The sequence below is a fragment of the Ixodes scapularis genome, unplaced genomic scaffold (genome assembly GCF_016920785.2).
Source record: "Ixodes scapularis isolate PalLabHiFi unplaced genomic scaffold, ASM1692078v2 PGA_scaffold9__187_contigs__length_104089568, whole genome shotgun sequence".
Classification (NCBI taxonomy): domain Eukaryota; kingdom Metazoa; phylum Arthropoda; class Arachnida; order Ixodida; family Ixodidae; genus Ixodes; species Ixodes scapularis.
In genome coordinates this window covers 23,716,318-23,788,406 of record NW_024609884.1, presented here as the reverse complement: position 1 = coordinate 23,788,406, position 72,089 = coordinate 23,716,318, and the positions used below count along the sequence as shown (strand labels likewise).

Sequence of the window (72,089 nt, the reverse complement as noted above, 5' to 3'; positions counted from 1 at the left end):
CACGCACACCTACAGGCAATGCCTCCACGCACAACCATCCATCCGCTCTACACTTTCCAAGCTCCCTCCCGGGCTTCGGCCCACGACATGGAAAGAGTGGCTCTCTCCCACAAATCATCGAAACGTGCCCGCCATCTTCGACGCCCTTCTTCACCACATCACAACCATCGAAGAGAAGCTGAGGGCATCGAAAGACGCCACCAATCCCCCATGATCCACCTATCCTCACCCTTCTGAATGGCGTCCTCCTGGACACCACTTTGACACCCTGAACTGAGGGTCAATAAAGATGTTTTCTCTCTCTCTCTCTCCTTGGAGAAGCGCAGACTCTTTGCGTATGCACGCTATTTGCGAGAAATAGCGCACGCTAAAATTGCACACGCAAAGCGCAAAACCTGGTTTGCGTTCGGAGCACGCCCAGTGGCGACGACGATATTCTTTGCGTACGCTAAGCTTTAGCGTGCGCTATTCTAAAACTCCCTAATAATAGCGTCGTCGCCACAGCTCATGCGCCGAACGCTAAACTGCACGTTTTGCGCTTTGCGTGCGCTATTTTAGCGTACGAAATTTTTCAGAAATTGTGTGCGTACGCAGAATCTTTGCGCTCCTCCAAAGTGGATTCGTAATGAGAAGTTGGCTAAACCCAAGACGAGCAGAGTTCAAAAAATGGCAGCCCCCAGAACCATGGCCGCGGCCGTTGTGGCGGCGTCGTGGGCGCAACGTCGGCGGCATCCACGCGACTGCGATTTCCAATACGGGACGACATTGTACTCGGTTCGGAAAACCCAGTAAGGCTGGGCAACGATCAGCGGCAACTGGATGCTTGCGACGTGCGAACATTTCTCTGCGAAGTTCAGTAGATGAGACCTCTCTTACAGAGGCGACGCAGGCGGACACGACCCGTCAGCTGCTCGCGTCGCATTCTAATAAGTTACTGAGAAAAGAAAGAAAAAAAAAAAAAGCCGTGTTTTTTTAAGTTACAGCATTTTGTGTGTGACATAAAAATTGTGACAGTTACTTGGTGACGTTTGCAAGCGCGAGGTGCTTGGGCTTTTGCGTCGCGGCGGAGAAACGCTATTCTAAAACTCTCTTGCGTAGCGTGCACTAACGCAAGTGCTAAATTTAGCACTAGCGTGCGCTAAAATTGCGTACGTTATTCTAAAACTCCTTTTTTTATTAGTGGTGAGTGGGAAGAGAGGAGTCCCGGTACATGTTGGCCACCCCTTCTGTGGGGGGCAAGTCAGTTCCGGGGTAGGAAAGGGTTAGGGAGGACGATTAATGACCCGCCTTGTATACTGCACGCTCTCTCAGGAAAAATACAAAGAAATAGCCGATAACAAGATGCCGTCGCAGCACTGACAATGCCAAGAACTCGTGCCGGAAAGCGCGCGTTCATGCGCTCAAAAAAAAAAAAAAAATATAGCTTTTTTATTTTGGTGAAGAAGGAAGAGCAGCGTAGCTGGCACTATATGCGGTCATCTATGGACGACGGCGGCAAACAGACAACAGGCAAGCCGGTTGTCTGGTTGCCGCCGTCGTTCATAGATGGCGGTAGCTGTCCAAAGGGTTGTGTCGAGACCTATTTGTCCACGGACACGAAACTGGGGAAACTAGCCCTTAACAAGCTCCGCTGTAAAATGGTCAGATGTGCAATTTGTTGGGAATGCTTTTATTCACGCACCCCCCGGTGCGTGAACGCGACGCAAATGTCAAAAATACTTCGCCGTGACGTGTCGCAGCTGTCGCTGTGATATCAACCCGACTCATTTCTATTTTTGCTCGTGCAGAGTTATACGAAAACCTTTTATACGCCGGTGCGTAATACGCATTGGTATTTACGGTAGTTACCTCTCCGTGCACATCATACATGTATGTTAAAACAAATATCGTCCAAGTTCTAATTGAACTTTCCCATCGCGTGAAAACGTATTCAGACATTGAGGAGAAAAACAAGAAGGAAAGGTACCGTGAGGAACTTCCAGGAAGAAACTTTGGGGCCGGGGCGGCAGGGAAAAAGTGAAATAATTCTATGGAGAATTGCTAGGCAATTGCGCAGCACAGGTGTGACGTTCTTGCATCACACCCATGTTGAGCGATACTCTGAGTTTCCAGAAGCCAGACGCTCACGTCCGCGGTGCTTTTCATCAGATACTTCAACGCGTGGCATGTCTACACTTGATATTGCTCCTAGAATGAAGCGATACTACCGCTAATCGGGCTGATAAACCTGGCGATCATCCAGAACCTTCCATACTCGCGAGCCCCTCTACCTCTACCCCTTCGTCGAGCAGCTCACTTCTCTCGCACCCCATAACGATGATTATAAGCACTAATTTCACAATGATGATAAAAGCCTGGCCTCGCGGCCACGCTTTTATCCAGGCTTCACCTTTCTCTGGGCTTCACGAAATGCCGAACACTTAGCCAAAGAACGTTTCACGTTAAGACGTGTGGCCGGGTGCCAACTTCCTATCTGCCGGAAGCGGTGTGTATGCAGGGCTTTCCCGCCAAATGGCATTTCAACTCACGATGATGTGTCATGACATGCCCAGTAAGGAAAAAAAATGTGTCAAGACACGGTCCACTTTTGGCTGCCGAGCAAAGCGGACGTGCGATGGATTGCTCGTCAGGAGCGGCGATAAAAACCGGCCTTGGCCGGGGTGATTCGGATAAGGGCAATTCCGCCCGGGATGACTCTGTTGTTTTGACGACGCTGCCAGCAGGAGAAATAATGAAGAAGAACGTAGTGCTGCATTGGTGATACCGGTGCACGGCCTTAAAGGGCAGATTTTGTCCCCCCTTAAAGGTGCCCCGCAAGGACTTTTTTACTGGTTTTTAATTTGCACCAAACCTGAGCGCGCTGAACTTAGTAACTTAATGAAACTTTTCTTTTCTCGAATTTCGCTGTATTTTAAAAGTTATAGGCAAATTAAAATTACAAAAACAAGCAAAAAATAACATGCTTCATGACGTTTTTGGTTGCTTGAGTGGCCGTGAACTAGAGGAGGGGTAGTGAGCTCAGCGAGCGGTCACGGCTGCCGCACTCCGTGTCGACGGCTCGAGAAGGCGCCACTAAAGCATGTTCTGGCTAGGGCAGCCGGGCGGCCAGGGCGGCTCGTATTGCATTTGCTGCACGATTAAACACTAATTCGGCTTGACACTTCATTGGCCACAAACGACAGCAACCACGGGGTAAAGATCAGTTCAGAACGGGAGCCACTTCGCGCTGCCATACCGCCAAAAGGCCAAACCGCAAGCCAAAGCTGCTCGCCGAAGGCCTTGGGAACGCTCGAAACCGGTCGGATCCTCCAGTCCGTACGACCATATCGCCGCCGCGTACATCCGGGACCTTTCTACGCTCTGCGCTCCTTGGTGCCTGATCCCACTACACCTTTCTAGTATGCGCCGCCTTTTCCACCGCTCGCGGTGGCGGGTATGTCGACGGATCATTTCTTGTTTCCGTACTTTCTAAACTGCATTTGTTTCTTTTTTGATCCACAATAGTGAACAAAAACTACTTTTATAAATAATTGAAACGGTTCGTGCCACTTATATTTTGTATTTCGACAAAAAAGAAGCTTTTAGCGGCTCTGACCAGTAGTAAGCCCAGGACCTAAGACGTCACATATCGCGCGCTTTCGGCACCGCGGTTCGCCCCCGTAGGTGGAGGAGGTTTCCGCGTCATTCGGTTAAAATATGACGCACTGATATTTAGTTACCCTCTCCGTGCCCGCTGGCTTGCCCGAACCCCGAGGAACGTGGAAACCGCAAAAAAGGTAGACACTTAAATATGAATGCAGGGCCCCTTCAAACCAAACCCCGGGGGGGGGGGGGGGGGGGGGGGAGGGGGGGGGGGGAAGGGGGGTTTAAAGCCCCTTTATATGGAAAAGTATCGACATCCTTTGAAAAATGCCGCCTGCTATCTTTGGTCAAACCAGGCGGCGCTACCCTCGACGCGTGGGTTAAAAAAAAAAAAAAAAAAAAAACAACAACATAAAAAGCTGTACGCGCAAGAGGAGGAGGGAGAAGGAATGCCCAATCTGTCAGAGTGCAGTGCATGCTATAAGCTGAAGTCGCCAATCAAATAACGCCGACTGTGCAACGTCACGGGTTTCACTGTCTTTCTTTGAGCACATCCTTCGAGCATGGTAGACCATGAGAGTGCACTTTTTGCCTGTGTGTATGTATTTGCGTGTTCATGTCATCAAGCCAGAACTTGGTGCATGGGAAACCTCATATAATAAAAATCGTTTCCACGAAGTCCTCCTGTGCCGGTTGAGAATCGGCCACTCGTTCCTAACCCATCAATACCTGGCACAGTGGAGAAGCTTTATTTGTTCTGCATGTTCTCTTTCTTTGCCATGGCCTTTTACAACAATACAAGAGCTATTTCTCTGAGTTTTTCAAAGTACAACCATCCCATTTCACCCTGTCTTAATTCTAGGGGAACAGCCTCTCATATCATTTGAACTTCTTTTAGCTTTTCTCGAAACTTCAGGTATCTTACATAAACTATAGCCAAGTTCTAAGTCAGTGTACTTTTACCAATGTTTTTTTAGCTTACCTAGTTTGGCGCAGTATGGCCGTCGGAGGTTTTACGCAATAAAACCCGCAAACAACAATGTATTTGCGTGTCTTTCAGGTTGTGACTGCGCTCTGACTCAAGTATAGGAAGGCCGTCTGCTATCTTGGGCCAAACCAGGCGGCGCTACAGTCGACGCGTGAGTGTAAAAAAGGAAAACATAAAGTTAAAAGGTGTGCGCGTCAAAGGAAGAGGAAGAAGATGTCGCTACCTTTTTATTCAGGGGCATTCAGGGTCTGGGGGCGTACCAGATGAGTCATAGCTGGGACTGGGCATTTGGTCATTTAACCTGCCGATTAACCCTTTAATCGCGATAAATTTTTCAACCGGTTAATCGGTCAAATTCTGAGGAACAAAAAGAAAGTACAGCGAAACCCGTTTAGAACGAACCGACGTACAGCGAAATATTGTCGATATCGAACTCAAAAAAAAATTTAGATGTAAATGCATGTTAAGAGTACTTTTAATAACGAACAACACATTGGCTATATCGAACTTTTATTCTCAGGAAGGCTTCCAAAAACGCTCAAACAATCGTCATCTAGCCTGTGCCTTTCCTCCAAAAAAAAGTAAGAAAGAAACAAAAATTTCAAAAGCTCAAGCCGCGAACGAAATTGAGCGATAAAAGCGCTTTAGAAAAAAAAAAAAAAAAAAAGAAAAAAAACATTTTTGTATGCACGCACAGAAAAAAAAAAAAAAAATCATCCCAAAGCGGCTGTTTACGAAGAGATGCGATTCGGAAGGGGAGATAAGCTAAAAAAAAATCTGCACGCATGCAAAAAAAAAAAAAAAAAAGAAAAAAGATTTTGGCGCGTTGTTATAAGGCTTAAGCGAAGCAATGAGAAAGAAAGAGAAGCTCTCGGCCTCACAACGAACGCATCGTGGAAGTTCGTTGTAAATGGTTTTTGCTATATCGAACTACTTGCTATATCGAACTGATCGTAGCGCTTGACTGAAATGATCGACGATTTCACCACGCAGATGTGAACGGGTGCACCTGTATGAAGGCAAACTTCATTTGAAATTTTGACATAAAGTAAACTGTAGGGGCGAGGTTTCTAACTCTAAACCAGGTTTTACGTGTCCCGGCCGCTTCAACGCCGTGCAAGTGTCCGTTTAGCGAAGCAGAGACTATTGCTATAAACAAAGAAAAAACAAACAAACAGACAACAACTTTGCTATTGCAGGGAAATATTAACGAATCTCCTTGCCTCTGCGGCTGAAGTAATAATTTGTAAGTGTGGGTGTCTTTTGACTGTTCTCTACTACACATCAAGGTTGATTTAAAATACGAAATTGTACGTTGCGCCAATAATCACATATTCAGCAGAGGCAACATTTCAGTTTTGACATTTTTGAATTATTATTCATAAAAATGAACGAAACCGATGAAGCGATTAATTAATCGAGTAGAGGGTGTCGGTTAATCGGGTAGAATTTTTTAATCGACGCCCAGCCCTATCATGTCTGGCTCGACAAGACGAAGACCTCGGAGGCGAAGAGCAAGCTGCTTCACGCCGGGGAACTTCAGGTAAAAGGTCGTCGCTGCCTAGTGATCGACTCATACCGGCGAGAAATCAAGGTGAAACTTCACTGGGTGACCTTCGACGTGTCCGTCGACACTGTCCGTCGACACTGTCCGTCGTGCCTGCCCGTCGTCCGGGGGGTTTGGAAGCCGTACGGCGAGGTGATGGACGTCGTCCGGGGGGTTTGGAAGCTGGACGGGCTTGTCGGCGTTGAATCCACGACGCTGACTGTCGCCTTGACCCTCCGCCAAGATGTATCGCTGGAAAAGTTGCCTCACCAGCTTCGTTTCTTTGGCGGCTCGGTACTGGTAATGGTGCCGAGCGCTCGCCCATCTGCCTCCGTTGCCGGAGCACGGGTCACATTCGGCGCGACTGTAGGATGCTCTGAGTGCCGAGGTTTCGGGCATTGAAAAAAACGAGACCGAGCGGGCCGAAGCACCATTGATACCGCCGGCGCAGCTAGAGCCCAGCCAGGTAGCTATCGACAGCGGAATTTTAAGCAGGGAGCGACCGGAAACGCCTCCTGCACAACCGTCCCCGAAGACTAGTCCCGAGCGGATCCAGGAATGGATCAAAAGTCGAATTTGGGGGTTTTACGTGCCAAACCAACGGTGGGCATCTGGCACGCCCTAGAGGAGGACTGAGGATTAATTTCGACCACCTGGGGATCTTTTGACGTGCAACCGAAAGCTCGGTTACACGGCGTCTTATGAGTCTCGAAAGGTCCTTGTGTGTGGGCACTCTAAAAGTACGAGGTTCAAACGTAAGTCACAAGCAATGTCAGCTGAACCGCATTTTTATTGAAAAAGATCTCGATATTGTCGTGGTGCAATAGTCAAAAATTGAGAGCGAGGCCCAGACGGAGAGCATGGCCCGCCTATTCGAGTCGAGGTACAACGTGTGTGTCAGTCACGCTGTTGGAACTTCGTGGGTCTGGCTGCCTGTTGTTTCTCTGAAAATCTATCGGAACTGTGGAACAAGTAATTAGCTGCGAGGCCGGACGATTGATAGTGTGTGATTTCTTGTTTTCAAGTTACAATTTTCGCGTACTGTGCATTTATGCTCCGAATAAGGTAGACGATAGATTAGCATTTTTCTAAAAACATTAACAATTAAGTATGTTACGACTGACCGCCTTGTCATTTTTCTGGGCGATTTCAATTACATTTGTGCTCCAGGCGACCGATCAAACAGCGCAAGGTATACAGGGGTGCTAGGGCGATCTTTTTGAGCGACTTGGTCCAGCTAGGTGAATTAGAAGACGGCTCGGTACTGGTGGTGGTGCCCGTGCTTGTGCTTCAAGTGCGAGCTGCTAGCAGTTCACGCACTTCCAAGGAGCGAGTCACTCGCGCTTGGACAGAGAGTACATCTCTGGAAATCATCGGCGCCTGTAGGTTTTATTCTGTAGATCATGTTCCCTTCAGTGACCACTGCCTTGTTTTTTTTTATGCTCTGTTCACCTAGAGAGTCTGCTAAAAAGTTTGGTTGGGAATTTTTGGAAATTTAACACAAAGCTTCAAGAAGATTATCTTTTTCTAAATGGGGCTCGGCAAAGTCTCGACGATTTCGGTCGGAGAAAAGTGGAAGGCTTCGGAGAAAAATGGGAATTATTTAAACAAGACTTAAAAATGAAAGCACTTGAACGGTCCAGTATATTGAAACAAAAAAGAAGAAAAGAGAAACGAGACAGTTAAGCCAACTGCTACAAAGGTTGCTACAAGTAGAATGTCGTACGCCCGGCATTTTCGCTGATGACATACAGTAGTCCGTTTGAGAAAGAAACTGGGGCTTTCGATACTGAACGGTACAAAGGGACCTTGGTGCCAGCGCGATTAAAACGGTTATCACTTGGCGAGATTCCAACAAAACGAGCCCTCTGAATAGAAAAGACGTACGCCAGTAAGAATTAGATCAGCGAAATGTTATACCAAGAAAATGTAATCAACGATGAAGAAATAATTGAATGCGCGTTCGTTCGCGTTCATAGACTATATAAGAGCTTATTAGTTTTCGTGCCCCCAAATAAACACGGGTTCCAGATGCAATTTTCGCCGTTAATGCCAAAACTAGAGCACGTAGAAAATATAAAAATCGAAAAATCGCCTGGTCCGGATTGTTTAAGAGGAGAATTCTATAAGGCTTTCAAAGACAAAATTGCAGGTTTTTTGCATGGAGTGTTTATACTATATTAATTTAGTTTATATTCAGGGAGGCGCACGATTTCAATGCTTTGCCTTTATATTTTTTGTATATGCACAAGAGTTTTATTCCGAAAAGTGATGATCGCGAAAGACTCCGTCTTATTGGGCCTTATCGTCCAATAACTTTGACGAACGTTGATTAGAAGATTTTGATGAAAATTCTTGCTGACAGGTTACAAAGTGCATTAGAAATTATTATCTGCGCACACCAGACGTGTGGTATCAAGGGAAGAAGTATTGTTACGAACATTCATGTTGCACGTAGTATTTTAGAATGCTGTGATAGTTTCGACCGTAAGGTGGCACTGTTGCAGGTCGATCTAGAGAAAGCTTTTGACCGCGTATCTCACGAAATTCTTTTTTTTTTTCTATCTTAAATCATGGGAATCTGGGTTCCGTTTCATGTGATCGTGTGCGGATGGCGTACCAAAACTGTGCCACCAGCTAGTTGTCAAAAAGCGTGTCAGTGAGCGTATATTAGGCTTTTTTCGTCTGTGCGACAGGGTTGTCCACTTTCGCCGTTCCTTTTTTTTTGTATTTTTCTTGAACCTTTTTGCTTAAGCATTTTTAACAACAATCATTTACGTGGGTTCAAGCTACAAGCTACCGAAGTTATTATTGTTTCTTATGCAGATGACGTATCTATTTTTTGTGTTGACGAAGGAAGTGTTCGAAGAGCGGTTGACGTAACCAAAAGTTTTGTGAGCACACGTGTAGTGCAGTGAACTAGTACAAGTACCGGTTTTTGGCACGGTAATTAATTCCCCATGCCGACTGTGTTTGAAGTCATTGAATAGCCAGCCGGCAACAAACAGGCGGCACCGCCAGAGTGAGAGTCCACGGTTATACCCTGTCTCGTTGTAACTTGGAAAAGGGTGAACGATAAGCCCTACATTGCGTGCCGACGGCTTCGATACGCGCTACCTATACGGGCGCAATGCACAGATATTAGAACATGACGGAGCGAAAAGCCTGACACTTCTCAGTGAAAGCGCACTCCGGTGATATGTAATCACGTTCCGATTGGCCTGCCAGGACCGTAGTTTCCGCCGTACTGGCATGTCATGCGATCACGGCTTCCTGGTCTACCCAGTATTTTTTTGCTTCAGACAGTATGCTAAGCGGCGCCATCGGAGTAATAGCTCGCGTTTGAACAATGCAGTCGCCACTCCCAGGCATACCCAATGTTTCTTGCTTCAGTCGCCAGGTAGCGCCAAACCAAACAGCATTGTAGGTTGCCTATGGTCCTACACGCTGCATTGGTGCGTTATCTCGGGATGCCTTTGGAGCATTATCGCGCCAGCGGCCAGGGGCCCTCTGGACACTTGGCGAGAAAGACGGCGAGGAATCTGACGGCTATGATTGGCCGGCCCCAAGGTCAAGTGCGGCGTCGGCCAATCACAGCCGCCAGATTTCTCGCCGACGTTTTCGCCAAGTATCCAGATTAGGGCCCCAGTACTGGCACGATGAAACAGAATCTCTCAGTGCAAAGACTTTGAAATGGGGAGGGAAGTGCTTGTCCATTTTTTTGGCGTGCAACTCCGTGCAACAATGTTTTCGCTTTGTGCAAGAATGTTTTCGCTGAAAACCTGTGGTATCTCTTGCAAGTTTTGCATTGTTCACGAGCCAATATTCAATGCATGCATCGGGCATTTGCTGTTTTTATGTGGTGTTCGGCGTGGGAGAGATCAAGGCGATCAAATCTCTTTCGTCGGGACAAGTCTGACGGTCTCGGTCTTTCGCATTTGTTCATCAGACAGCTGGTCAACAGGTTTCTTCTTCTTCGAAACCAGGCAGACCCTTTTTTACGAACTGTAATTCAGGTAAGGCTGCGCAATCTGTTGCCCGAGTTTATAGCGGCGATAAGCGATGAACTCAGCTTTGATGTCCAGGATTATTTGAAGGAAGTTATCGGAGCCTATCGGTTTTTGGCAACACGTTAAAAAAAAAAAAAGATGGGCTATGTGTATGTTATACAGCCTAGAAATTGGTCTGCCTCAACGGGCGACGAGTCTACCAGCTGTAGATGAGCAATTTATCCAGCGCTGTACAACTGCTAGCCGGGGGTCTTTAACGTACATCACGCAGTAGTGATACACGACCGCACGCCGGTACGATGCCCATCCAGATCGAAAAACACGTTTTTCATTAGAGTATTTGTCTGGCGTTTCAAGCAAACGTCTGTCGAAAGACCTGATCGAGTTGCTTTTTCCTACACCTTTGTGTCGATCGCTGTACAGCGCAGGCACTGGGCAGGATGTTCTCAAACGAGTCAAGAAAATGGTAGTTCCCGCGTGTACTAAATCATTTTTATTCAAGTTACATAGCGGATCGCTTCCTGTAAAAGCTTGGTTAGTTGAAACGAGCATACCAGTAGCATGGTCAGAAAACTGGTTATTGTGCAAATAGCCAGAAACCATTTAACATGTATTCCGGAATAGCGGGGCACAGCGTTTTTTTTGGACGCCCTTCAAAGGACTGTAATAAAAGATCTCCCTTTAACGTCCCACGGCATTCGGTTCTTGTATGCAGAAAAAGGTAATGTACCCTATGATATGTTCATGCTCGTGGGACCGCACAGTATATGCTGATGCCGTAAGGCGGTACGTCATGCTGATGTCGATGTGCGGCCGCGTCTACTTGAGTGGCCGCCACTTCTGGAGGTCTTGACCTCCATCAAAGACTTTTAGCTCTGACCATCAGCCTGAAAGGCTGATTGTTTTACCTTTTTAGTCTATCTTGATAACTATGTGCGCCACCAGTGACAAATAGGCAATAAAGAAAATAAAAAAAAAGATCGTGAGACGCTGAAACGACACTCTCTTAATGATCTGTATGGTCTGGGTTAGACTTCCGCCTGGTGCAAACGCTCTTTTACTGCAAAGATTCAACACCAACTTGCCCAACAGTCAGCATTGATAAAAACGAATGCATTTTAAGCATTTTGAGCTTACCTTAGTAGTATAAAGCCTTTCGAATAAAGAAAAGGTAAACGGTATACGTTTGTCACTAAAAGATTAGTGAAACTCGTGATTTTTTTGGAAAACGCAAGTAAAGGCCCGTTCACACAGTTGCGACCTCTTAGAACCTGGTGCCTTGGAACCTCTTAATATCTCTTACAACGAGAGGACACACTGGCGCCATCTATTGGGTAGCAGTGTAAACTTGGCGGTCCGGCATATTTTCTATTTCTCTCGCGCAATATCCTTTCTTTTTTGGCTCGAAAAACTTGTCAACGTTATAAATGAGCCTTTCTTATAGGTATTACGCACATTTGACATCGGAAATCCCGCAAAACCTTCGCTCTTGTGAAATGCCGTTCCAGGGTCACCGCATCGATGGCGCCAGAGTGCCAATGTGTTCTCTCGTCCTAAGAAATTTTAAGAGGTTTCAACAGGTCTCGTTTCTCTCGGTCGTGCTCGGTTGCAAGAGTGTGAACGGGCCTTAAAGCTCTTCACTGCAGCTGAAACGTGTTCGCCCAGAAAACAAATCTTTTAGTGGGAATAACGTAAAGAATTATATCACGCTTACCATTTTGTTTGTAGCATAGTAAAGAAGAATTGACCACAAAAACGTTCCATATATATTTTATTAACCGTACTCTCTCCTCAAAGCATGTTCGTTACTGTCTTACTTTCGAGTGAAGCTGGGATATACTCACACATTTTTAATCGTTCATACGTGAGGAAACATCAATATTCTGTTCGCTTAGAGGCCTGTAAAACCTCTCTGTTTGGTTTGACTTCGAAAAAAAAAAAAAAACAACAACAACAAGAAATGACGGCGAGCCGAGTAGGAGAATGTAATTTGTGTTAGACTTAGGAGCATGAGCTTAAGAGTTGAGACTTATGAGAACAAGCTCAGACGTCAGAGCACGATATAAAATTTATAATCGCCGAATTCAGAAACCTCACTCAAACTACACTCAAACTGAAGGGCCCCTCCACTTTCTCGAGGAAGGCGCGAGGGCCGGCGCTGTCCAATCGCGACGGCGGATCCGTCCTCGGGATTGGCCAGCGCCGGCTCTCGCGCCTTCCTCGAGGAAGCGGAGGGGACCTTCAGTTCGAGTGTAGTTTGAGTGAGGTTTCTGGAATTCGGCGGTAAATCATTTGACTTTAATCTTTAAATATAAAACATTGTACGAGTACAAGCATAGCAAACTAGGGGCATGTTTTGAGCAATGATAATGATTGATAGCTGCGGCAATTCATCTATCTCACATTGATGAAGGCTAAGCTAAGTTGACCACAAATAGCTCCCCTAGCTCCTCTGACTTAAAAAAAAAGACTCATTATAAGTCTCGTTAGCTTACTCTGCGATGCTTATCAGTGTTATCACACAGAAAACGCAAGAAGCATATTTGTTTACAATGTCAAGGGATTGCCATTAGTAATAGGAAAGCTTTCTATTTTCCTGCTGCAACGAGGCGCTTCATGTAGGAGTCCCTCAAGGCCCTCCGCAGATTCTTTCCAGTGTCCGACTTGGGAATGTTGGACACAAATTCGATCCCTCCGTGAAGCTGCTTATGTGGAGCTGACTGGTCTGCAAAATACAAAACAAAAGCAAACCGAACAAAATGTTTATTTAAGCGGGGTAGGTCAACCTGTTTGTGGGTTTTTAATCTAACGACGTTGCGTCGTTAATATATTTGGAGTCATTTTTGGCGTTAGTCTCGTGAAGTCGGTGTTCTTTTTGTAATTTCTTAAAAAAAAAAATTTTTTTTCGTCAGTAAAGTCTGGTTCAGACACTTGCGACCGACTCCGACGCAACCTGTTTTTAAGCCCTTTGGGACTGCTTACGAGAGGCAGCGCAACAGCAGCGATGTTGGTCGTAAGCGGTTTAAAAGCCGGTTGCGTCAGAGTCGGTGCTAGTCGGTCGCAAGTGTGTGGGTGCTAGTCGGTCGCAAGTGTATGAATCAGCCTTATGAACCCTCTTAGTCGGTCTGGTGCCAGTTAATTGAACCAAAAGTGAAAGGGGAGCCGCGACATGACGCGATCTTTCCTACGTGGGGCCGTGTGCCTTGCTTCAGTGCTTGAAGTTGAAGCGGGAGTGGGAGATCAAAAGCAGGCAAGCACATACCTGAGATCAGTTTCTTCAATTGGCCTTCCAGCGCCTTGCTTTCAAGGAAACCTTGAAAGAGGACGACGTACGCTCGTGCGGCTTCGCCGAAGTCTGAGTGAGGCACGCCGATGACGACGACTTCTTTTACGGCCTCGTGCTTTAGTAAGAGGTCCTCAAGCTCCGCAGGCGAGACCTGCTGATCCATACACTTGATGAGCTCCTTGATGCGGTCCACGATGTAGAAGTATCCGTCTTTAGTGTAGTACCCAATGTCCCCTACGAAGCACCAGAAGTTCTTTAGAATAGTTGGACATCTCAGTCACCGCTGTGGGAATCTGATATTTTTCATTCAACTGCAAACTACCTGAACTCAACTGAACTACAAACTACCTCAATTTAACTTAACTCAACTACAAACTGCCTCAACAAAACTCAACTACAAACTACCTCAACTCAACTCAATTTAAAGCTACCTCAACTCAACTCATTTAAACTACAAACTACCTCAACGCAACCACAAACTACATAAACTCAATTCAGCTCACATAAAAACTACCTCAACTCAACTAAAACTACCTCAACTCGACTTAGCTCGACTCATACTTACTCAACCCGAACTCAACTCAACTCAACTGAGCTCAACTCAACACAACACAGCAAAGCATCCCATTCAGAATTATCAACGGCTTCGCTATGGGCTCTTTCTTTACACGAGACAAACAAAAAAGGGGCCGAATTGTAAACAATGGAAAACTTCTACATTAAGCTGAAAAAAAAACACACACACAAAAAAAAGAAAAAGAACAAACGAGCAAGCACACATATACCGTTTCCAGTAAGACGGTGTGTGTGCTCGTTCATTTTTTTTAAAATTTTTTTCCAGACTCGGGTTGATACAGGGATACAATTCAGAACGCTTCTTTATGACCTCGTATTTTTAACCCTTAGAAAGAAATTATATTCCTGTTCCTTGGGGTATTGAAAATGTATCCAGATCAAAAAGGTAATTAAAATAACTTTGGAGTTTAGGGATCGCTCTTGTGCGGTGCACCAATTCTCTTCTTCTATTTGTTAAATCACGTTTTGCGATGTTGCTAACGAGCAAACGACATTTAAGTTAATACAGATACCACACACCGGCAGTGGTCAACGTCTCGATAATACGCTAGATAATGTGCACGTTTTTATTTTATCATAATCTCCATAATTATGCGCTACGTACTCCTGTAACTAAGAAAGGCGAATTGTTCTTCACTTATTTTAAAAGACAGTGTGATAAACGGCGAAAAATAAATCGTGTCAAACTAAAAATTAAGGTTATTATCAAACGTATACTTCTCTTCAGAAGAGGCACCCCTAAAATAGCGGAAGTGATGCAGGCAAGTGTTACTTGGTGAAGATGAGTCGAAAAGGAATAATGTAACAAAAGACGAGTTAAATATCTCTAAGGAGTACTGTAACCAGTTAAAATTTAAGCTAAGAACAATAAATACAGTCTGCAGAGAGAAGAACCCGCACCAGTTTTAAGAAAGCCTTCGTCGTCGTAAAGCTTGGCAGTAGCTTCAGGCTTGTTGAAGTAGCCGCGAACACAGTAAATCGATTTTACACAAACTTCTCCCAGCTGATGAGGTCCAAGCTTCTTTCCTGTGCCGACGTCCACAACCTGATATACGGGAACACGACATTTTAAGGTTACGCTTCAAACATTGTGGGCTAAATTCCGAAATGAGCACGTACCTTCATTTGCGTCAAGGGGTTGGGCATTCCGACGCTCTCATAGTGTTCTAAGCTGGCAGGAGTGACTGAGATTGCCCCACAAGTTTCGCTCAGACCATACACTGATAAAGAAAATAAATATACGGCTTATGAGACAAAAATTACAGGAGAACAAAAACACCATGCACTTTCCCATTTGTCCTGATTATCAATGTTTTAAAGCCAAACCTACATGGCGAGCAAGTGTTCCAAAATGCGTCCTTGGCGCATTCGAACGCAAGTAGGGGCTCCGGACACGCGAAGACCAACTCACGGAGTGGCGCAGCCCCCCTTCTGCATGCATTCGTGGGTTCATAGTCAATCTTTCTAATTTCTTATTCAACCTTTTGCATTTCTAAGTGCAAGGGAACAAACCGTGTATAGAAATTACTTTTCATCAAAAACGAACCACTGGGTGTTGATAGCCAATATAAAGCAAAACAATAGGAACAAATGGTGTAAATAGTTCTAAAGTTGATTAAATACGGTTAGATAATGCGTAAGGCATATCTGAAATATACAACAAAACATCATCTAGCCGGTTGAAATGTTTTTTTTTTTTTTTAATAACGCCTCATCGTGAAAAAAAAAAAAAGTGATTGGGCTAGCCTCAGGCTCGTCACATTGGTAGGCGAACAAGCCACACGATAAATTCATCAATTTTAAGACTAATAGTGTCGGGATATGCTTGCTTTGAAAGGTTCATTCATGGTTTCCAAGCTACAAAGAAAATACAAATCAATGGTGCGAACTTCCTTCTTCGGCAAGCAAGTAGATACCAGGCTCCGAACACACCAGCACTGAGGGGATAGCTCTGAATTGTGAATATCTTGGTGTTCAAGGCCTCGCACAAGTGGCCGAAATGTAGGCACTGTGCCTACTCAGTAGCGTCGCCGCTGTGGACACCAGTTACCGTGTCTGAAACTCTTGAGCTTCAGTTTGTCGATGATTCCCCGAGCGACCACAGTTGGCGTCGTGCTTCCCCCGATGATGAGCTTTTTCATGGTGCTCAGATCGTGCTTGTTTACCAAGGGACACTGCAACAACTTTTGGGCGGACGTTGGGAACTGGATCATCTGCGTAACCTGCAAAGGGCAGTGTGGGCTATTAATTGTCAACCAATGATCCACAAAAAAATTCCGACGACAACAACGAATATTGACGCTGCGTGCTTATCAAGTGTACCCTTATTTTTAGAGCCCTGCACGGATGACAGTTTGGTCATCTGCATCCGATCCGCATCCGCAGACTTTGTATCTGCATCCGAACCGCATCCGCAAAATTCGGGACCGCATCCGACCCTCAGTCTGCGCACTCATTTTACATCACAAAATCAGGCATGAATAAAAAACAAGTACTTGGATGGTATTCTATAAGCCGTCTGCTTACTCTTCGTGTCAGAATACGCTGAAATATATTTTATCGTATTCTGTTTTATCGTATTTATATGCCTTTTTCGCTTAGTTTCGTCCCCAGCCACCTGGAAGGCATATCCCGTATGGGCGACGAAAAAATAATAAAACATTTCAACCTGCAAATAGTAAGAAAAAATTGAGGGGAGACAAAACGAGAATGGGTGACGGTTACGCTCATACCCGAAATGTATTTTATTGGCGTGGCGACGGCAAAACAATGTTTTCGCCAATACTGGAAGTGACGATATTATAAGACGGCGGCGCCCTCGTGAAAAAGGTCTAAATAATCATAGCGATCATTCTTTCAGAGACACTCCGCATCGCTGGAAAACTGATCGCAGTTATGAGATTGTGTTGGGAGTCCGCGACACGGACACTCTGTCCAGATTATGCACTCAAAAGGAAGACAATTTCGGTATTTATTTTCCCCTTTGCTTTGTAAAACCCACTTCAAGCAGACGCATATTTTATAAACATGGAAATGAACAAATGACGGACTAATAACAATATGTCATTTTATTTTGGTCAAACAATAAAAAAGTGGGAAAGGAAAGGCGCTCACTCACCGCAGCAAAATACTCGTGTAATGCGGTAACGTGTATATGCGGTATATGCGGTACACCACTGGGAAAACATCACAATATCCAATAATAGAAACACCTCCTATCGGTTTCAGTTTTAAACACGAACCCTCAACTGCATGATCGGAACCATATACTTTAAAACAACTCAGTGCAAAGTGTCGAGAAAAAGAAAACGCGCAGACACGCAACGTTTCACTCGTCGAGGTTGCCGTTAGAAGAAACAGGATATCATCAACATGGTCGGATTCAGACTGGCTCGGCTCTCTTAAATAATACCCGCTAATGAGAAGTCTCTCTCGGTTGGTGCACGTTCTAAAACAATCTTTGGCGAGAATCAGATCTTTCTTGACGTAGAGCATTTTTTCTCCCCTATTGGCACCTTTTATCTAAGAGAGTGATTTGTTGCCGCAAAACATTCGATGATGCACTTCCCAGTATCACTCACTGCGTAGTCGCACACGTTTATAGATCGCCTAAAAAAAAAAAAGTAGATTCGGTCTTGCGGATATACGCCTCCAATGATCCAATTCGCATCCGCAGACCCTGCCATCCGAAGGCCCTGCCATCCGCAGGCCCTGCCATCCGCAGGCCCTTGCCATCCGCAGGCCCTTGCCATCCGCGTCCAATCCGCAACAAGCCAAATCAGATTAATTTTTATCCGCATCTGCCAGTTTACTGTGGATCTCCGCGGATGATCCACGGGGAATCCGCGGGTATGCAGGGTTCTACTTATTTTGGCAAGTGCCAAGTGGGTGCTTGATCTTAACAAGCTCGCGTGCAGTGTCACTTTCGTAACTCAACTAGGATACTCTAGTGACTCAATGCAGTTTGTAAATTATGATACTGAGAGTTTAATGTAGGCAACCAACGAGATTGGGGTATTAGTCGATGAGAACGGCAGGAGAACAAATCACAAATGGTTAAGTCAGTAAGCCACGCATCGCGTTTTCCAAGTTGTCAGTGTCTTTAATACTAATTAACGTTCAGTGATTCAGAATGTGCTGCTACCACCACCCGTGCAGTAACTGGGCGAGTATGAGCCCAATAAATTAAAGTACATCCATAATTTAATGAACGCCTGGGCGCTAATTTTTTTTGCAGAGCAATCGGGCGGACAATTAAGGAGTGAAGGATCTACAGGGAATGACGAAGCTCAAAATACGATCAGACCTGTAGGTGCGCAGACAACGAGCAGGTCAAATGTGTATCACTCTAACCCAGCACTTCGAGCCTCATTAATTTCAGAACCATCATACATATCGCCGCGCACCGATCATCCACTAAAAGTAGGAATCCCCTACTGCATCACTTCCACCTTTTATGCCTCCTTCCTACCTCTGACCTCCGTCGACTGGAACCGCCTTCCCGCATCCGTAGTCTCACTTACTGACGCTGCTGATTTTAAAACCGCCATAACTGATGTTCTTAACAATGTTCCATAGCGATTCTGTACCTTGTGTTTGTTTGTTTTTTGCGTTTTGTTATTATTGTTCACCTTATATTGATGTATATATTTCCACTCCTCTCTGTAATGCCTTCGGGCCCTGAGAGTATAATAAATGAAATGAAATGAAATGTCGTGCCCGTCATCCATGTGAACATTCAGATCGAACCGTTTTTTCTAAGCCTCGTCGTTCGCTTAAATCATTCCGTTTCTTCGCTGTGATTGGCTGCGTGCGTGTTTGCCGGCAGTTACAGGTGATGCTTTTATAGTGCATAGCAATAAAAATTGGCTTCGAGTGATGAGTAAAACCTTGACAGAAAAAGCGACTGGAAATGAGTCGACCGCAAGGGGTGGTCAACTCTATATACTCACAAATAGACTGTTCTCAAAGGGGAAGAGAGAGAAGTGAGCAAACTTTAATGCACGTTTAAGAGGTTATGCCATCAGTTCACAAGAAACAGACACTTGAGTAACCCTGAAGTTCGTTTTACACCGTAACAAAAAAAAAAAAAAAAAAAGAAAAAGAAAAAAAAAAAGAAAAAACACTGACACATTGAAAAGGTCCAGTACGTGTTGCTTGACTTGAAAACTACTACACCTGTCGGAACTTGGTCTTAAATATTCGACCATGTGTGACTGTTTAAAACGTGTCCTTTTAATTTATTAAAATCAAAGTATTGGAAACGCGCCATTCTAGTTCAACTTTTTGAAGGTATGCGCCATGACCCGGAGATACTGATGAACATCCGGGAGAGCTAGTTCTCGAGTCAAGGCAGGTTCTTAGAAAATGACGGCGAACCATTTGAGAGCCGAGGTCAGTCAGGGGGGAGCCAGCATTCATTAGAAGAAGAGCACAAACGAAATCACGCTTCAATTATAGGTCACCGAGAGGTCAACTACTGGTCGACTAGAGGAGATCACGCATAACCAGTTGCCACCCGGAAGAGAAAACTGAGGTCAGTTGGGGGTGAAGTAGAAGAAATGAAGGCAAATCTAAATGGCATGTAAGACGGCGGGTCAACCGGGTAGGTCAGGCGGGGGATCACCTTATATTTTTCGATGGCCGGGATAACGTCTTCGGGCTCATTCTTGCTGGGCATGACGACTGTGGCGCCGACCGAGAGGGCGGTGCTGTACAGCCACAGACCAGACACGTGCGTGAATGGTGCTGTCCCAAGCATGATGTCGTTCTTCTCCATGAGCCTCGAGCCGCCGTCGCTAGAAATGGCATGAGAGGAGAAGGCTAATTGAAGCTCAGCAACAGTGAAAACAGTTTACATAACCTAAACACCCGCACCCTTCTAAAGACAATTTCCTAACATCTGCAAACACTAAAAACATTAACCCCCCCGTAAAAAAAAACAAAAACAAAAAAAAAAAACAAGCATATTTGTCATAATTTTTGCCCTATTACTGAGAGATGGTTCTGGTAAACGTTGCATTTACCCGTAATTCAGATTTTCGCACCAAAAAAAGAAAAATAAATAGCATTTTACGTTTTAAGATATAGATAGTTCCACGTGCCTTTGCACTCCCTCGTATCAGACTAACTTTCGCTCACAGTAAAAGAAAAAGTATATATATCTATAAACTTTTTTTTTTTTCTTTTTTACTGCGAGCGAAAGTCAGTTTTATGCGAAGGAATGCAAAGAAATGTAAACCTAAGCTTGACTTCTATAGTCGGTGACAGGTTAAGATTTCAGGGGAAGCGCCTCCCACCCTTCTCCACTTTAGCAGAGCGAACGCTATAGAGAGGAGGTCGCCTCCTCTCCAGAGTTCGCTCTGCTAAACTGGAAAGAGGTGGGAGGAGCTTCCCCTGATTTCAACCTGTCACTGGCTATAAAATATTTACATGTGAAATCACTTTCTTCCCCCCCCCCCCCAAAAATCGCATCGTTTTGTAAAATTCCCTGTAATTGAAAAAAAAAAAGAAGGTTATTTGGAGTTTTGCAATGGTCTATTTTTCAGGTATACCTGAATGTTTCTGGATTATTGTGTGGTGAATTGATTTCCAGCGTCGAAATGAAAGAGCCCATAAAATGACTTTCGGGCTTTCGCTGCATTGCCTAAATTTATTTCCAGAATTTCAAATAGAAAATGCGCGTCTGCTGCTCTCTTCACGCACTGTGTGCCACAAAGGAAAAAGGTGGGGGGGGGGGGGGGGGGTGCAGTTCTAAACTGCTTAACTGATGTCCCAGAACAAGCAGCGCCATGTTCTGTCACCAACCGGAACGCGCAATGCTCAGAGCGCCGTCTGTGCTACGTACATTGCTTAGGTTCGGTGATTTCTGTCACCACACTTGGCTAAGATAGTGAACCTGGATCATCCACCGGCACATTGAGTGCATCACAGCGCAAGTCGAGGGATGAGGCAATGCTCGTGTCCGATTCATGAGCCTAATAGACCGATCTCACCAGCCAGTTTGACTACGCCACCGCTGCCGCAATGCATCGAGGGAACTTGTGTCTTTTTGCGCGTGCGACAACCTCGCTGGAGCTCTGCGCGTGCAGGGCACGAACAGTCTCGTGCACTGCCGAATGCCTCCTGTGAACTAAAGTTATGGCTGCCTCGCGCAAGCGCCAAACGCTTGGTGCGATCGGTCTATTGGGCTGTCCTGTTTTGTGATCGTCAAATGTCAGTGTCTAGAGACACATTACGATAAAAGGGAGTTCTAGCAGATCGTCTTTGTCTACCGATAACGACACCCCATACCCCGCCGGAGCCTTTGTCCGTGCATTTTATCGTTATAAAGTGTGAAATATGCTTATTGATGCGATACAAAAAGGCACATCATGATAAAAAGGAGCTTTAGCAGATCGTTTTTGTGTACCGATAACGACGCCCCATACCCCGCCGGAGCCTTTGTGCGTGCATTTTATGTGTCAAATATGTTTATAAAGTGTCAAATATGTTTATTGATGCGAAGAAAAAAGACGATATATTTAGAAAGCTAACTAAAACTCAGCAAGCTCACCGAAGAAGGAGACGAGGTGAAAGAAGAAGAAGGAGTGAAAGAAGTAGAAGAAGAAGGAGTGAAAGAAGAACAAGAAGAAGAAAAAGAGACAGAAAGTAATTTCTTTTATTAATTTTACAGCGGAGATCTTGCTTGTGGCTCATCTTTATGATATAGCGTACTTCTGCCCAACTGCGCAACATGGGCGTCATAAAACTCACAGCTACCTTTAAGAATAAAACAATACGTAGTGCCCCTGAATATATCACGGATGGTAGCCTTATTCTTGTCTTCCGCAGAAATTCCGTGCTCCCAAAACTACCATTCCGCAAGGTGACAGAAAAAAGTAATGCCCTCGATGAAGTCCTCTAAGATAAGATCTCTCGCGCATGGTCGTGCTTGCGTCTGCGGTGTCCAGGTGCAGGGACCACACCCGCCAGAGAAGTTCAACGGGTGGCGGTCCAGCGGGATGTTTGCGCAACTCGGGCATACTTCGGAGCCTTACAGCGAACACGCCCATTTGTCATGACGTAAGGACTCGGGCGTGGTCCTTCCTTGTAAAAGAAGCCGCGCGGGAAAAGGGCACGCTCCCACACGGAGAATGAGCACCAATGAGCGCGAACAATCAATAAAGGTAAAAAAAAAGAGTGAATAAAGGCGCGAACAACACGCGCACAATGCTGTGTCTTTCAGCAACCTGCTTTTGCCTTTGTGCGGCCTAATTGCAACGCTGCGGTCTGCGTGGAACCGCGTTTTTGTTTTATGAAGTTGGACATTCAAGCTGCCTGATTTAAGCAATAAGTTCTTAAGTCCCATCATAAATCCCTAATGCAATCGTTTTTTTTTTGGTTTGTTTTGTTTTATAATGACCGAAAATGATGAATGTACTTTCCAGTAATAACTTTCGAACCGAAATATTTGTCCATTTATCTTCTTCAGCAATTTCGTTTTTGGTGTTATGGTGTCAATATGCATGCTGGCGGATTTACTGTTTGCATACGGTGTTGGCGCTGAGAAATGTTTGGATGACTTGGGAGTACTTCATGAAACCTCAAAGTAAGCCTATCTCACAGTCTTCTACCGATGCAAGGAAGTTTACATACAAGCGACGTCTAAGGCCAACGTTCTATGACCCGCGGAAATGAAAACATGAGCACTATCTGCAGTTAAAAAGGTGTAACAGTGCTGCTAAGCTGATCCCATTGCGTCCAAGACTAAAAACCCAGAAAGCTTTTTGTCTTCGGTATTCCTTGTACAAATCAGTCCTCCATACAACAATTTTCTACTCCAGTTTTTGTTAATGTCTTTGCACTAATCTAAGCCTTGTTACTGGCATAACGTGTTATGGACGTTACAGACGGGGATTCGCCCCCAATTCGGAGCGCGAACTTCGCGTGTGCTCCTACTCCCGGTTCAAAATTGTTTCTTGCCTATTTATGCAGCACGCAGTGGCCAACAGGTGCGCCAAAATGAGACACATGCCAAAAACAAAAAAAATTAAAAGAAGGAGAAGAAAGGAAAAGTAAAGAAAATTGGCTTTGCGTACCCTGAAACCAGCACCTGGGCGAGGAAGTTTTTGTGGGACATCATTACTCCCTTGGGAAGTCCCGTTGTACCACTGGAGTAGAGTATAGCCATGATATCCTGAGGATCGATGGACTCTGGCGGGTGGAATTCGCTGAGAGGAGACTGCTTCAACGTCGAGAAGGAAATCATGTCCGGTCGCTGGCCGATGACAACCAGCGTCTGCGAAAGCGCGGAGACATGAAGTTGGCCGAAAACGGCACCCCATTCGGCGGGAGTCTATAGCACGAGAGTGCCGCAGTATTTCGTGCCCCAATAGACTTCCGGTAGTTTATTTGTTCGTTCTTTCGAGACGGTCGGCCATCGAAAAGCGATTTAAAGTGCGAGGTTTGCAGTACAAAGGGCGAGGAGGAGCCGAAAACGTCGATCGTCTGCAAGCGTCTTCCAGCGTCTCCAATAGACCCCTTTTCGAAAGAATGCTCTCTGTTGGCAGATGTGGAATCCTTGTACAATGGCGGACTAAAACAGAAACGTCGCTGCACACTTTATGCGTTGGGTCGGATTAGAAGGCAAAAACACGCCCACAGAAAAATTTGATGAGCGCAGTGAGGTTGCACTTTCGACGCTGTTGATTGGCTCGTCGTCACATAGTGTTAGCCTCGCTCCGACGTTCGCTTTCTCACAGAATAACACAGAATATGAGGAAGGGACGAGGGACGGACAACCACGACAAACGACAACTTCCATGGAAGTTGTCGTTTGTCGTTGTTGCCTGTCCCTTGTCCCTTCCTCCTATACTGCACTTTTAACAACACCCTTGTCATTTACTTATAGAACTAATTGCACGTTCCACGATGTCAGTTGTTCCGCCATTGTGCAGTGGTTCTCATCTTCTATTAATCGGCACGTGACTTTCGAAAGTCACGTGTCGATTATTAAAAGGTCAGAACCAATGTACAATGGCGCAACAACCAACATCGGGAAACGTGCAAGTCATTCCATAAAATAGCGAACGTCGGATCGCGGTGCAGCGCTAGGAGCCGACGAGCCAATGAAACAGCGTTGAAAGTGCAACGTCACTGAGCTCATCACCTTTCTTTGTAGATGTGTTTTTGCCTTCTAATCCAACCCAACACATAAACTGTTCCGTGACGTTGCGGTTTCAGCCTGCCATTGTACGGGTATTCCACAGCTGCCAACAGAGGGCAGTCTTTCGAAAGGGGTCGATTGCTTGGCTCAGTCACTCCGCTCGTCATCCTCCTCGCCACCGGCCAACTTACGCATGCTCATGAGCAACCAGTTTGTGCGGGAGGTGTCCGCCATTAAAATGCACACGCTCTTCGTGGTTTGAGTTGCTTCCTCCCTTAAATCTAGGCTGTCTATCTAGATCAATGGCTAGACATTGTACGTCTGAAAAGAGAGACCAGTGACTAGCGACTGTGCCTGATAGTGGTTCCATAAGAGTGCCTATGATATCGAACATCGGATGAAATGAGAAAAAAAAACATAATAAACAACATGGATGGAACATGAAACAACCGTGCCGTTAGAAAACCGGTCCCATTGTGGGAGGGCGGTTTTTAATTTCTTTAGTATAAACATGAAAACGAAAAAAACGTTTTCGGCCGGTTCTGGCACGGCAGTAAAGTAAACGGTATTTTGGTAACGCTATGCTGAAACTTCCTAATGAAATTGAGCGCCAGACAGCTGCACGATGAAAAGTCCATCGAGTGATATGATGACCCGTCAGAAAGGTGGCCGAATCCAAAACAAATCAGCGTGGTTCGATTTGGTCATGACTTTTAAGGTTGCTGGTGCTCACGAAAGGAAGGATTGCACAAATGGTATGCGCATCGGAAATCTTGGAGGTCATTATCCTTGGTGGTTTGTGCGTGGAGAAATTCTCGCAAATCGTACACCCAATTCACACGGCAGCGTAAAGTTACCTTTAACTTAGGTCCCCTGAAGGTACCTGTAGTAAACGGCGTTCTTGATCACTCGATAAATAAACGGAGCACTTTAATTTGATGTCGATTGCGTTCCTGCTAAACCGCGCGAGGAGCGCGTGTTAAACAATCATTCCTCGAAATCGGTTTGAAGCGCAGTTTTTGATTATTGTGTGTGAAATATTACATTTAAAACCTAAATAACATTTGTATAGGCTTTTGCGGCACTTTATTTTTTTTTTCTCTAAGGGCGCACCTAAATGACTTTTGCTTTAAAATGTCTGGCCCCTCTGGCCACACTGGTCCTAAATCATCTGCGTTTGGGAGTATCCATTGCGAGGTGGGCGCCATTTTTATGTTTAGCAGCGCCATTTTTTGCAAAGTTTTCACTAAGGTAGCTAAATAGTGCCCGGCAGAAACGGAGCCTCACGATTACGCCAGTCAGGCCATCAAAAGGGATGGACGACGACAAGGATAAAAGGTCCTGGGCGGGAGAGTCGGGCGACTCGTCTGCAACCTCGAAAAAGAACTCGCAGTGGTCTACCGCGTTCGGGTTCGTAGCATACATTGTTTTCCCCTTGCCGCCGCTGCTACCTGCTAGCTGGAGCATGCGATCCTGGTTAATGTATTATTCCATCACATTTGTGCTCACAATCATTTCATAATTTGATACTTATATATATTCAATTTGTTATAATCCATTAAACAAGATATATTTATATATCTGTGATCTTTGTTTTGAGTTCGTGGGTCCGAGGCTACTCCCTGTAGCTCTAAAGGGAGCTTGGCGAGCTCCGTTTAACACAGGACTTCCCTTAGCGAAAGGGACCTTTATGCGCCGTGTGATTACGATCTCCAGCTCCCTTTAATACAGGTACCTGTGCCAAAGGTACCACCTTTACGCTGCCATGTGAATTGGGTATTATTCGACTTCCCGATTTGCCGTACGACACGTATGACGTTTTGCTGTACATGTGTATAATGCTTTAGCCCCACTATACTCTTTCATCACAACCGGTACGCTACAAAAATACTTTTATAGAAGCATTAACTAGTTCACGACAGCTACACTGTTCTGCAAATGCGCACAGGGCTCTTTACACAAAAATGTGTGACAGGTCCTCTACTCGTGCACGTGTTTTTGCTTTTGTTTTTTTGTTTTGGCGGTGAGATACGATGTTATCCGGTCGCCCTCAGTCGTTTCCAAGCGCCATTTAGCATTCGAAAACTCGGGAAAATGTGTGCTTGTTTCTGGAAACATCTTGTAACTATACGATATGATCCATCGGACTTTAGGCGCACGACTATCTCTTTATATAACCATTCAAAGCGAAAGAGTGCGGCTAAGAAAAAAAAATAACACAAGTTTCCGTCTACCGAAACAGTCGTGCACATGAGCGGATCCGTCATGAGTGTTGGTGTCCACAGCTCCTACCTCGGCATGGGCATTTAAGTTAAGGTCATCATTCTTCACTCAACACATGAAAAGCTATGCAGCGAAGGGAACATCCTTTTCTATTACTAATTTAAGGTTTAATGTCTACCCCCGTTAAATTAAACATCAAACTAAACAATTCGCGTGTTAAGAGACTTACCAAATACCATTTTGGACTTACCTTCACTGATGGAAGTGTTTTGCAGGCTTTCAAGGTCTTATCCGCATTTTGTTCATCGCAGAAAACTATGCTTGGGCCCGAATCACCAAACTGATATGCCACTTCTCCTGTAAATAAAATAAAATAAAATAAAACAAAATAAAACCGAAAAGACGGGGATACAAATAAATAAAACATCGGAATCACAAAATTTTCCTGAAGGCCACGTCGAGGCCCGGAAGGGAATAAAACTGAGAGATATAATCCTCGATGTGCTCCCACCTCGAAATACGGAAATTTATATTTAGTTCCAAGACCGAAAGGTGAACTGAAAAATTCGTGGAAGTTAGTTTTAAATTCAAAATTCACGACCTGGATTACTTCTTAACCTTCGTGCAACCCCCTGCAGCGTTACGTGTTGGAAAGGGACCTGTAGGCTACAGAACCAACATATTAAGCCAACCAGGAGCGTGGCTCATTGCTCGTATACGTTCACGCACTTGCTTCGCGATTTGTTCTTCGGCGTGTTTATCAGCTAATACCATAATCTCGCTGGCGGCAGAGCGACACATATGGTACTCAAGACTCGCCACACCCGGCTTAAGCTGGCGGCGAATATATACAAACTGTTCTGTTCTAGTTGGTCCATAACTAAAAAAAAAAAAAATTATTAGGCGGGGATAAATAAAAATTTCGCCGCGAAGACAACGCTGTAAAACGGCATTAGCCCGACTGCGTTGCTTAATCTATATCATACCCTTTTACTGTTTGCAAACATGGTCAGCCTCTTGCGTCCCAAGCGACTTCCGGTTTTTGCAAGCCTGTCGAGCTTGCTTACGTCATCGGTGCTAGAAAGCATAAATGCTACACGGACAACAAAGTTGAAGATTTGGCGAGGGCCTTCGGCTGTACAATTTAACGACTTGGAGGAGATAAGTTGATTTACAAGAATATTTGAAAAATTTGAACATATCTCGCACTCCTTCGTTCTTTTAGTGTTCACCTGGAGAATTGGTGGTTAAACGTTCCATCGACATTTTAAGCAGCGGTGTTAATTGGTGGGCTTTGTTCACAACTTTTATGAACAGGAAGCTCTCTGGGACTTCAAAGACTGGTGGCGTTTGCCATAAAAAGGTTCTATACTCAATTCAGTGTTGGACAAAATACTTGATAAAAATATTTAAGTTATGCTACTAAATACCCGCTTCATAAAGTATTTAAATTGCTACTCAAGTTACCTTCACTGTAAATTATCTTGAGTAGAGTACAAATAATTAAACATGTAATTCAATTACTTTTAAAGATGCTTCCGCATTGCGTAATTTGTATCGACGTCAGTGACAAAAAACACAATTATATAGTTGTGCAAATCTGGTTCACCGGGATGGTGTATTAGCACGCCACAAAACAATACGAAAAAGACAAAACAGAAACACACGCGAAAAACACCGTTGGGCTCTTTTATGCAGTCCGACTATAATGAGCAGGATATCACTGATACATGTTAGAAAACATTTTTGAAACCCCCTCCCCCCCCCCCCCCCCCCCCAAAAAAAAAAGAAAAAAAAAGAGCGGTCACTTTAGTTGTAGTGACATCGCTGAATATCACGTCATGTGGCGCACCTTAGACGCATCGTTTACCTACTAGCCATATTCCCTATATGGGGAGTTCACTCTAAATGAACTTGGGACACGGATATGAGTGAATGGATAACAAAGAGAACCCACATAATAGCCACGGCAGTGGTCGCACATTCTTCAAGTAGGGTAAGTTTAGAAAGGCACTCAACGTCGGGGGACGCTTTGTTGGGATTTTGAGAGGTCATCCAGCCTTTAGCTTGTTGCCTGTCCTATTCTCTGCTTATCAATGTTCCCTTACAGACAGTTCGCGAGAACAATAAATGCCAACTTGAGAAAAAAAAAAAAAAAAACGCCTTGAAGTTTTGTCGTAGCGCGGTCAAATATAGAACAAGCAAAAAAAAAGTGTCTTAATTTTGTGTCCACTGCTGATTTTATTCTATTTTCTTGACACTGAAGTCTGCGTTGCTGTCGTGGGTTGTTTCCCGTTCTGCGTTGCGTCCAGGGGCGGATGCAGGAATTTCTAGAAGGGGGGGGGGGTCAGATGTTGGTCAGCGTACCATATGTTTAGGCTGTATACTTTCCGGTTTTAACCGAAAAACACCGACAAACATCCGCCGGTGTCGAAAATACAAAATCAGTTATAACCGATATACACCGTTTTTTTTTCATATCTTTGAAAAAGCGCTGGTTACTTTCACCGAAAATTCCTGCATATTTTCCAGTTTAAACCGAAAAACATCAATAAACATCCGCCGGTGACGGAAATTAAAATTGTTCAAAACAAAAAAACACCGGTTTCTAAATATATTTTTCCCAGCAACGTTGTGTAGTTTCTTTTCTTTTTTTTTTACCGAAAAAGTTCTACGCAAACTTCCGTCAAACACATTATCTTATTTGGAATCATGCACTTTGCCTGACTTTCTTTTGTGACCTATGTGGTCTTAAACTCTTGGAGGACAGTAGCTTGGTTCTACTGTTCTCCAAGGTCAGCAGTCCTCCTGTGCCGTTAAGCTTGAATATCACTATCAGTGGCCCGAGAGGCCAGTCTCAGCTGGCCAGCACTGTCCCAAACCACGTTGGGAGTTTTGTGGCTTCCCGTGTCCAGCGCAAATGTAGAGCGGGAATTCTCGAAATTGCGCGTCGTTAACAGGAAGAACCGAACGTCAGTGACAAACACGAGCCTAGGAATTTATGCATGCATATACTACAATAATGAAGTGTGAAAGAAGTTCTGTAAAAGATGTAGATAAAATTTACGCTGGTTTTCGTCTTGAAAGGTTGTTTACATTCGCTATTTTTCCCCTGATAATCACCGTTTTTAGCATCCGGACGAGAAAATTGACCGAAAAGCGCCGGTATTGGTGAACTAAATAAACACCGAAAAACATCCGCCGATATTTGTCATAAATCAACACCGGAAAGTATACACCCTACATATGTTTAGGACCCCCCCCCTCCCCCGTTTGTACGCTATCAATTTTTACACATGCAGAAATCAAGAAGGGGGCCAGGACATCCGGACCCCCCCCCCCCCCCCCCCCCCCTCTAAATCCGCCCCTGGTTGCGCCTCAGTGTGGCAATCTTTACTTCCGTAATGGGAGAAACTCCGGGAAACAAAAGGCGCCTCTGGGAAGGCGAGGAGAATACCTTCACTGTACGAACTTTGGGGTGAAATATGAGTGGCACAAAAGCGATCTTTCCACGAACTCAATCTAAGTCACCGTAGCTTATTGGTAGGGCTCCGTGTTTTCGGATAAATCCGAAAAACTCCGAAAAACACCCGCCAGTAAAAATTTTGGTCAATTCGGATTTATCCGATAAACTCCGAATATTTATGTGTCAATGCCACTCCCCCCCCCCCTCCCTCCCCCCCCCCCCCCCCCCCCCCCGGCAAAAGAAAAAATAAGACTTTTTTTTCACAGTTTGATCAGCACAGAGCCAATGGTCCCGGGAAAATTCCACCATAATTATCTTTCAATTCTCGGACCGTTGTCAAAAGGGGTCCTGCCGCTTGTCTCTTCAAGGTTGAATCAGGCTAACAGGTCGTTCGTTGTGCATTCGGGTCACGGCAAAAGTCACTCTTTTGGTTTCCAGTTTGGGCCATGCGATTTGTGATTTAGAGAAAGGAAAGGGTATGTCTTAGTAACAGTGAAAGCTACGGACCATAGGGATTGTATAAAAATTGGTTAGAGGGGCAGCTCAAACTCTCTATTACCTCCTTAACCACTCCACCTCGCGCGGCCGCGGGCTAGATTGATGGAAGAGGGTGGGATGACTACGAGCTTCCTAGCGACTACCTCCGGGAGTTTATTGATTTTAAGGTATCGGCGTTTATCGAAGCGCCACTCGTGTGTGACTTTTGTCGTGGATAAATTAGTATTGCCAGTGGCAATGGCACCAATGCCAAATTCAACTGAAGATATTTTAATTGATACAAGCGTGTTTTATTTTTTATCTGGCATACATTTACATTTGGTTATTTATTTAATTATTTTTATAGGAAACACAGCGAAATTAAACTCCGAATTTCAGAGAATTGAGAATCAAGAAAATATAAACTCCGATAAACTCCGAATCTTCGGCAAAAAATAAACTCCGAAAAACACCCTCCGAACGACACTCTAGCCAACCTAATGCTTAAAATCATGGTGGCAAGTTATCTGAAGCTTTATCTGAAATCGTAAGAGCGCTTTTCCGTCCTCCAGACATGTTCAAACACTTCGCGACAAAGCAAAACTATAACACGTGAGCTTCCTAACACCGCATCTTAAGCTGAGGAAGGCACATTTTTTAATTGTCACGATCGACAGTTCCGTCTGCTCTGCACTAAGCGCCAAGATGGCAGCGCCCACTAGCAGATCTGGGAACGGAGTGCCGATACTCTAAGCGCGGTATATTTAACGGCTATTGTGCTATTGTGCTCATGCACTAGCGACGGCAATGCTCAACCTCAGATAAGAAGTTTCCTCAGTTCGTTTCGAGCAATCCGGCACGGATTTCCCTTCCTTATAGCAGACCCTTTCCGAAATTCAGTCTGGCCACTTTGATGACTATCATCATCTAAGTGTGTATAATCTGTACTTGATAATGCCGGCTTTTTGGTGGATACCGAAGAAAGAAGTTAAAGACAAGCACCTACGCGGGGCTTAAACATTCCAGACGTTAGTTCGTTGTTACCGTGACGAGACTTGTAAGCTTCTGTGCGCTATGCATTTGAGGGTGTCATGTAAATCTCTTGAACGCCCGGCTTCGGCACGCCCCTGACAAGTTCATTACAAAAAGATGTGCTAAATGTCATGAAGCGTTTTACTACACCTCGTTTCAGCTTAGACGCAGCCAATGCTACAAGCGCAAGCTCCGGCCGCACGCACAAGTAAAAACAACAACAACAACAACAACAAAAACCCTGCTAAGCACGCGCGTTTGTGCAGTGCGAGCACTGTTCAGGGCCACATGCTCGCGCCTGTAGCATCGGCTGCGTCTGGACTTAAGCTCAAACGAAGTATAAACTAAGCGCCTCGTACATAGTGATTGTTTCTTGACATTATCCAAAATTAAAACAAAGAAAAAAACCTGTACAGCGAAGAACATTGTAACTTTCGTACGTCTGGCATTATAGAAGAGCTACTAAATTTTAGCCACCATTAGCATACAAAAATGTTGACTGATATTTGAGCCACTAATGACACTGAATTTGTGAAATGGTCTATAATCGACACTATATAACGTTGATTATGATTACATCATCCCCACTGATAATTTAGAGGGACCACTGACGTTGCGTGAGGTTGGATTTGGCGAAGACGACGCTGCCCCCGGCGAAGAGCGCCCCGTAAAAGGCAAAGACCAGGTCCAGGTTGACCGTGCTATGAATGCCCGCCATGTCTCCGGGACGGAAGCCCAGCTTCTTGAGACCGACGGCCACTCTGGAGCACAGTTCTTCCAGCCTCTGGAAGCTGCATCGTTCGCCCGTCTCATCTTCAATCTGAAAAGAAAAAGATGGAAGGCTCGTCAGACTTCTCTAAAGTCGGTGACAGGTTGATGCAGTAGAGGCTTCGTTGTCTTCCTCTGGGCCTTAGCTGCGCGTGCGCCGAAGTGTTATCAAAGACGGAAAGCTCTCGCTGGAGGCGGACCATCTATACTCGATTCCAAACCTGCCAACGAGTGATCTAGTGAGCTTGTACGAATCGCGAGATTCATTACACTGTGTGGAGAGATTATCATTATTGTATCGCTTTGGTATTTCTCTAATAATATCAAATGAAGACCAGCAGTTCAGTCACCCCTCCCTCCTTTGTGATTCCCCCCAAAAAAGTTGCACCAGACTGTGAAATAGTGACGCATCAACAAACTTTGACTGATAAGGCTCTATTTATTTATGTGAAGTAGAAGAAAACTATTTCAGTCAATCTTGATTTCAATAATAAAAAAAAAAGTTACTAGATTCTGCATCTGAAACATTTCCTACCGTTTGGAAGCGCTCTGTTGTTGTTCCAATACATAAATCGGGTGATCGAGCCATGGTTAACAACTATAGGCCAGTCTCCCTCCTTTGTAGTTTGTCTAAAGTTTATGAAATTGTTTTGCACACCCGCCTTTATGCATATTTTTGTCGGAAGATTATTCCTGAGCAGCATGGTTCCATGAAAGGCCGCTCCTAAGAAACAAACCTGTGTTCCTTCCTACATCAGATTGTACGATCTGTCCATAGCGGAGGACAAGCGGATGTAGTTTACTTTGATATGAGCAAAGCTTTTGACAAATTTAATCACCGACTACTGTTGAGTAAACTCTGTAGTTACGGTCTGTCCCTTAAGTACTGTCGTCTCCTCGATAGTTACGTATCTCATCGGCTGAACTTTGTGCGAGTATCCGACCGATTATCTTCCTCTTTTTAATCTATTTCTGGGGTTCCTCAAGGCAGTAACCTCGGTCCTTTGCTGTTTTTAGTTTTTCTAAATGATCTAGCTTCCTGTGTTAAACACACGCGGTTTTTGTTATTTGCTGATGGCATAAGTTGTTTACAGCGGTTAAAACGGTTGACGATTGTGAATGTCTTCAGCGCGATATAGATTCTATTTCGTCGTGGTGTTTTTCAAATTACCTACTCTTAAATGAGTCAAAGACGAAAGTTATGTCCTTTACTAGGAAGCGTGAAATTCTGAGTTTTCCTTAAGTATTAGATTCCACCAATATTACTCGCGTTGAGGTCATCTGTGATCTAGGCGTTTTTATAAATCCTGCAATTAATTTCAATCGTCACGTGACTACAATTACGAATGCTTCCTTTCGAGTGCTGGGAGCCATTACACGAGTGACACGCGATTTTTCTAAACCACTTTGTATTTTACGTTTGTTTCCTTCACTGGTGCGTAGTCGTGTTGAATATGCCTCAGTTGTCTGGAACTGTATTGGAGTGACATATTCAGGTGTAATTGAGAGTGTTCAACGTAGGTTCGTTCGTGTTTTGTTTGATCGTTATTTTCAACCGAATTATTTCTATAGTTTTGAGAGGATTTGTGAACTCGTGAAGTTAGACTCATTGCACAACAGGAAAACAATTTGTGAACTGACATATTTGTATAAGATTGTAAATGGTATAATTGATACCCAAGAGCTACTTAGTCACATCTACTTGCAGGTTCCTCGTCAGTCTTGTAGCCTTTATACTTTGTTTTACCCTACCGACTTTTACCATGCTACACCCATGAGAGGCCTGCAACTGACTGATAACCATTTAGAACAAGTTTGTGCGAATGTTAGCCGTGATATTTTTGATGAAAAGCGTAAATTTCGAAAGTGTGTTGAGGCTATTGTTTTCTTCCTAACGTTTCGCTTTTATCCTGTTTAGCCTTTTTGTACTCATTGACTCATTGATAAGTACACCACTAAGGAGGCGTTAAGCTGTTGGTGGGTCACTGAAGCTATAAATAAATAAATAAATAAATAAATACTTGTGTTTCTTAATTTCTTTTACGGCATAGCTCTAAACAAACAAAGGGACCGGTAGTCGAATGTGTTAGCGCACAGCAGTTTGTAGCACGTGGACGTCTGACTAGAAATGACAATTGTCTATATTTATTTATTTATTTATTCATACTGCTCGCCTTTTTCAAGGCTTTGGCAGGAGTGGTACAACATAAAGTCAAATATACAATGCTCTGTTACATAATATCAACAGCGTTGGCAGTGCCCCACAGCACTGCAGCACTAAATACAAGCATCAATTCACACCAAAAGAAACACAAGCGTGCAAGAGATAAACGTGAAAATGCAGTTATTTCAAAATCAAAACACTATCGGAATCACACATATGAAGGAAGAGCAAGGCAAACGTGCAACAAGGTTTTGACAGAATCATATCTACTAGGCTCGCGACAAAAACCGTGACAACGAACCCCATCGACCACGTTGGCCAGCAATGACTTGGAACCTAGTTCCAAGTCATTGCTGGCCAAACCTTGCTGTGAATCTTGTTTTGAACCTTGCTGTACGCGTGAGCCTAGTTCAACCGAATGATTCGATTTTACAAGTGCTCGCGCACAACAAGCATTATACAAAACCACGCGCTTGTGCCCGTGCCTCTGTCAACACTACAGGTGTTTGTGAGATTGAGCCAGACTTGTGCCTATCTCAAATACTCTACTCAAGATGCTGTATTCCAAATACCTTTTGAAGTACCTAATACTTTTTTTTTAAGTATGTTGGTATCTTCCGAATGCTTTTTGAAGTATCTTGGTATCTTGCAAATACTTTTGATCGAGAGTATTTGATACTCACTTGCAGTATGTTGCAATGACTGGCAACTTTTTTCCGGGACCATATTGCCCGGATTTCTTAATATGTGTAAAAACCCTCTAAAGCCTACAAATCAACAAAAGCAATTATATTTCCTTCTTCCAACCACGGGCCACAAGGAGATCACATCGACTGTCAATCAAAGAATTTTCTGCTAAAAACAATGCATTTCTTCATTCGTTTTTTCCACGCACTATCCGCGAGTGGAATTCCTTGCCAGCTGACGTGGTCGAGAGTGTTTCTTTATCACAGTTTCTATCACAAATTGAATAGACAATCTTGTTTTGAACCTTGCTGTGCGCTTTGCTGCACCTTGCTGCACCTTGCTCAAGGAACTTGATACCCATATCCACGGGTAGTTCGTGTGTGAAGAAACCCAATTCTGGGCAGCATTCTTGGATGCACTGGAGGACAGTCTGCTTGCATTCATTGGTCTTATCCCCCACCTCTTTGGTATGTAGTATCAGGAAGTCATTAACATACTCAAGGATGGCCGTGATTCTTTTTTCTTTTAAGTTATCCTTGATGGCCCTTCCACGTGCTGCCAGGGACAAATCACACAGTTGGGCTTTGCGAGACCCAATGCATACTCCACTTTTTTGTAGAAAGTGTTGGCCTTGGTTGCGTTTGATTCAGGAAGTTCCAAAACCACAAAACGAAGTGTTGCGAGCACCGCTTTTCTATCGGCCTTAAAGAAATCGTGTCACCATAATACTGCAGTTTTTAAAGACAAATTCCTCGTTTACGAGACTCTGGATATCCGAATGTTCTCTTGTTCAGCGTGTGTGAAAACATCTCCACAAAACCGAAGTGCAAAACATCGGACACAGATAGAACGCAGCAAACAAAAGATAAACGAAAGATCGCAATATTACCCTAAATCACTGGAATAACACACAAGTTAAAAAGGATAGCTGCGAGGCAGGACATCAAGGTTGTGTGCTCTGTACTAAACAAAGCTTACTCCATGTGCCGTAAGGTAAACCAGGACACCAACCACATGGAAATCTTCAACATCTCTCACAGGACACGATATGCCCCATCTGAAAATGGGGTTGTATATCACATTCCCTTATCGTGTGGCAAGATTTATATTGGCCAAACTGGCAGATGCATTAACGAGAAGACAAGAGAACACGCAGCGCCTTTAAAAGGAACAACAGCAGGTCATCTACCAGCATATTGCCGCAAATGTGAATGCAGTTGCGGCAATGTCACCATCACCTTCACCATCATCGCAAAACACAAGAACCAGTATGCACGAAAGATGCTCGAGACCTTGGTCATAGGAGAAAACGAAGCAACGCGCGTCAGGGAGCCTTCAATCAAGGTCAATAAAGAAAAATAAAAAAAATTGTGGTGTTTTATGTCCCAGTGAAGTGCGGGTGAAGGGTGGCAATCTTTACTTTCCTAAAACCACCCCTTTGTTTGAGGATTGTTCTGGGGAAATTATAGGAAACAAAAGGCGCCTTTGGGAAGGCGAGGAGAAAACATCCATTGTACGAACTTTGGGTTGAAATATGAGTCACAATCAGCACAAAAGCGATGTTTTCACGAGCTCAATCTAAGTCACCGTAGCTTATCGGAGCTAGCAACAGGATTTGGTTTCTCAAAAGAATACTCACGTTTGCTCGTGCTACGCCCACGCCACTCTATACTGAAAAACTCGGAAAAAGGCGGAATGTCAAAAATGTATTTGAGGTAATAAGTACAATATACTCGGAAATGTTATTAAAATACAGTATCAAATACTCTCCAACAAAAGCATTTGCAAGATACCAAGATACTTAAGTATTTGAAATACAGTATCTTGAGTAGAGTATTTGAGATAGGCACAAGTCTGGTACCAGACATTGAATCGGAGGTTGTTCCATCCAATGAGGTGACATTTGTGGGGATCGGTGCATACTGCTCAACCACAAAAAGGACAAGATAGGGTATACATATAAAAACAGAAGTTCGAGGTCAGCATCCAGTCTTCGACTGACTCGCGAGCTCATCGGGAGCTCGCGCTCGTGCTCATGGTGCGCCCCTGAACGTCTCTGCCGGCGCCAGCGCGCAGATAGCTGGCGGCTTACCAGACACTTCACCGAACGCCGTTTCAGCGTATCGCCTCACGCCATTTAGTCAAATGCCGTAAAGGAAATTGTGATGTTAGAAGGTCAATTAGTAGATGATGATAACGCCATTAATACAAAGGTACAGCTTCATTTTTTTATTACCATAAATACTTGATTGCGTTGGTAATGTTTTATCACAACTTTGTGGAAATGCGACATAGAAATACAGTGGACATGTGACTCATTGAAAGTCATGCTCAGAAAAACGCGCACTTTAAGTATAATAATATTCACCCTATTCATATGTTGGCGGCCGGTAAAAAAAACTGTACAAGCAGCTTGACTGGCCCCCAGCCCCCGAAACAGGCTCACATGCAGTTGTGGCGAAAATATATAAAGCAGGGTCGTTTCTTGACACAAAAACAAAATAAAAAAAAAAGGAACAAGACACATATCAACAATAAAATGGTTGTGAGTGGGCATAAGCCCCAAACAGAAATGCAACAGTCAAATGCAATACACACTGAAACATTTATATAACGTAAAATAACTTTGGTTTGGGGTTAGCAGAAGAATAAAGCAGTGAACATTATTTATCTTCACAGAAAGTAGTTAAAATTCCGTGAGCTGATGGATGCTATATCAATATTGGTTTGCGTAAATGTTAGACATGAATGAAATAGTGCGAACTTGACAAGGACGAAAAAAGGCAAACGTACGACAGGACTGGCGCTAGGTCCCTTGCAACTATAGGTGCCTTGCAAGACATATTTTACATACATATTTGTACTGCCCATCTATTGAATCAGGCGGAAGCGTGTCACCCTCCTGGATAATTACACTGAGAGTATAAGGAAAGAGAAAACGGAAAACAATGACGAGACAACAAACCTGACAGGTTAGTCACGGCTTGCTATTTTTTACAGAAGGAAAGGGAGCAGGCAATGAATGTAGCAATGAAAACGACACTGGCATGAATCCTTTGCCATGAAACACCCTTCGTGCTGTAGTTGTTGTCCTTTAGAGCCCATCCAGCGAAGGCAATGAGCATGACTTTAGGTTCACGAAAGAACTTAAAAAATAAAGTCAATCTGAGATCGCGTCTCCTGCTCGCCTGGTCACAGGAAGATCTGATTTCAGTAGTCGCCCTCAAAACTATTTTTGACAAAGACGTCATCAGCATTCTTGTGGGTTTTGTTATGCGCAACAAAATAACCTTTGTTTAGCCGCATCAGAAGATGAGATTCTTTCCCGGAAATCCTTTGCTGAAGTGCTCGCGTGCAGGTTTTTGTTTATCTTGTAATTCCCCCAACACAACTAAATTGAATAAAATGAAAAGAAATGGAAGGTGTAGGACCAAAATGGTAGTCTATCCGAGGCGAGATTAACTTTTCCGTCTTGAGGGGAGAGGAGAGGTGGTAAAAATATATACGTGCCGGAGGAGAAAAAAAAAAAGATTGAAGACAGGCGGATGCATAGAAGTAATTAGGGCGGACGTTCCCTAGGCTGCGTTATGCACTGATTAGGTTGTCATTTTGTTTTTCAAAGTCTAGAAGATAGTCCCACCGCATCCATCAGGTCCAGCATCGGTTAGAGTGCCGCTGACCGATTGGTTCATGCACTTCTCGGGAACACGAGACTGCGTTGTGTTGGCGTTCATAACAAACTTGCCGAACATATCTATTAGCGTCTTTCTGTGGTACTGGTACGTTGGTCACGCCCAGAAGGCATGATCTATCTCTTCAGGTTGACTGCACAACTCGCGATTAGCCGTGTTCTACCGTCTGAGGTACAATAACGACGAAAACCAAGCACGTAGAAGCTCACTGGACTTCTTGAGAAAGCAATTAGGCATGACCGGGCTGAGCACATTTTTATGAAGGGGGAAGGGGGGGAGGGGGGGGGGGAACGGAGGGGGGGTGGAGGGTCTATCTTGTTCCCCCGTGCTCAAAAACAAGTTGGTGCGCCACTGGTCAGGATGATCACATTCACGCTGATCACTGGGTCATCATCGACATTTATCCTGTAGGCAGCAAGTGTGGTTTCGATGCTGATGTATGCGACAGATGAGAGCCGAAAGGAAAGAATCTAACGAAGAGCAGACGACGAGAGCGGGAAATCCGACGGGAGGCGTGCGCGCTTGATCGCGAGAGCCAGTGCTGTCACGTGACTATAACGCCCGCAAAACGGAGACATACGCAGAGTCCTGACGCAGCCGATGCTAAAAGCGTGAAAATCTGGCCCTGAACAGTGCTTGTACTGCACGAGCGCGCGTGATGGGCAGAGACGCTGAAAACCCGGAGCTCGCTCTTGTAATAGCTTCTGCTACGCCCGCACTTGAAGTGAAACGGCGTATAACAGCGCGTCCGCAAACTCGCAACTTAGCCTGCATTCGAATATATCCTTCCTTTAAAATATTTAACAATAATTCAATTGATTTGATCAAAAGGGAGGAAATTGTACGCTTATAGAAGAAAAATAAATGCCAAATACGCGAACAATTGACACTGAGCAACGTATTGTTGTTCCGCAGGATCGTTTTCTTGTTCGAAGCAGCACATACCTCCAGGCGAGAAAGGGCGACGGAGGCCCCAGCTTCTCTCTAAGCGTTTTGAACCAATCTCAACTCCGTAGCGTGAAAAAAAAAAGTAAAAAAAAAAAAAAAAACGAGAAAAGGACACACACAAAAACAAGTTTTTACAACAGTTTTTTTCGACGTTACTAATCCTAGTCACACTCACACATGCTGTGGACCTACTTTAAACGTTGTAAGCTCACCTGCAATGAGTGAAAGCACTTAATCACATTCGAGTGACTGTGCACCGAAGAACCAGTCTGCATTTGTACGCACCGACCAGATTCCCAAACTACCGCCGTTTTGCACACCCGGGTCTCCGCGCTCTCCGAGTAAAAAGAATGCATTAGTACTTGGAGAGAAATCAGGCAATATGATGTATCCGCATGGTCACTTAACAGGCCGAGCAGTGGCAGCACTAGGGTTAGCGGTACCCGGTGCAGTTGCCCGCTAAACCCCCCCCCCCCCCCCCCCCCCCCCCCCCCCCGCTATAGTGACGCCGGCCACTGAAGCTAAGCAGAACCCGATGAGAATGCAGTGCAGCGCCACGACACTTTATACAAAATCAGACGTGCTGCGGCTTTCGCTATGGCACGTGACATACCATTATATAAGCGCAGTATCTCAGTTAGTTTTTTTTGTTTTTTTAAGTGGCAACTGTGGGCACCTTAAAAAGAAAACATAACAAAGATATTACACCATTCCAACTGAATATTTTGGTATATTTATTGTTTTGCTGCTCGATCAAGATCAAGCTCATTTTTCACTCGGGTAAGCGATTAGGCAATTAAGTCGCCAGTTAAAGCCGTAGTCCTAAATAAAGTCTTCGTAACTGCTTTGGCATCAGTCTTTCAGCTTTTAATTAGTGTCAGCCGGAAAAATCCCGACCCATTAATACACAAGTTGAGGAAGAAACCCCGAACATGTATATTTTATTTGAGCAGGTTTTTTTTTTTTATTCGGGAGTAGTAATTCGACGATTTAGTCATGTTGTAAATATTTTTAGTTGCCTCACGGGGAATTGTATAATTTCCAATCCGCCACTAGGAAACGGAAAATCGACGCGAAGAAAAAAAGTCGTTAATTGGAAAAATGGTCAAAACCACCATCAGTCATCTGCTGGCAATGGTACCATGACTGACCCAACACGGTTAATATACCAATTTAAACGTGGCCCTTTTTCGCGCTGGGGACGTGACAACTCGCACAAGAGATGCTATCTTAGCCAGTTTGTTCTCCGCGCATTGAAATCCTCGTGACATGATACGCAGGAGAAAGCGCTATAGCCAGACATCGCAGCGTGCTTCGCAAAAGGAGGGGGAAAAAAGTCTCACTTATCGAGCCACAAACCCCGGAAAACAACGTCAACCTTCGACCCTCCCGCCATCATTCACACAGCGCCTAAAGCCACGAAAAAGAGCGCACTCGTATCGCAATTTACGGACCCCTTGGCCATACAGTGTAAAACGGGCGAAGACTTCCTCCTAATCCAAAGCGTCACTTGCCTTAAAAAAGAGACAGAAAAACAAAAACAAAAGTGAAAACAGCCCCAGCACGAGCGTTTTCGTAACATGGACCTACCAGAGCAGTCCGGTCCTTGAACTTCCTGCAGGTGCTGCGAAAGAAAGCACCGACGTCCACGTCTGGAATGGGCAGGTCCTGGACTGTTGAGCGGACCACTCCGTCCTCGATGACTACCGACATGAGTCTGTCAATCTCTAAGTCCAGTTCTTGTCTCGGCAAGCGAAATGCGCTAGGTTCGGGCATTCTTTTATTATATAACACAGGTCCGACCGACTATCGTCTCAGCGATCGCAAGCAGCCAAGCTGCGCGGGCCTGCTCCACTGAGTGTGCTCAGTCACGCAATGAATACAAGCTGCTGAATGTACTCTCGTTGTCCCTTGAGTGCCGCAGTCAAGGCCAACATGCGATCTTAATTGCGGAAAGTCGGAGAAGCACTGGTTATATCTGCATTTCAGCAGCGAGCGCCCCGGAAGGAGGGGACGCTTTACCGCCACGCAAGCAGCGAGACAAGATTAGCATTGATAAGAGCTATTGTAAAATCATCGTCGTTTTCAAGGCCTCGGCCTACATCTGTGGACGGAAGCCAACCCACCTTCTGTGGAGATTCGATACGAGACCTTTGTAGGTCACTTTTGATTATAGCAAGACACACGAGCTCCTTCCGATTTTGATGATTCAATTGTATGCTATATGGTTTTATTCGGACGAATCTACTCTGAAATATGTATGGCTCGTGCAAAGTGAAAGAAACATTAGAGTTTGAACGGTTCTAGTATTACTCGTGAAGAATAATCAAGGATCTACATTCCACTTGGATAAAGGTTGCACCGGCATTATCTGGCTTTCGTAATTATTCACTGATATGCGCGTGGAAACAGCCCGGCGAGATATCCCACAGCACGGGCAGGATTTTGCCCTCTGAGCGGCAAATCTTCGAGAGGCTGAAATCCCACTGTTGACGGGAAGTCGAACAGGTGAGAAACCAAAAGCTGAACCCTTGTTTTATGTTTGCCTCATGCCTGCGGCGCCAAACTTAGGGTTCAACGTGTTTCCGGTTTTATTATGTTGCCTAATATTCACCAGCTCACCTGGGACCTCAGTCTTCTTTCAGAGTTATCTCGATTGCTTTATGAACTTTCACCGACGCTGCTTCTTTATTGAAAAGAAGGAAAGCGAAGAATCACAAGTAGTCAGGCAAACAGTTATCCATTGAATCAGATTATGAAGGGTACTTTTACAATTTGACTCGGACAATAAACTTTGATGAACTTTGAGATGCGAACATCTCATGTATATGGTGATCGCTCAAAACCTCTCAAATAATATCCATAAAAAAAAAAAAAAAACGAAAAACAGTGAGTGAACATTTTTTAGGGTATTCTTTTAGGTCAAGTTGTCTGAGTAAAGAAGAAGGGGCTCCGCGTCTGCACATATGCCCGTACGACAAAGCGTCGTATTATTGTATTACACCGAGTGTTCCATTCTATTTCGAACAGATTTATTACAGAGCATTCCTAAAAGATGCACTAATACAGCTTGGGCAGGTAAGTCATACGGCCAGGGGGACATCATATAGGTGCTAATCTTTGCGATAAGTCGGATAATTAACTAAGCTTCCTTAATTAACTTCTTAGTTAGTAAAAATAATCATATGGTTTTAATTAGAAACTTTGCTTTCCGACACTGCTAGCTTTGCGCCCGCTGCACAAGTGGTAACTCTGGTGCTCCCCCGAGTTTCCCACGAGCTTCAAGTCGTTCTAAAATTGACTGATATAGTGGTTTTTGATTATGCTCGGCGTCTATCTAGTTAAAACCATATGATATTTTTACTAATTTAAAATTTAATGAAGAAAGTTTAGTTGATTATCCGACTTATCGCGAAGATTAGCCACCTGTATGATGTCCCCGTGGCCGTATAACTCACCTGCCCAAACTGTATTAGTGTATCGTTTACGGATTGTTTCTAATAAATCTGTTCGAATTAAAATGGAACACATGTTATGCAGAACTACGTAAACTGTGCTCGGTAAGAGAGACCGTTCACATTAAAACAACAAGCCCAAGAAAACAAGACTAATTTTCAGTGACGAAGACTGGACACAAGTTTTTCAACGAATCATATATAAAGCTCTGGAGTTGGATGAGATGGGGGGAGCTATAAATCTTGAGAAAGTATGAAAAGGAACTGTGCTTTAAAGCACAACAAATACTAGACAGTTGAAGCCTGAATCAGGAATCCAAAGTTGAAGCCTCCTTTTTTTTTGTGTGTGTGAAACCGTTTTTGATTGTAGCGTATGTCCTGTGTCCTCCTTCTACTTCGTGTCCCGTCCTTTTTGCGCTGGTTTTTAAAATGTCGTTTTTGATTGTTTCATGCTTTTGTTTTTATCTTAGTGGAGTCCGGCATCACGACTAAGACCAGGAGATGCCAAGATTCATTTACCCTTACAAAAAACCAGACACGAAGGCATGAAAAAAAAAAAAAAAAAGACAGCACGGTTTATGATTGTTTTTTTTATGTAAATGAGACGAAGCTAGGGTAGTTTTTGTTTCTTGTCTAAGATTGATGGTGAGTCAGAATTGCCCCGGAAAATTCAAGGTTGATTTTCGTTACGCATCGGTCTCTAGGCGATGTGTAGATTCATTTCGGAGCCAACACGCATGCATATAACTGCGTGCGCGCCCATAAAATGACGCGCAGGCTAGACGACCGAAGGATTTCCGAAAGCGAATTATCAGTGCCCTCTAACATCCACCCCTTCCTGTAGGGAACGTCATCCCAGTCTGATGCGCCGTCAACTCAGCAATCAGACGCGAGACCGATGCCAAGGGTCCTGACGCGTTTTTTCTACACGAGGGCCAGCCGAGTGCTGACGCAGCATATTGTGTCCAATCAGTGTCTGCACAAGATGTCACTATGATGGCGTCAAAATTCTATACTTTGTTCCAGCTTAAGTTCCGACGCAGTCGATGCTACCCAACTTATAAGACCAATCAAGCTGCGTCAAAAGTCCAAATCACTGGGCCTTTTCTGTTTATGATCGGTTCAGAGGTGATCGAACACGTACAGAAACATGACTAACGCCATGATGTTGCGCTTTTGGTGCTCTCTGATTGGTCCCATGAGCTCATAGCGTCGTCTGCGTCTGGATATAAGGTGAAACGAAGTATAGTGCACATGATTTGACTATTCTATAGGTGGTGTTGGCTCATGTCGGCTGGTGACGTGCGCGGCCAAACGCGTCACGCGATTGACCAACCGCTCATTATGGCCGTGTTTCAAAATTTACTCGATCCTACTCCAGAGTAAAGGTTTTGTACCCTTGGCGTTCTAAAACCTACCCGCCTCTAGCGTTTTCAATCTGTGCTGTCACGTGATACGATCCGCCGGAGTAACGCGGATCCATTTGTGTAAGATTTGGAACACTGCCTATGACGTCTTTAGTGAGGTTAATTAGGCTTTCATTGACGACAATAAGAGTAATGTCACAACTTTCACCGTATACGGGTATTGGGCTAAGAATACGATGTCTGCAATCTTCCACCGAGCTCTTTACACCCACTCTCTAAGTTGTCGTTCGCAACTGGTAATAAGTAGCAAGGGCCACAACTCGTGACGCCACGGCAACAAAAAAAAAAAAAAAATACTTGTCGTGAAATCACAAACAAAACCCTCAGGCGACGCCATCCAAACATTACGCCGCTAATAGACAGCCAAATGTAAGGGTGGCTAGGAAGAATGCATTCACTGGCATGACGCATGAGACAGAAAAAGTGATGCAGGAAAGGCAGCGCCTTTCTCAGCATTTCAGTTCCTCCAGACGTGCACAACACGTCGATGCCGCTAATTTTGCTGCTGATTTCACGCAACAACATCGGTTGGTCGTAAAATTCCTGCGCCGTATTTAGTCAAATAGCTCGGCGTTCGGCTATGCCAGTGCTCAGCACTCAGTGACTTCTAACACTGACGTCGATGACGTTTCACAGCAAAAGACTAATATTTCTCAGCAGCTGTCCAATCTTTGTTCTTTCTAAACCCCCCCCCCCCCCCCCCCCAAAGAAAAAAAAAAAAGAAAAGTTTTTTGAAAACACACACAAAAAAAAAAACAAAAACAGAAAACAACGTCGTTACATAGTAGTATTACCAACAAGCTGAATTTTTGTGAAACGGGAGAAAGACCACGAACAGGTTACGAGTAATATGCGTCTGTACCAGACCACTCGAACTTATCTCTTGCGTTGTTTCCCGAAAGTAAGACATATCACAGCGTTATTAGCGCTTTCAGCGCAAGACAGAAAAACGCCACGAGCCGTTTGCCAAAATATGCGAGCAGGAAGTAAAGGTAACCGAAACATCGTTAATCTCGGTGGGAGTAAATTATTCAAGGTCCAGACTAATTTTCCGAACAGCGCTTCGGCTCCTTGCAGGCCAGTCAGAACATGCGTTGTACATCAGGTGGTGCCCGCAGCTGGCGTCGACTGGGAAGATATATCACGTGCTAGCCGACAGCACAGCTAAGTTGGAGGGGATTCCAAACGGGCAAGTGGAAACCAAACGAACCTACAGAATTTCATTAGGACGGCGTGCGTGCTCGAGTTTGAAATACTATTCCGGAGACCTGTTTTAGGGGATACCCTTCCACGAGACTTCAACAGTCAGTTAAACCGAAGCTGGAACAACCTTTTAATTAAAAAAAAAAAGACAAAAAAAAATTGCGAGAGTCAGGAACTAGGCACTTTAAAATAACGGGAAAAAGTTTGTTTTTAATGTTATTATATAGGAGCCACGTAATAGACCGATCTCACCAAGCGTTCGACGCACCCGCGACGCCGCCATAACATTAGTTCTCAAGAAGCAGGTGGCAGTGCCGGAGACTAGCGGTGTGCGAATATTTGAGTTTCGGATTTGAATCGAATAGGGCGCCGAGAGGGTGAGAGAAACGAGGAAGCCAAACGCCGGACGCCGGCGTTTTACGCGTTTTATTGCGTTCGAAGAGTGCAGTGGAGACAAACACAGCGAGTTTTAGGTGTACCCACTAATCGTTCCAACCAGAGCTCGCCGTTCTGACGTCCCCGCGTGCCCTCTTGTCCTCATCGATCTCTCTATTTGTCCGTCCATTGATTGCCCGCATAATTCTATTTGGCTTTCGAATTCTCAGTACTATTCGAGTTTTCGAATGATAATTCGATGCTTCGAATATCAGTACTGCTGGCAAAAATTCGGGCCTATTCATGAACACTGTCAATATGGTGACATTCTCCACACCGGCCTCTGCAGTATTTAAATCAAGTCTACATTGAGAAGCCTTGACTGGCGAATCAGTTCAATATAAAGTATAGTTGGTTTTCTTGCATTCCTCGAGTGTAGCAATCACACTCCTGGCTTCTCGGATGCACTCGACGAAACCCGCTAACCATGCCCGTCGCCATTTTGAATTCAAGGAGCTTGCATGATCTGCAAGTAACGTCCAGAATATGCAGATTAATGATTAAGGTGCAGACAGCAGCGATAACTATAAGCCCGGCTATTCCGCTAACCCGTCGCTTCTCGTGGCGTCGAGCGAGGATGTTTACGACGTCACCTGATTTAAATGGTTCAGCCATATCACTCTAGAAAAATCCAGTGTGTCTACTTTTCCGCACAACACTCGGAGAGCCAATCCCCGCAACTTACGGAGGCAGCTCAGCGCATGATGATACCGAAACATATGTTTAGACCAAAAAACGCAGTCTGAGTTGTGACATTACACAATGCAAAATACCCCGCTTGCATTGCTTAATGCGAACAAGCGAACAAGAGCGTCGTCTGCTCCTCGTGCAGGTCCTGGAGTTCGAACGCGTCGGACGCTGGCATTTGGTGTTTGGCGTCCGAACGGCAGACCCCCACAAGGGGCAGACGACGCTTTTGTTTGCTCTGATCGGAGGGAGATAGGGTGTAGAGACAAAAGTCAGTTAGCCTTTGCGTCCACCCACTAATCCTTCCAATCAGAGCTCGGCTCCCTGATGTCACCAGACGCTCTCACCTCCTTTTTTCCTTTGGGTTTCTCTCCGCGAGCCAGAGAATGCTCATGTGAAGCGCGCAAATACTGCAATGAGCGTGCCCTTAGACGTGTTTACGGAAAGGCATTTTCGTAAAATGACGTCGGACACTCGAGCTCGTGCTGCAGCTTTAAAGCATGGTGGGAAGCGGGCCGCAAGAATAGCTCCGCCTCCGAATTGCCTCAAACAAATGCCTTACTCAATGAACATTTTGCCAGTCTTCCGCCTTCTTGTCTTAAATTTCCGCAGTCTCATATGCTGCCGACTGTGCGGAGCGATCCTAAGATGATCGGTACTCGCCTCGCGCTGCGTTTAAGCTGTCATTGACTCTGCTATATCTGTGGATTTTCTGAAATTGCTAAATCGATGCTGTTCAGCACCGGCAACTGAACTGTAGCTCAACACTAAATGGTAGGTTACACTGACATACGAGCCATCTTCTGCATGGGCGATGCGTTTTTTTTCTTTTTTTTTTTTTTTTTTCCGCAAAACCTTTGTTTTGGTTTTCATGCTGCGACAGACTACAGATGGGCGAAGGTGCCTTGGTGGAAACTGTTCTTCCGTGCACGTCCGTACCTCTGAGGGAGAACACGATTGAAGCCTCCCGCGATCATAGACACGTCCATATCGCCGTGAATTTAGCTTCCGCGCATTCCCGCGATGTAATCTGATACGCCTAGTAGAGCATCAAACATTCCCCCCCCCTCCCCCCCCCTCCCCCTTCTAAACCCCCAGTTGTATGAAATTTCGAACTACTGACTAGGGCTGGACACTTGATCAATTCACCTACCGATTAACGGATTAATGTTTTGATCACAATCAATATTTTTAACCAGTTAATCGGTAATATTTTGACGAATCAAAATGAAATAAAAGATAAACGCTTTCACCACCGCAGACGTGGATGATTATACCTGTATGGAAGGCACATTTTAGGTGAAAATTTAGCCTCTACAGTAAACTGTAGGGGCGAGAGCTGTAACTCCAGAGAAGTGCAGAAGCTTGCACGTGTCCCGACCTTTCAACGCCGTGCAAGTGTCCGTTTAGTGCAGCAAAGACTATTGTGAACAACCAAAAAAGCTAGCTCTTGCCGGAGAATATCAACGAACCTTCTTGCCTCATGCAGCCAAAGTAATAATATGTGAGTATTTGTAAGTCGAGCCGTTTATCACATGCTTATCACAAAGACAAAAAATAGAAATTTTGAATTTTTAAAGACATTAGGCTTGGAAATTAATGAGATTGATTAATCGAATAAAGTGTGGCGTTTAATCGGGCTAAAACGTTTAATCGACGCCCAGCCCTACTGACCTAACATTTCAAAGACACCTATGACCGACATAAAAATAATCAAAATCAATAATACTGTGTTGGTCTCCTTTCATCACGGATTGTATCAGCCACTAGGAGGTCGAGAAGCGCAACCTGCACTTTGATAATGTTTCTTTCCATAAGAAATTTAAATAAAGTTCGTGGAATGCACTTAAAACTGGTAAACTGATCATGCTCAACCGAAGCTTTATTGGTAGCTCTAATGTATCGGTTTATGAGCAACAGTAAAACAAGATTTATCCATCGAGGGTCAGTATAAATATCCAGAAACAAAGAGGAGGGGAAAACACGCCAGTACCAAGCCGGAAAAGCGGATTGTGCCATGATCGAGGAAGATGGTTGATGTCTGCGGCGGCGCTACGATCGCGCCAGAGTCGGGTGGTGTGGGCAGAAGGGCGCACGTTTTGCATGGGCGTCATAGCATTTTAGCATGCCGCGAAGCTGTGTGGCCGTTAATTGCACCGAAAGGTACAGCACAAGTAGCGGTGTGGGTTTCCACAAGTTCCCGGCGCACTCTGAAAGGCGCAGGTGGTGGATAGTATCCGTGAATCGAAAAGAATGATCGCCTCGCGCGGACGACCGTTTGTGCGGCAAGCACTTTCTTGAAGGCAAGTGCGGCTTTCATTTCAACCTCCGTCCCGAGGCTTGCTTATGTGCAGGGAAACCGTCGTCTGATCGAGACAGCCCGGATTTTGTTCCCACGATGTTCGCGCACAAAGCACCGACCAAGCGCTCGTCGGATACCCGCTACGCCCCTGCTACCAAGCAGAAGAGGATCAGCGACATAACGGCAGTGTTGCAGGCGGTACCGAAAAGAAGTAACGAAACACGTTGCTCGTTACTTGCGAATAAGAGGTACGCGTTACCGAGCTACGTTACCTAAATATAAAAGGAACGCGTTACCGCCTCTGATAAAAAGTAATGCAGGTTACTTCTGCGTTAATTTTTAAATTATGATTTAACACGTTTTACTGTTTTGACGATACAGGTGTGCATAAGCTCATATATCCAGAAACCTTATGTTCATGCAGAAACTGAACATAATTACTTTATTTCTTTTTACGGTTTCACCTAAATACTCACGAGAAAAAGCGAAAAAAAAAAAACCCGCAGAAAACTGAGATATTCACATGGCTTGACGCCCAAAAACACGGAAAAAATTGAAGTGTAATTTCTTTAAAGGGGCTGAAATAACGTTAAAAGAAATCGCAGCCTGTAATTTTTATCCTATGTGCTTTGCCCCAAGTGACAGAAAACACCCAACGTTCCTCGAAAATGTTGCGTTTTCACTAAGTAATTGGACAATTTAAAACTGTGTTTTACCGGCCTGCAGCCGCACAGCGGTGGTCGTCGGAACCACAGGGCGCGGCCGGCGTGACGTGGACGTGACGTGAGCGTGATGTTAAATGATGAACGTGTAAAACATTGACAAGTTGTGCAATTATCTGCTAAACATAAGGCCTATTTTTAGAAATCTGGTCGTATTGACATAAACAAATGTATCAAAAGTATCCTACCATTACGAAATATCATTATTCGTAGTTTTAGTGGCGCCATCTATCAGAGGTCAACAAAACCATTTCTGCTCTGTGGCGTTGCTCACTTGCGCATAGTCCTGTAGCTCTCAAGTTTTGAGCAGCGCTCCAGGCGAGCAAAATAGAATATTCGGCTCGCGTTTCGAACGTGCGTCATTACGCTTCCAAACTACAGTTTTTTTTTTATACTCCGTTTCGTTCTAAATGCCAGCGTAGCTGAGGCTACAAGAGCGAGCTGCGAGCTTTCAGCGTCCCTGCTAGAGCCACTAAATAAGCTGCGCTTAGAGTATCGGCACTCCATTCCCCGACATTGTTGTGGGCGCCGCCATTTTGGCTCGTATGCAGAACAGACGCAACGGCCGATCGTCATGATTCAAAAGTGCGACTTCCTCAACATTAGATTCGGTGTTAGGAAGGTCACGTAATACTGCTTTGCTCTGTCGCGAACGGTTTAAACATTTGTGGAGGGCGGAAAAGCATTTCCTGTGATTTCAGATAAAGCTTCAGATAACTGACAACCATGATTTTAAGCCACAATATGGCCAAGTGTCGTTACTCTGAAGCGTAGCTTATTTAGTGGCACTAGTCCCTGCCTAGCACGCGCTCGTGCAGTGCGAGCATCGTTCAGGAGAACGTGCTTTTGCGAGTAACTTCAGCTTCGCTATCACGTAAGAGAGATGCTATATGCACTACGTAGTGCACTTTGGACGGAAATTGCTATATGCACTACGCGGAGAGCTCATGCCGCTCGGGCCACCCTTTTTCGAACTGCGCGTGTATCACTGGGGAGCTCGTTAACACAGCCCCCCGCCTGCGTTAACGCCGCTTCGCGGCGACAGTATGCGGCTGCTAATCAGAGAAGTTAACCAGTACACGCCGCTTCGCGGCGTCCAGCCGGCAACCCAAGCCGCGCTGTCCCCGATCTGCGAAGTCTGCGAAGTTTCGTCGACAACATTCGGTTTTTTTTTTTTTAGTGTTCATCGCAAAAAAAGAAGAGTAATGCTATATGCACTCCGGAGTGCAGCTCGGCCGGAAATTGCTATATGCACTACGTTTGTCTCGTATAAAACGAATAGTCAGAACAAGTTTCTTAAGCGTGGCATAGCCTAGGGGGCGGATCGAGCGCGCGTGCCGAACGTGCAAGACGTTCGAAACATGAGCTTCGTGGGAGCGTCTGCAACGGCCCTTGCTGGCCGCGGTTCTAATCACTCCGGTGAATCGACGAACGATGACTATAAAATTGTTTTACCACAGATGCCTACAGGAATTACGTCTGGAACATCGGTGCTTCTGCATTATCGATTTGAAGGGACGCCCCTACCGTATCCAGGATTTTCGACAAGAGATGGCCAGGTGCGGCGTACTCGGCGACATCGCAGCACTTGGTGCGTACCAAATGAATCATGTTTGGATGGCTACCCTCCAAACGGCAGAAGCAAAGAGACGACTCGTGGACGCCAAAGAACTGCAGGTGAAGGGTCTTCGGTGCCTCGTCGTGGATCCCAGCATCACGGAGGTACGGCTTCGTCTCCACTGGATCCGCTATGATGTGCCGGACGACGTTGTGCGTAAGGGATTGGAGCCGTATGGCAAGGTCCTGAAAGTGAGCCGGGAGAAGTGGAACGTTGAAGGCTTCCAAGGGATCGAATCAACGACCAGGTGTGCGCAGATGACACTGAACGAAGGCGGCACGCCCGATACCATGCCACACCAGCTTCGGATCCAAGGTGGTAACGTACTTGTTGTGATCCCTGGACGGGCGCCCTTGTGCTGACGCTGTAAGCGTACAGGTCATATTCGACGAGAATGCAGGGCGCCGAAGTGCTCGGAGTGTTTTCGCTTTGGGCATGATGGCACCGAGTGTGTCAGGTCGTACGCCAGGGTGGCCAGCGGGGCCGGGACGGCCGAAACCAATGACCACGCCATGGATGCCGAGGAAGCGGAGCGTACTATCCACGGCTTGGCGCCAGAAGCTTCAACCCCTGCCAAAGAGCGCAAGAGTGAAGGAAGCAGCTCCTTGGAGGCAGCCAGAGAGAACGGAGGTCAACCGGAAGGCGCACCTCCCAGCGGTGCCGACGTGAAGCCCTCTGATGCCGGAGCAGACAAGGAATCGAACGACGCAAGCCCCGACGGACCTTCAGATATGGACGACACCAGCGAGTCGACTAAGCGAGCCTTCGATGACGATACGGCAACAGGAAACGGAGCACGCCAACAACACCCCTGGATGCAACGCACGAACAATGGGCGTTACCAGCCCGCGCCCAACGATCCTAAAGAGGAGCGACGGCGCAGGGAAAGCAAGTAAGGCGTTCTTTGCCTGGTTTCCATGTGTTTAAGATTGCTGCACCAAGACAACTTCGACCCTGACTGCTTAGGTTTTCAGTGTCTGCACCGAAGCACAGCGCATGATTTGTGAGTCCCAATCAGCCATTACAGTTGCAACGCTGAATGTTCGTGGTTTATGCACTAGGAAAAAGCAGTACCAAATACAGCGATTATTGTCGAAAGAGCAACCCGATTTCTTGGCGTTGCAAGAAACTAAATTGGCTGAGGCGGAACAGGTAGAGGAAGCAGTCAGGCCTTTCATACCTAACTACGAAATCTGTGTGACGTATGCAATTGGTCATTCGGCAGGGTGTTTCCTGTTTCTGAAGAAGTCGGTACCGTTGTCGCAGTTATGCGTTACTACGGACACTGAAGGACGTTTCATTATGTGTGATTTTGTGCTAACGTCAAATTAAGCTTATTTGCACTTATGCCCCAAATGTGACCACTGACCGCGCTTTATTTTTTGGCGGTTTACGTCGGTATCTTGATTGCGATAAAGCCCTAGTCCTTGTGGGGGACTTCAATTGTGTTGTACGACAGTTGGATAGATCGCCAATAAGACGGAACGCTGATAAGAGTGAACTACTTTTGGGCGAAATGTTGGAGGATTTTGACTTGGTTGATGTGGGCACTGTAAGGAACGCGAAGAAGGAAATGCGCTTCACCCATTTTCAAGCGTCGTCCAGTGCGCGTTTGGACAGGGTGTATGTTTCTGCCCCTCTAGCAGAACATTTAGGAAAGTACCATGTCACTCCAGTCTTTTTCTCAGACCACAGTCTGGTTATCGCGACGATAGGCGACAGAGCACCTGAAAAGAAAAAGTTTAATTGGAACCTATGGAAACTAAACATAAAGCTTCTGAAAGACAACGTCTTTTTGAAAAACGCAGAACAGTTTTTGAAAGATGCTTTTAAAGAGCCGGGAGGGGACATTTTCGAGAAATGGGAACTGGCAAAACAAGAAATCAAGGCAATCGCCATTGAGAGGTCGTCAATTCTTTCGTACAACGCCCGGTGTGAGGAACGCAGTTTAAATAAGGACTTGATAGAGCTGTGTAAAGCAGAGTGCGAAAGACCCGGTAATGGGGTAAAAGACGTGGAGTATGTCAGAGAAAAATTAGATCAGCTCCACCGCGAGGGCTATCGTGGTGCAGCAGTGGGCGTCCGTGCAGAAAAATACACGATGGGCGAGCAGCCCACTAAGCGTGCCTTGGCAGACGAGAAGCGTTACGCACTTCGGAACGAAATAGCCGAAATTGAATTCAAGCAAATGATTACTACGGATCCTGAGAAAATAGCACAGGCCTTCCTCTAGCATTACACACAGCTTTTTGCTAACAAAGCGCAAGGGTGTCATACGGACATTTATGCCCAGCTTTTAGAAAAACTGCCAAGGCTATCGAATGATGAACGCGAAGAGCTTGAGCAAGAAATTACAATCCAAGAAGTGGAGCGCGCAATCGACGACCTGCCGAACTCTAAGACGCCGGGACCGGATGGATTGGGCGCAGAATTTTACAAGAACTTTAAGACCCTAATAGCTAGTGTTTTTTTGAACGTAATTCATACTGCCTATGAAAGAGAATGTTTGCCCTTTTCGTTTTCTCGTGCCTACACTGTCCTGATACCGAAATCTGATGACACCGTGAAACTACGCAGCGTCACCGGTTATCGCCCAATAACGTTATGCAATACCGATTACAAGATCGCGAAAATTCTTGCGCGTCGCCTTCAAGGTGTCGCATGTGAGATAATAAGTGAGCATCAAACGTGTGGGATACAGGGGAGGACTATCTTGACAAATGTGCATGTGGCTCGTAGCGTCCTGGAGGCCTGCAGTGACAGCACCACGCAGGTTGCAGTGCTACAGATAGATCTAGATAAGGCATTCGACCGTGTGAGCCATGATGCACTCTTTGATGTATTGAGTCATGTCAATGTGGGTGACGCCATCCTAAAGGGTGTAAAGGTGGCCTATAAGGACCGTACAACAAGGCTTATAGTGAACAAAAAGCTCAGTTCTGTAATTAACGTACGAGAGTCGGTACGACAAGGATGCCCTATGTCTCCCCTTTTGTTTAATTTGTATTTAGAGCTTTTTTGTTTAAGCGTAAAAAATAGTCAACGTGTCCGAGGTTTCCAATTTTATAATGCAGAAGTAAAAATAATGAGTTACGCCGATGACATTGCTGTTTTTTGTAGGGACAAAGAAAGCGTCACCGAAGTCATAACTTTGGCTAAAAGGTTTTGCCACGCTACTGGTGCTGTTATAAACTGGGAGAAGTGCCGTGGTTTCTGGCATGGCGCTTGGGCCACTACACCCTCAGAATTTAAGGGTGTATGCTGGGACACAGTGCCGTGCAAGTACCTCGGGGTACCATTGCAAAGTTTCCGGAATAGCCAAACGTACTGGTCGGGTGTCGCTACTGACCTGGACAGGCGTGCTTCTCGTTGGAAGCAACGCGAGCTGTCCATTTTTCCCGAGCGACTGTTTGTAACGTTTTTCTTATTGCGAAGCTCTGGTATGTTCTTCAAGTCATCCATTGTGCGCGAACTAATGTTCAAAAATTTCATCGAATTTTTGCCACGTTTATTTGGAGCTCGAAGTATGAGCCAATGAGACGAGACAATCTTTTTCATCGAGTTTGTAACGGTGGCGTGGGGCTTTCCCACCTTTTTGTCAAGCAGCTTGTGTCACGCTTCTTTTTTTTGAGAGACCAAGAGCACCCGTTCATTCGCACACTGATCCAAACAAAAGTGTCACCACATTTGCCATCTTTTCTTGTTTCTTCTCATGGCGGCGAGCCAGCAAGAATCACTGGGTTTTTGAAAGAGGTTGTTGACACGATGGGGTTTTTGACAGCACGTTTTTCTTTGAATTACCTTTGTGATGTCAGTAAAAAAGCGCTCTATCGTGATTTAGTGTTGAGTGTTTTCCCCATGCCCTTGTAGCGAGGTGTGTCCCAACGTGGCCATGATGTGTTTAGACGTGTAAAAAGGATGTGTGTTCCCGCGGCTGTTAAGACTTTCTTTTATAAATTACACACGAATACCTTGCCAGTTAAGGTTTGGCTTAAAGAAAGAGGGATCTATGTGCCATGGTCGGTCAATTGCCTTCTATGTAAAAAACCTGAGACTATTGAACATGTGCTTATTTTTTGTTGGGACGCGGTATTTTTCTGGGATGTCCTCCAACGCACTTTAAAGAAAGAACTACCTGTAACCCCAACAGGGATACGTTTCCTTAGTGTGGATAATGATAATGAAGTTCCTTATGACATGATTATGTTGTTAGCTTTGTGCAGCATTTGGAGATCACGTATGGCTGTTCGACATGCTGACCTCGACGCAAAACAAGTGCGGATATATTTCTTCAACCTTGTAAAACAAGTACAGAGTGTGTATTTGAACTGTGAACCTGAACCGGAGTGGACTAGTATTTTAAAATCACTCCTCGAAATGCGTGATTTTTAATACGCTGTGCAAAAGAGCTGTACTACAACGCTGTTAGAATGACATGAATGTTGCTGTAACTACCATGCAATAAAGAAGAAGAAGAAAAGAACGAAAAAAAAAAAAAGAAGTGGCATAGCCTAGGGGTTAAGGTGTTCGCTTCGTACACAAGTGGACGCGGGTTCGAATCGCGGTGGGCCGCATTTATTTTTTTTTAAATTTTTCTTAACGTCGTTTTGTCGAGGCATTTGGCTTTTATTCATATTTCTTTTTTTTTTTGCGATGAATACTAAAAAAAAAACTAAAAAAACACCGAATGTTGTCGACGAAACTTCGCAGACTTCGCAGATCGGGGACAGCGGGGCTTGGGTTGCCGGCTGGACGCCGCGAAGCGGCGTGTACTGGTTAACTTTTCTGATTAGCCGCCGCATACTGTCGCCGCCAAGCGGCGTTAACGCAGGCGGGGGGCTGTGTTAACGAGCTCCCCAGTGATACACGCGCAGTTCGAAAAAGGGTGGCCCGAGCGGCATGAGCTCTCCGCGTAGTGCATATAGCAATTTCCGTCCAAAGTGCACTACGTAGTGCATATAGCATCGCTCTAAAATATTACATTTGAAAGGAATGTTTAATGAGACGCTGAGGCCACGAGCTGCATATTTTTTTTTTTCGTTTTACGTCTTGTCATTGCGCGCCTAAACATGCTGACAGAGGCCAAAGCTGCCTGCGAATCCGGAAACCTACCTCCCCATTAAACGTCACAACCACGTGACAACTAGATTACCGGAAAGACGGTGTGAGAGTTGAGAGTGGCCGCGGGGGGCACATATTTCAATCTGTCTTTAATTTGTTAAAAAAAACAACAACAACTAGGGCACGTATTGAAAAACGGTTTTCTGTTCTAGATTCCACGGGTGGTAGGGATTAACTACAACACATATCGACCTGAAATCCGAGAATTGTTGCACAGCCCCTTTAAGACTTGGGAAGTAGTAACGAGTAACGTAACCATGTTATTTGAAATAGAAACGTAACTACGTTACCCGTTACTGTGTCGAAAATGTAACGAGTAGGTTACTACGTTACTACGTTACTGGAAAAAGTAACGCGTTCCTGGTAACGCCATTACTTGTAGCGTGTTACTGCTAAGACTGCAGAACGGACAAAGCGTTACTGCTTCTCATGACTTGTGGTCATGAGGGAAGGAAAAATATACCTTGACTTGAAGACGCTCTGTGTATTTAATCAATTAATAAATAAACTTCCGCAGACCCACAGTCTGCTGATCCCGCCGGCAGTGCCGAAACCGACTCGAAGTAATCGTAGGCCTCGAGAGACTAGTACCCCTGCACCGCGTCGGCCATGTACTGGCTTGGCGAAAATACTAAATAAACGGCAACATGAGCCGTCGACTTCGGTGGCAGCAACTTTACGTTGGAAGTCCAGCAGGCCTTGTGTACGACGTACGGATCGTCGAAGGCAACGCCGTCCACGCACACTTTGTTTCAATACCACTGCCGTTTAGGTTCGAGTAGCGAGCTCAAATAGTCGGGCATAGCATACGACATACGTTGTCAATGGATACGACGCACAAATAAAGCTAGAAGTGTCCCTACAACGTCTACAATGAGCGCACGCCACTCTACGCAATGGCGAAAACACAGAGGGCCGGGCCGCTTTTGCCCACATAGCTTCCGCGCATGCGCGGCCTTTGGGCCGTGTTGGTAAACAGAGCCGCTCCGCGTGTCGCTCTATACGAAAAAAAAAACGATGTACATTTGAAGGAGGCATGCCGTACCTGCTATCTTGGTAGAAGATCATGCTATAGTGTGAGAGAGTGTAAAATAAAGATAACAAAGTGTGCGTGCCGGAGAAAGAGGGAGACAATATTGTTACCTATCATATTCAAAATTTCATGCTTATGATTGCTGGGTGAACTACCCGTTTATTTCAATAAAAACCTGTGGTTTAACGTTTAACAAAACCCATATTTACACGTTGATTGATGGTATGATGCACGATCACGTAGGCTAAGCAAGCGACTAGCTCGAGGTTGGCTTCCTGATAGCTGGATACTGAAGTTTTCAGACCGCGGTTTTCCCGGTCTGACGTTCATGTACTGCAGACCTTCGACAAAGTGTCCTGGCGTGGAGTGCACACCTTCTGCATGGCACATTTCGTACCACTGAATTTCTTTTTCTCAGTAAAAACATCTAGGAATGACCATCAGCATGTTCCGATGATGTCACGTGTAAACCATGTATTATTATCGGGTCATGCTGCAGTCTCATTGATGGCCTGCAGGGACAATGAGATGATAAGTGGGCCAGAGCACCCTCTGTCTCTACTAATGCATCACGAATACAGCAGGAGGGTATCTTTATCTAATTTCTACGAGAGACAAAGAAGCGGGCAGCTGAGCACTTGACCTGTGCCTCGATGTAATGTCGCATGGCCAGCGATATCGTTCCCTTATTAACGACGCGCGTCTCCAGGACTTCGCTAACTGTGATGACACACACACACACACACACACACACACACACACACACACACACACACACGCACACGCACACGCACACGCACACGCACACGCACACGCACACGCACACGCACTCGCACTCGCACACGCACACGCACACGCAAAATGTTCTTTGTCTGAAGATAAAGGCTGTAATATTTTGCAAATCTTTTGTGAAACTATTATCCTAAGTCGCAGTGACCTATAGACGTTTCCTGTTTCCTGTCGTTCTTAGTCACGTGGGTTCCGTATCTCGTATGCGGGCCGAAGAAATAATAAAACATTTCAACCTGAAATGTGCGAGAATATATAGGTGAGGCAAAAGAAGAATGTGTGGCAATCACGCATTTTTCGTAAACATCTTCTAGCGGCATAGAGAGATCAAAACGATGTTTTACCGCATACTAGAAGTGACGACATTCAGGATAGCTGCGCCCTTGTGGAAAAGGTGTATATACCTTTTCAACGCTTATCACCCGGGTGAAAAAGTCTGTTGCAAATTGCTGGGCAATTGTGTTACACGATTACACGTGAAGCGTTCCGGTATTGCTCCGGAACGTTAAGGCTCTGTTATACTCCGACGTCGAGCGTAGCAAACGCGGCGTAGCGCAGCGCACACAGATGCTGCTGATTGGTTGCAGATATCGAGTTCCTGCTTGAATGAAAAGCGCACGTTCCGCGCTACGTTGCGTTGGCTGCGCACCTCGTCGGAGTATAACGAAGCCTCTACCAAGCCCGGTGCCTACGTTCACGGTGCTCTTAGTCAGATAACTTAACATGTGGCATATAAACTGGATAACAGTTCCTGCAATGATGACACTGGCGCTAGTCGGGTTTATCTTTTTATTGCGAGAACAGATAGTGAGATACTTGCCGGGTTTCGCGCCGTCGACCGCGCTCCACATCGACGCGGGCCATTTTCGGCACTTCGCCAAAAGATTCCACATTGATGTCACGCCGCTGACGTCACGCCGGGCATCACGTCACCTGTTAGCTCGTGTCAGTTGACACAATGACGTGACATTGTCGAGTCACTTTGCACAGTGACACCACGCGACTCTATGGTGTCAGGTGACACCCTGAGTCACGTGATGTCATCATGTGTGGCGTCACGTGAGAATACGTCGTCACCTGTCACCATGACGGCACGTGGAAACATAAACGTGAGACTGCTGATAATGGACACAGCAAAAACAAAGCGGTTTAGCTAATCATGCCACAAAAGGTTCTCGGGTGATAAAAGCAATAAAGCTAGGTGGGTGTTAAGGTGCAACCCCACCGTGCATGACGAAGCATGCTTTTTGGACGGCTTAAAACTTTCTTTCTATGTATCTTACAATTATTAAGTAAATGTCAAATTGAAGACCTGCTTTTCAACGATACTTTGATGTCTCAATATTACGATTAGTTTTAGCTGTTAATTAATTATTTAGCTTTCAGCAGACCACAGTCTCTAATATTGAAAAAAAAAATATTTCTCGAGTTATAACGCCCCATCGTCCATGATATTTTACGTTAGCGTTTGGTTGGATGTAATAAAATAAAAAAGTAAGCAATAAACCGTACAATTAATGTATATTTCAAAATTAAAAAATAAAATTTAAAATGGTATTATTTTATAGCGCTATAAAAACGGAATCACGTCAACTAATCAAAATAACGAGACATTAAATTACGAAGCATCCGTTGATATTACATTTTCCAGAACTTCCATATTGATATATTACACGTGAAGAATGTTATAAGACCTTTAACTTTTCCCATTCAGGTACGGAAAATTGTAGTTTCCTAATATAAAATACAGATGGCGACACGTGTTCAAGAACAGCTTGCTGTGCATTTTCCGTCGTGTGCCGCTTGGAACGCCACGTGAAAGACAGAAAGAGCGCCAGATGTCGGGGTGTCAGATGCCTGGATGCCCGCAGTGAGCGAGCCAGAGATGTCAGAACAAGCGCGAGGCTGCGGGTGCACCACAACCACTTTTGCGCGCGTTCTACCGTGTGTCGGTACACATGCCCGACGCGATCCAAATGAAATGGGCACCATGAAATGCATTCTACCATTTCAGATTCCGCCGCGTATGCGAAAACATTCTAATGTTTTTATCACTTTCAAGAATCATTTTCGCAATCAAACAATGCTTGTCGGAATGGTTTGACTATATTTTGTTTCAAAAACCACCTCGGTGGCTCTTAAGTCGCAATGATATTAAAACAAAACACAAAACATTAAATTGTCTCAGTGTCTCTGAGCCAACGCGGTGGCCCATGAATCCTTATTTGTCGGGTTTAAATATCGACCGAGGTGCCCGCAATCCGATGGAGGCAAATCTCAGATGTCGTTTGCACGTCAAAAGATCTCTAGTTAGTCAAAATAAACCCGCAATTTTTTTTTATTGGGGCATGTTAAGTGATTTTTGTTGGTTTGGCTTGCGAAACCCTAAGATCTGAATATTAGCTTTGCTTTCCCTTAGTTCGGAGTGCAGGCAACGCTACGGGCTGATGAAGCCACTGAAGCAGCGCCAAGAGTGGGGGTTAAGCTGTTCGTCCTCTTTTTCTGCTTAGCGGTCGGGCTAAACTAGAGCCACTAAACAAGCTACGCTTCATACACATCTTGGTGCTTAAAATGATGGTTATCAGTTATCTCAAGCTGTATTTAAAATCACAGGAAATACTTTTCCGTCCTCCACAAATGTTTAAACAGTTCACGACAAAGCATAGCAATATTGCGTGAGCTTCCTGGCACCGAAACTAATGCTGAGGAAGTCGCACTTTTGAATCATGACGATCGGCAGTTGCGTTTGATTTGTACTAACCACGAAGTTGGCGGCGCACAGAACAATATCGGGGAAAAAATGCCGATACTCTAAGCGTAGCTTATTTGGTTTAGCTCATAGGCTAAACCAAGTGGGGTGGGGGATCGTTGGCCAAGTGTGTTGTGGCACCGCAGATCAGAGCACGTGGAGAAATGCTCGAGCGCGAGCTCCGTTCAAAGCACGGAGCTCACGCTGCAGAACCTGTAGGAACTAATTTCCCTCGATGTGTTTGCGTTTGTGTTTCAAGTAATCTCAAATGTGCCAGTGCATGAGGCTTGTGTCTCGAGCGGCCCTTGGAGACAAATGGCGGCGCAGCACTAAAATGACTGGCCCTTGAAAGCGAATGGCGGCGGAGCACCCGGTCATGGTACGTGTCTTGCGCGTCTCCACAACAATGGTTGGCGGTACTTGTAAAAAACGCCTTTATCAAGGGGCTTTAGCAGGGACCCTGGGTTCAGTCACCCATCTGCATCCTACCGTCGTGCGATCGTGTATCACATATACTGCGTGATGCACGTTAAATACCCCGAGCCAACAGCTGTACTGCACTTTTTATAATCTACAACAGGTAACAATGTCGCTCTACAAAACACCTGATCTCTAAAATAACTAACGACTAATTTTAAATGCGCCGTTAAATTGCATTTTTAATGTGTGTTCGCGAATTCGCATTCGTTTTTTTATATCTTTGATTTTTTGGTGTTTACTTATGATGAAACAGACTATAGTTGTCGGACTTCAGGAAAAATGTTATATAACTAAGAAAATGGCTTGTAAACGCAAAAGACAAAAACAAAAACAAAAACAAAAAAACACACACACACACACAAAGGGGCACTTAATAAAAATAATTGAAATGATAGAATTTATTACAATTATGTTTTTCCAAGGTTTGAGAGCACCAAAAGCAATAAAAGCGAGCTAGATGCTGTGAATGGTGCGCTTCTTCACTGGAAGTATAGTTCAGGGCAGTATGCTCGCACTTGTATGTTCCGCTTCGCTCGCACGATAAAATCAAATCCTTTACTGGTAATGTATTTAGTGAAACAAAGCTTACCTTCTGTATATGTGCAATGCCCTCAGTTTTCGCGTGATTACATGCGTGTTTATCTGTATTGTTTTCGTTTCCCACTGCGATTCATTTTGTGCTCTTTTGTGTGCTAGTGCTACATACATGATAGAGACCAAGGTAACCCAGGAGCATTCTATTTCGCGGATTGTTAGAAAAACCTATGCAACTTGCCACGTGTGCCACAATCAATACAAAATATTCTAAGCTGCCCATGTGACAGCTTGCCTGATTAAACATTGTTGTTTGTCAAGAACAATGGCGATTGTATGAAATCACGTGGGAAAAACTCGTTTTAAGCACGCGACCATTGGCATGCAGTAAATACTCATAATCGGCGCCGAGATGATTGGTAGCTGTCAGTAGATGGAGATTTTCTACCAGCTCGGAGTTAGAATGTTTCCTTCTTTCTCTTGTAAGCAATCAGGAGACAACTTACACGAAATCTGGGCGTAATAAGGTGCTATGAGCATCCAAACATAACGGCCTGAGCAGTATACGTGTACAAGCTTTAGCTTTTGATGCACCCTTAACTTTCGATACGTTCGACGCTAGTGTAAATTGTAGGGCTGTTTCATTCTTAATCAGCGTACCATGTACGTGCTTACACTATATTTTATACAACGTCAAACTCTACCCATGCGCATCTTTTTCATTTATGCACACCACTACTTGCGTGCAAAAATCACCAAATTAAGACTGGTACAGGATGTCACAAAAAACAATTTACACTTTTTTTTACCACAAAAATAAACTACGCATCTCCTAACGCTCATTCTTCACCCAAAGGCAGCTCTAAGACACAACCAGATGCCAAAGTTTCATCCCAAACGGACACCTTATTCAAAAGTTATAAGTGATTTTCTAAAAATTTCAATGAGAAAATGGAGCCAGTTTTTACCCGTTTTCAGGTTTCTGATGCCCATAGAGCCCCATGTATTCGAAAACTCTGTCGGCCGTCATTTACCCATTGAACCTTTCAGAAAAACTTATAACTTTTGAAGAAGGTGTGGGATTGAGCTGAAACATTGAGAACTTAGTGAACAGTGATATTGAAAAAGCGGAATCTTTTAACACATACTTTAAATCAGTTTTTTCACCCAGCGCTCTTGGAGGTATTCCTTCTGTGCCTGATAGAATAGCAAGAACTGTTATGACAGAAGTGATAATAGGAATGGACGGGATTTTAGCACTTCTAAGAGACCTAGATACTTCAACGGCATATGGACCAGATGAGCTCTCGCCCGTAATTTTTTACAATTGTAAAGAGGAAATTGCAAGATACCTACATATAATTTTACCAAATCACTAACAACTGGCATAATTCCCGACGATTGGAAAAAAGCAAACGTGACTCCAATTTTTAAGTCAGGATCAAGAAATCTTGTTGAAAACTACCGCCCGTGTCTCTTACATGTGTTGCGTGCAAACTCTTGGAGCATATATTATATAGCTCAATATATAACTTCTTAAGTTCCAGAAATTTTTAGAGCGCAGCTCTTAGGGGCCCGTTTCCAGCCTGAGCGGCGTCGGCGTCGGCGTCGGCGTCGCCGTCGGCGTCGGCGTCGGCGTAACCGCGAGGTCACGCGACCCCCAGGTCACGTGACCCCCCGAGGTCACGTGACCCCCCGAGGTCACGTGACCCCTTGAGGTCACGTGACCCCCTCAGGTCACGTGACCCCCTCAGGTCACGTGACCCGCCTCAGGTCACGTGACCCCCTAAGGTCACGTGACCCCTTCAGGTCACGTGACCCCCTCAGGTCACGTGTCCCCCCTCAGGTCACGTGACCCGCCTCAGGTCACGTGACCCCGTGAGGTCACGTGACCCCGTGAGGTCACGTGACCCCGTGAGGCCACGTGACCCCCTGAGGCCACGTGACCCCCTGAGGCCACGTGACCCTTGAGGTCACGTGACACCGTGAGGTCATGTGACCCCTTGAGGTCACGTGACACCCTAAGGTCATGTGACCCCTTCAGGTCACGTGACCCCCCTCAGGTCACGCAAGCCCCCTTAGGTCACGTGACCTCAAGGAGTCACCTATCCCTCAGTATGCTTCCATCTTCCTCAAGAGCTGCGCTCTAACCGGCGTTACAGGGAATTGTAAACGGCTTTCACTTTTTTCTCTCCTTCCCAACATGGTTTCCGTCGTGGATATTCGTGTGTAACTCAGCTAGCTGAACTTACACATTACCTTTCAAACGCCATTGACAACAAAAAACGAGTGGATTGTATATTCTTGGATTTCTGTAAGGCTTTTGACACGGTGCCACATAATTTGTTATTTAATAAGCTTACATTAATAGGAATTAATGAAAATATTATTAATTGGGTTGCGGTTTACTTATCTCAGCGAGAACAAAGTGGTCAAAAACTAAATGGTAAAAAATCTTCACTTGTACTTGTAACCTCGGGGGTGCCTGAGGAAAGTGTACTAGGACCTTTGTTATTTCTTATATTTATTAACGACATTTGCGAGGGGATACAGTCAAACATCAAGCTATTTGCGGATGATTCTGTATTATACAGAGTTATAGAAAATGACGCAGACGTCTGTATGATGCAAAAAGATTTAGGTGTGTTAGAACGCTGGTGCGATTATTGGGAAATGGGCTTGAATATAAAAAAAAAAGTGCAAATACATGTGTTTTACTCGATCTATTGTTAGCATGGCTACATATAAGATAAAACATTATGAACTTGAGCGGGTAGATAAACACACGTTTTTGGGAGCTAATTTTTCGTATAATCTAAAATGGAATGACCACTTAGATAGTATTGTAGCAAAGGCAAGTAAGATGTTATTTTTTATTGGGAGGAATTTTAAGAATACATCTCGTAGCGTAAGAGAAACATTATATTTTCTTTTATCAGACCAATTTTGGAGTATGCCTGTGTTATCTGGGATCCACCTCAGGGTTACCTCGCGAATAAGTTAGAGCGAATTCAAAATCAGGCATTAAGGTTTGTCACAGGCGGTTATAGTCCGCACTCGAGCTGTACAGAAATGAAGAACAGACTGGGTTGGGACCTTCTTAGACTTCGGAGAAAGTGTTTGCGGTTAAAATTCTTTCACAGTATATATCACGGGGAAACGGGCATTGAAAAGGGTCGTTACATTCTCGAACCACACCATGTATCTTCAAGGCGGTATCTTTCTAAGACTGCGGCAGAGTATCGTTATCGTACCGACTGTTTTTGTTATTCATTTTTTGTTCAAACCGCCCGGGAGTGGAACGCCCTTCCGGAAGAACTGATAGCTATTATCAATAATGACGTCTTTTATGACAGACTGCAGAGAAGCGTGGTCGAGTGAAAATGTAGTTCTGGATGATTGTCGATTGCGTTACTGAAAATGTTTTTTGAATGCGTTTTCTTTTGTTCCCCCCTGCATAATGCCTAACGGCGAAGCAGGTATTTGTGTAAATAAAAAATAAAAATAAATAAATCTGGTTCTGACCTTTAGCGCTACCTTTTGGCGGAGAATGAGCGTTCGGCGATGCCTAGTTTATTCTTGCGGTAAAAAAAAAAATAAGTGTGTAATTTTTTTTGTGACACCCTGTACATTGCTTAAACTATGTGCAAAAGCTATTTACATACCCAGAATCTTTGCCTGGCCAGTCATTGCATTTATCACTGGATTCGTATTAAAATTAATTTGTATTATTTATTGCTGTGAGTTAATTTTTAACCTCGGCATTTTTTTAATATGACTCCCGCACCAGTTCTACTTTGGGTTTACCAAACTCAACATCTAAGCCTGAGTGTCATTTTTGTGTTTTCCAGTCTCGTGGTTTTAGTCAAAATAAACGCCCAGCTACCTAAATGAGACACCTGACCGCCCCAAAATAGTTCATTTGTTTTGATTTTTTAGGTTTTTAATTCCTCAAGCTAGAAGTTTGGAAACCCAAGTCATACACGTCATCACGTTTTCCTGGAAATCCACAAAGAGCCAAACAAATGCACGACAAAAGGCCGGCCCGTCATATTGTCGCCCGCAGAGCCAAGAAAGCAACGCTCAGTCGCGGACTTCTGGAAGATTCGTGTTCATTCTTGCACCAGACGTAACTTTCGCCCTGCTTTCTTGTTCTCGAAAGTGCCAGTTCATCCTCGCCCCGAGCGTGCGATGCTCGAACCTTCTTTGGCGAACTTTCGAGATAGTGAGGCACTGTAGATAAGCAGCTGCCCACGACCCTGTCGAGTCAGTCTCGCTCTCGCTCTCTGTTACGCTTTTTAATCGCCGCCTGCTTTTCTGCTGCCTCGGCGCTCTTTCTTTACTTTTTTTGTTTGGCACAAGTTCGCCGATTAAGCCTTTATTAGGGGCGAAGCTCCTTAGGGTCTAGCCTTGTCTGGCGTCCGTGCTCACATCGATTGCCATCCCATCTGTCTTCTTAAAAAAGAAAAAAAGAAATGTTTGCGCAGTCGACAGGATTCGAACCTGTGCGGGGAGACCCCAATGGATTTCTAGTCCACCGCCTTAACCACTCGGCCACGACTGCGGGACGAGTAGGGGGCTCTGAGACGTGGTAGTAACTCAAGAGCTGGGGATGTCATCGATGAAACGTTGCATGTAGCCACTCGACGTCTATACAGGAGAGGACGCTGCGATGAACTGCGTATATAATCGCGTTAAATTTTGCATGAATTAACTCAACGTTTATAGACGAGAGGGCACTGCGGTCAAATGCTCAAATGCGTATATAATCACGTTCCAAACCACACATTCTCTTTCTGACATGGACCCTTGACTTAAGCGGTGGAGATGCGTTCCCATGGCATCTAGCGGATCAAAGCTGATCCGCTAGAAGAACCACTGGCTCTGCGTTTTGTTTTTCAGTTCAGTTCACTGTTCGTCCTCTCGCCACCTTCATTCGTGACAATATAAATCTGATCACATTGAAATATGTGTAATTGGCCTCTGGCCTCTGAAATCTCCGATAACGGCGAACAGGCAATTTTATATTTTTCAACGCGTCGGTGGTTTTGTTGTGCCTGTTTCTTGCAATTTGGCTCAGAACGATTTTCGCGTTTTGTTCTGCCCACATTTGCTGGAGACGTGAGCTCGGAGCGTAGGCAACTGGCCCCCTTGCCCGAGAACTGGTGCAGCCGTGCGCGTTCCAAAGAAAACTCGTGCAGAGAAAAACAAGCAAGGGACCAGGGATGTCAAATTCAAGCTATAGAAAAATACCCTACTGTATCGAAGCGCCACTACGCACGATTTCTCGCATTGATGTAAACGCTTGGATGGATGAATGAATGAATCCGGCTGAGCCCTTTGGATCGGGCGGTAGCTTACGCCACCTGGCCATTTTGTTTTACCATTTAAGCTTAGAACATTTAAATGTGAAAACTATATTCGCTCCGCACTGAAAAGAAAGTGAGGCTATAAAACTTGCCATCAGTTAATAAGAAAATATCTAGTTTTCTCTCCCTTTCTGCCACCATTCACTTAATCTTTGCTTGGTAATCTCTACTTTCTTGAAATCCACTTTTCCTTCGCTGTCTCTAAAACCCAATGACTTCATTAAATCTAGGTTGTCTTCGGTAAGCGTAGGGTGAAGCCCTTTACAGTAGAGTATCAAGTGCTTAGCCGTCTCGTCCTCCTCTCCACAAGCAGCGCACACTTTATCCATTTTTTATCCATTTCCTGTTACTTCGCTCTGTATGTTCTGGTTCGCAAAACACCTGCCCTTGCCTCAAACAACAATGAGCTTCCCCTAGAATTGTCATAAATGCTTTTTTTGCTGATTCTGAACCAACAGATGGCGGTGGGATCGCCTGGAAGGCGATTCCATCGCCATCTGTTAGTTCAGAATCACACTAACCAAGGGCGGAGTTGCACCTTAAGTTCAGAATCACACTAACCAAGGGTGGAGTTGCACCTTAAGCCGGAGAAACCACGGGCGTGAAATTAGGTGGAGCTACACGCTTGAATCGTGAGTGCACGATTTTAAACGTGCTCGTCAGTGACCGCAAGGCGGTGTTAGTTTGTGTCCAATAACATTGCAAAAGACGCTCAGGCAGTCACACCAACGGCATGGAATGGTTCATGCATACACATGCATACAGTTTCGTCGTTCCCTGAATTTCAAACTTAAGCGCGCGATTTTAGAAGTCTTCTTCAGTTAACACAAAAACGTCCTAATTTGTGTCCAATAAAGTTGTTTAACAGGTTCGTGAAATGCCCTTTACGTAATATACCCTCATTGGTTCCAATACGCTATGGAATTTTCGTCCGGTGTGTGATACGGTTTAACACGAAAAGAATTTGCGGACTCTGGTGCGTGCTCGCACTTCTACCGTCCATTCAGTCCATCTGCTCCGAAATGACACCTTAGCGGCTCCCACATCAAACCTCAGCTGTCGCAGTGTTTCACCTTACGGGTTGCTTAAGTGCCCTGACTTCTTAAAGCGCAGCTCTTAGGCGCTCGTTCCGTCATTGAGCGGCATCACCGTCGGCGTCAGCGTAACCGCGCGCGTTGCATTATGGGAATAATGCAAGCGGACGTACCGGCGCTTTGGAGTATGGAAAAATTTCCCCGATAAATTTAGCGGAAATATTTTCCCGCTAAATCTAGCAGAAATATTTACCCGCTAGATTTAGTAGGAGAATTCCCCCGCTAAATTTATCGGGAAATTTAGCGAAAAGATTTTGCTAAATGGGAGGGGAGCAGGAAAGGAGGAGGGGAGGATAGGATACGGAGAGGAGAAGGGGCTTACCCTCCCCTCCTCCTCATCAAGAGCTGTGCTCCTATTCGGCATTACAAAGAATTGTAAAGGTCTTTCATTTTTTTCGCTTCTCCTCGCCTACCTCTTTCTGGTCACTTGACCTCTCCCATCAGCCAATCGGCACCGAGCTTCGCGGCTTCACCTTTATCCCGGCTTCCCTTTTGGGCTTCATGGAAATCCGGACGCCCGCCGGACTAGGCAAAGGACGTTTTGCGTTCAAATGCCGAGACACTGAGCTGTGGACGCGCAGCGAAGGATATTATACCGCACGACAGAGGAACAGCGCATGCTCAGAAGGCTTTCCACAGCCCAGCAGAAAAAAGGTCGCAGCGCGCAGAAGGCGATTTTTGGAGAGGTCTATAGATACTCTAGCTATATTATTGCCAGTGGAGTTACGTAACTCTACTTAGTCTTTACGGCCACCGAGGGTTTAACAGGCACAGGGCGTGGCTCATCACGTGCATGTTTCTTGCTTCTCGATTGGCTCTTCGGTGTTCTTATCGGCTAGTGCAGCCATAGAGAGTTTTAGGGAACCGTTTTTGCACATCCGGTACGGTACGGTGGGGCCTCCTTTACAAGCTGCGCATATGCGAGTCATCTGTGGTAGCAGCGCATGCGCAGTGCGTGCCGGAAGGCTTATCGTACTGTATGGGGTGTGCGAAAACGGTTCCCTAAAACTCTCTAATGTCATCGACTGAGGAGCGATAAAAAGATGCTCGGAACCCGCCAGACTGCGTTTCTTTTATGGTGACTCTATTGTCACGAAGCTTAATTTACTATTAAACGCCTTTTACGTCGCTGTAGCTCCGACAGCTAACGAAATTGGGTTGCGTTTGCGGCGCCGTCGATGCAGCATCGAACAATAGCAAAAAAAGAAAAAAAACAAAAAAAAAAAACGATGCGGAGGGTGAGGACATTAAGTCAATGGAGGCTGATCATTTAAAGATAGCAAAGTGTGTCATGCTCATCTGTGCAATTGGCTGATTGCATCGGAAGCTGAACTTCTCTTTATGGGTTTGCTTAGGTCAACATTGTTCATTTATTTATTTCTCATAATAATAAAGTCAGGAAACGTCAATGGAAGTGGGAAAACTGGAGAGCGGAGTCCCCTGTTTTTCTGTTTGTTTTTCTTAGTCAAGTTAGTTTTTAGGAAACGAAAAAGGTACCGTTCCGATTTTGCTTTTCATTTTACTTTCTTGAAGCGTTCTACCGCTGCAGAAGCTGGGGAAAATGCCGAATCTTTGACAATTTTTGGACGATGAAACTTCAAGCGGCGTCCTGGTCCACTCCTTTACCTTCGGGTTTCGTAAAACAGAAACAGCGGTGCACGTTAACCAGATGAACCAACTAGCTCTGTTTCACCTTGTGTTGTACCGGAGGAAAGGCTACAAGCGCGAGCTCCTTGCTCTAGGGCACATCTCGGCGGCACAAGCTCTCGTGCACCAAGGGCGGCTGCCAACGCTATGAGCTCGCGCTTCAAGCCTTCGCTGCGGTACAAATTAACGTAAGTTGAAACGTAGTATATCTCAACAAAAGCCCGTAACGAAGTCACGACTTCTTTCGCTGCCCACTGATGCGAAAGTTCGGTGCACGTTTCAAATACTTTTTTTTTTCCTCTCTCGTGCACTTGCACGCCCAAAATGCATTATCAGCTGCTTGAATATAATATGCATTATATTCAAGCAGCTGAATATAATGCGTTGCAAATCTTTTTCATAAGCATTCAAAGTTGATCTTGGTAGGCAATTTTGTTTATCTGTCATTGTGCCAGTAATAGGGTTGCGCAATTACTGTAAAACTCTTAATGTTCTGATTTAACCCTAGTTTTAACAAATTTTACGAATTGAAAAATTGAGAAACTTTCAGGGCACGCGAATTCGTTTATTGTCTAGAGGAAACAATTCCAGTTTTTAGATTAAAAAAAAAAAATTAATGGTGGCGATTTTGATTCCTCTCTCTATTAACGAAAGAACTGGGCAGCGAAAATAAAGGGCTCAACAGTGCGAGGAAATTCGTTGCAGGGGGTATGTAAGCGTTCTCTCTCATAGTTGATAACGATAACGATAACTGTCGTGTACAAACGGTCTAGATTTCTTATCTGACGTTTTTATGGGACACGATATCTAGAAGGCGGACAGAATACGGGAGGTCGTGATATAAAGATGAAATTGTGCCGACGTAATAGTTTTAATGCTCGCAGTTGCTTTTCTAAGTTGTGTAATTTATCTTACTCGCTTCATCATTTGCCAAAACTCTCCACGTCACCACCCAAGAGTGTGTCATCTGACAATTTGCGACAACAGGAAACTACGTGCTAATCCGTTCCGACGACTTAATAATGGACAAGTTTAGTCAAATATGGTTAGCCTAATGCCCGAATGCCGAACGGGACAATGGAAGTAAGACCTGGTTGTCTGCTGCATTCCGCCCCCCCCCCCCCCCCCCCCCCCAAAAAAAAAAAAAAAAAAAAAAAAAGTGTGTTTTTTTGTTTTAATTTGTGTTATCGATACCATTTTCTTTGAGGTAAGCCACGCGAGGGATTAGCTGCTTCACTCTACATTTTTTTTTATTTCAGAAGTAGTGAGGGAAAACTAAGTGCGTTGAATATTGGGAGGTTGTACACGAATAAGAAGAGACAGGGAGCTGCTTTTCGAAACTGCAGATGGGAGATCGCAAATGTCTATTCGCGTTTTTATTGTACTTTAGTTTTATGAATTCATTTCCCCTCTTAGTAGCGTTTTGAGAATGAATAAAAGGATGGTTAGGATCGTTACAACATATCGATTGAAGACCGCATTGCGGTAAGGCTAGCGTAAAACACTACCCACATGCACTTACCCTATACGGTCCGTTGACTTCTCGATGGTTCTAAGAACGATTCGTAATAAACGCGTCGTAGCTAGTAATTAAATTTACGGAATGATCTCCGTTTCTTATTCACGAGATAGCTCGTGTCGTCCTGACGCCCGCCTTTGCGATTCGTCCAAAATGCCACCTCCGGCGGGGGGAGCCTGCTTCTGCCTGAGATAAAATACATTACCTAAAAACCGCGTTACCAACATCGCTTAGTCAAATAAAACGCCGCGAAGTGAACAATTTTCTCCGCATTCCACGGCCTACAGCTCTTGGGATGAATTGAATATTTGCT

At 44.9% G+C, this 72,089-nt stretch overlaps 1 protein-coding gene and 1 non-coding gene across 2 annotated transcripts; both read right to left on the bottom strand.

Moving 5' to 3' along the window:
• Positions 1-12,365: 12,365 nt before the first annotated feature.
• LOC115322661 (probable CoA ligase CCL7) lies at positions 12,366-41,646 on the bottom strand. Its single transcript, XM_040218341.2, has 10 exons — positions 41,183-41,646; positions 31,946-32,153; positions 26,609-26,715; positions 23,069-23,268; positions 19,615-19,786; positions 16,039-16,210; positions 15,108-15,208; positions 14,889-15,033; positions 13,389-13,646; positions 12,366-12,851 (listed from the first exon to the last, which is right to left on the bottom strand). The coding sequence occupies exons 1-10, from the start codon at positions 41,366-41,368 to the stop codon at positions 12,715-12,717; spliced, it is 1,686 nt and encodes a 561-aa protein (XP_040074275.2). The 5' UTR covers positions 41,369-41,646; the 3' UTR covers positions 12,366-12,714.
• A 24,983-nt stretch (positions 41,647-66,629) lies between these two features.
• Positions 66,630-66,711, bottom strand: Trnas-aga. The gene has a single exon. It is a non-coding gene; the product is annotated as a tRNA-Ser (tRNA).
• Between the last annotated feature and the right edge of the window lie 5,378 nt (positions 66,712-72,089).

Bases quoted from the DNA above. Each gene is read 5' to 3' on its own strand.
- LOC115322661 (XM_040218341.2), bottom strand. From the start codon at position 41,368: ATGCCCGAACCTAGCGCATTTCGCTTGCCGAGACAAGAACTGGACTTA. The intron at 16,211-19,614 runs GTGATCCCCCGC...TGCCCTTTGCAG, and splicing joins CGGCCATCGAAAAATATAAG to GTTACGCAGATGATCCAGTT. The intron at 15,034-15,107 runs GTACGTGCTCAT...CCCGTATATCAG, and splicing joins ACCCCTTGACGCAAATGAAG to GTTGTGGACGTCGGCACAGG.